At 40.7% G+C, this 68,632-nt stretch overlaps 2 protein-coding genes across 2 annotated transcripts in view; one reads left to right on the plus strand and one right to left on the minus strand.

The window, feature by feature from the left end:
• wipi2 (WD repeat domain, phosphoinositide interacting 2) overlaps nt 1-19,398 on the plus strand; it is a 72,280-nt gene extending 52,882 nt beyond the window's left edge. The window contains exons 8-12 of the mRNA XM_043711917.1: nt 1,624-1,731; nt 7,230-7,394; nt 8,286-8,393; nt 17,102-17,232; nt 18,491-19,398. Coding sequence (XP_043567852.1) covers nt 1,624-1,731; nt 7,230-7,394; nt 8,286-8,393; nt 17,102-17,232; nt 18,491-18,609 — 631 coding nt within the window. The 3' untranslated portion in view covers nt 18,610-19,398. The remainder of the gene's footprint in view (nt 1-1,623; nt 1,732-7,229; nt 7,395-8,285; nt 8,394-17,101; nt 17,233-18,490) is intronic.
• A 6,767-nt stretch (nt 19,399-26,165) lies between these two features.
• Nucleotides 26,166-59,209, minus strand: LOC122560808 (actin-related protein 2/3 complex subunit 1B-like). Its single transcript, XM_043711918.1, has 10 exons — nt 59,018-59,209; nt 53,449-53,527; nt 41,627-41,731; nt 40,164-40,386; nt 38,140-38,247; nt 36,360-36,566; nt 34,886-34,961; nt 29,514-29,710; nt 27,503-27,593; nt 26,166-26,606 (listed from the first exon to the last, which is right to left on the minus strand). The coding sequence occupies exons 2-10, from the start codon at nt 53,510-53,512 to the stop codon at nt 26,568-26,570; spliced, it is 1,110 nt and encodes a 369-aa protein (XP_043567853.1). The 5' UTR covers nt 53,513-53,527; nt 59,018-59,209; the 3' UTR covers nt 26,166-26,567.
• Between the last annotated feature and the right edge of the window lie 9,423 nt (nt 59,210-68,632).

The following is a 68,632-nucleotide window of genomic DNA, read 5'->3' on the forward strand; positions in this document are numbered from 1 at the left end:
AAATTCCCAGCTCGACGAACAGAACCACAACAATTCACAAACCTGAAAGCAGTGTGAAATTTGCAAAAAAATTAGATCTGAGGAATTTTGAATTAACGGTCTGAGTTAATCAAAATCTGTAGATGAGGATAATACCAGATTAAATTTCATATTGCCAATATATAGATTATTGTACATCGGAAGGAAAATGGGTTGATACACCTACTCCATGCATGATATTGAAATATCTAAGGAAGACGGTGAAAGAGACTTCTGAGTCCCAATCAATCAATGCCATCTATATCCAAACCATTCAGAGCAGTCAGTAGAACAGACAGAGGTGTGGCAGATAGAGTTAATTTAGATAACTGAGGTGTTGCATTTTGGTAAGGCAAACCATGGCAGGATTTATAAAGTTAATGGGAGAGTCCTAGGGAGTGTTTCCAAACAAAAAGACCTGGAGAAGCAGATGCATAATTCTTGGAAAGTGGAGTTGCATGTAAACAGGGTGGTGAAGAAGGTTTTGGCATCCTTGCTTTCATTGGTCAGAATATTGAATATAGAAATTGGGACATCATATTGTGGCTGTACAGCCATTAGTAAGGCCACTTTTAGAATACTGCATACAATTCTGGTTGCCCTTCTATTGGAAAAATATTCTTAAATTTGAGAGGGTGCTGAAAACATTTGCAAGGATGTTACCAGGACTGGAGGGTTTGAACTAAAGGGAGAGACTGAATAGGCTGGGGTTTTTTTTCCCTGGAGCCTCTCAGGCTGAGGAGTGACTTTGTTGAGGTTTATAAAATCATGTGGGGCATGGATAGAGTGAATAGCTAAGGTTGTTTTCCCAGAGTAGGGCAATCCAAAACCAGAAGGCATGGGTTTAAGGTGAGAGGGAAAAGATTTTAAAAAGGACCCGAGGGGCAATTTTTTCAAGCAGAGGGTGGTGCGTGTATGGAACGAGCAGCTAGAGGAAGTGGTGGAAGGGAATATAATTACAACATTTAAAAGCCATCTTTGCTGGCAAATGGGACTAGGTCAGATTGGGTTGTCTGGTTGACACAGACAAGTTGGACCTAAGGGTCTGTTTCCATGACGCTGCAACTAGAACAGTTGTGTATAAACCAGAAAAAGTTAGGATTAAAGTATACAGTACTCTGGTCTCAACATCTTGAATGTTTTGTCTGGTTCTGATCACTGACCTCCGAGGCCAAATTCTAGTGCTGGAGAAATGAGAATCTTCTGAGAGGATGAGCCATGAGGAAAAATTGAAATAATTTGTGCTTTTTGGTCAAGAGGGTATGCTTCATTGTAAAAGTCTCCAAGATACAGTAATTTTAAAAAAAATTTGAAAAAGTAAATCTCATCATATTAAGTTAAATGAAGGGACTAAGACAGGTTCAAGCTAGTTAAAATTATATTCAAGTCTGCTTTTGGGGTTCGCATGAGTCACTCAAAGTTGACACAAACATAAAATGCAGTTTCTGATATCTCTTGGCATTTCCTACAGGAGGGTAGCATAGGGAGAATTTTGTTTTTAAAATGCTACATATTTTTTGTCGTAGGTTTGTTGACATTAACTTCAAGTTTTCAGTTTGGTAAGCAGGTTTTCATTTGCTCAGTGACAAATTTCTTGTCATTTAGGTGCGTCAGTATTTGTTCGTTAGCATTCAGTATGGATGGAATGTTCCTGTCTGCATCCAGTAACACAGAAACAGTACATATCTTCAAACTGGAGACGCAAAAAGAAAAGTAAGTAATCACTGAAATAATTGTCGGTGTTGAATGACAGGCCTCGTGAGTGAAAGATTCTCAGTTAAAACCCCACAGAATAAGTGGTGTTTATCACAGTTAAAAATCACACAACACCAGGTTATAGTCCAACAGGTTTATTTGGAAGCATTAGCTTTCGGAGCACTGTTTCATCAGATGGTTGTGGAGTATAAGATTGTAGGACACAGAATTTATAGCAAAGTTTACAGTGTGATGTATCTGAAATTATATATTGAAAAGGACCTGGATTGTTTAAGTCTCTCATCTTTTGTAATTCTGCAGAATTACATTTTACTTTGCTCAAAAATTGGATGAATCCATGTAAGATTCTGTAAATCCATTTTTTTAGATTAGAATCAGTCTGACCATTGTGGCACAGAGTGTCTCACACAGGGCAGCTCACATCTTAAATGCATTATCTGGGCCGACATGATACCAACTGCTAAAGTTCACTTGAGAATGTAACTTTTAAAAAATGTTCTGCAATTTACATATGAAAGAACTGAAACCAGCATGGTCATTCTAAAAGATGAGAGACTTAACAAACAATCCAGGTCTTTTTCAATATATAATTTCAGTGAATCACACTGTAAACTTTTGCTATATATTCTGTGTCTTACGATCTTATACTTCATAACCACCTGATGAAGGAGCAGTGCTTCAAAAGCTAGAGCTTCCAAATGAACCTGTCAGACTATAACTTGCTGTTGTGATTTTTTAACTTTGTACACCCCGGTCCAACGCTGGCATCTCCAAATTGTGTTTATCACAGTGACATTTAAACACACACACCAAAATATGCTGTACAATGTCTCATCAATGTCTTCCCCATTGTTCCACTTTGACTGGGCTAACATGTCCATCCTAGGATAAGCCAAACCAAGACATGCACAAGAATTCCTGGAAGCATGACATTCCAACAACAAACACATTGACTTGGATCCCATTTCCCACCCCCTGAGAAAAAGAACAGGAAAATACATCATGGGAAATGATGTCGCCACAAAAAAATGACATCACCAACCCAAGGAAACCAAAACACGTAAACAGAAAGCGGGCCATCCAGAGGCTCACTGATCTTACCTAGTATGGTACAAAATGTCTGAAAACTAACCTTCCAGCTCAGCAAGCAACTGAACTTCATCCTGAGCTACAAATCTTCGCAAAACTTGCTAACGTCAGTTGGCCATTCAACCCCTCAAGATTGTTCCACCATTCAAATAGATCATAACCAGTTTTTTTTGTATTTCACATGTTCATCTACTTCTGATACCTTATGACTCTTGATGCAAACAAAAATCTGTCAATCTTTGCATTAAAAACATTGAGACAGAGTTCCAGACTTTCTCAACTCTGAGAGAAAACACTTCTCCTTATCTTTGTCTGAAGAGATTGGTTGTCAAAAAGTGCCCCCTAGTTTTGGATTGACACACACAAGGAACCATGCTTTCTATGTCCATCTTGTCAAGACCAATCAGAATCTTTTATACTTCAAACATGTTACTCCAATGAGCCCTATTTGTCAAACCTTTCCTCATAAGCTATCCTCCTTATTGTAGATATCACTCTATGATAGTGAACCTTCTCAATACCACCTGAAGTACACCCATGTTCATTCTTAAATGAGGAGATCAAAACTGAACACAATGTTCAAGACTGGGAGTTGCTAATTCCCTACATAACTGAAGCATTAATCCTTATTATTGTGTTCAATTTCTCTTATTAAAGACTAGCCTTCTCAATTATGTACTGTATCTATATTTTAATATTTCTGTAATCCATCGTCAAAATGTAGATCCCTCTACACCTTGAAATTGTGTTCTCCATTTAAGTAATACTCTGCTCTCTTATTGTTCATTTTAACAGGAAAAATTTCACATTTTCCCACATTACAAGCCCTCTGCTAGATTTCAATTCGCTCACTCAATCTATCTGTATTCATGTACAACCTCCTTGTCTTAAAACACACATGGCTACATATTTTTGTCATCCGCAAATTTGGCTACCATGCCTTTGCTCCCCTCATCTAAGTCATTGATTGTAAAAAGCTGAGGTCCAGCACAGATCTCTGTGGGACTCCACTTGTCACATCCTGCCAATCAGAAAAGACCTGTTTATGCATGTTTTGTTTTCTCCCAGCCAGTTAATCTTCCATGTGTATGAGCTATACCATGAGCACCTTCTTTGCACCATAACTTTTGATGTGGCACTTTGTCAAATGCCTTTTTGCAATCTCATTTACAGTACACCTACAGGATTCCCTTTATCCATAGTGCATGTTACTCCTTCAAAGAACTTCGATAAATTGGTTAAACATGATTTCCTTTTCACCAAACTATGCTGACACTTCCCAGTTCCCTTTTGAGTTTTTAAAGTGCTTAGCTATAACTGACTTGATGTTTGGTAATGAAGCCGACCCCACAACAGTCAAGCTGACAAGCCTTTAGTTCCCTGTTTTCTGCTGCCCTTCCTACTTGAATAGATGGATTTTATTTGCTACTTTCCAGCTGGATGAAATCTTTCAAGAATTTCTCAGATTTTGGAAAAGTTAACACAAATGCTTCTCCTGTCACATCAGTCGTTTCTTTTAAGATTGACTTGTCAGCTTGCAGTCCATCAGTTTTTACAGTATAACCTCCGTGGTGATTGTAATTCCATCAGTGTCTGTTTCCCGTTTACCTTCGGATTTTTAGCTATTACTGGCATGTTTTGGTATCCTCTTTAGTGAAGATGGAAGCAAAATATTAATTCATTTCATTCTCCTTTTTCCTTATTATCTTCTATTAGCTCAGCCTTCTCATTCTCCAGTGGGCCAGTGCACTTATTACTTAAACATTTCCTTTTTAAATATCTTTAGAAACTCTTGCTGTCTGATCTTGCTGTCTGATTTCTAGCAGCTTCCTCCTAAACTGTAACTCTCTGATTTAATCTTTTAGTCTGTCTCTACATTATACTGTCTGTTTTTCTGATCTGCTACTCATCTTTGTGCGGTTTTATTTTTTTCTTAAGTTTGATGCTCTCAACTCATTTAGTTAACCATTTTCCCCATGGAATTTGTTTGTTGTTTGACTGTACTCATTCTGAGTATTTAGAAATATCCCTTAAATGTCTAGCATTGCTTCTCTTTTCATCTGTTTCTTAGCCTAGTAGACCAGTTTATTTCAGCTAGCTCAGCTTTCATGGTCTTATTTTAAGTTTGAAATAATTGTTATCCCACCTCCTGAGTCAACAGCATGTCCACATGTTCGCATGCAGTAAGGAGTTGATAAGGCTTTAGGTCCCGAGGTTTATAAATAGAGGCATAGATTGTAAAAGCAAGGAAATGATCCTCTATCACCTCAAATCATTGGTCAGATCACACTTGGAGTATTGTGGTTCAGTTCTAGGCATCTTATTTAAGAAAGGATGTTAAAGCCCTATGTAGAATGCAAAGGAGATTTGCTAGAATGATACAAAGGATGAGAGATTTTAGAAAAAATTAGGCTTATTCTTCGAGCCATAGAGATGTACAGCATGGAAACAACTCGCCCATGATGACCAGATATCCGAAATTAATCTAGTCCCATTTCCCTGCATTTGGCCCATATCCTTCTAAACCCTTCCTATTCATATATCCATCCAGATTCTTTTTAAATGTTGTAATTGTGCCAGCCTCCTCCACTTCCTCTGGCAGTTTATTCTGTTCATGCAGCACCCTCAGCATGAAAAAGTTGCCCCTTGGGTCCCTTTTAAATCTCTCCCTCACACCTCAAATCTGTGCCCTCTAATTTTGGACTTTTTTACCCTGGAGAAAACACCTTGTCTGTTCACCCTATAAGTGCCCCTCATGATTTTATAAGCCTCTACAAGGTCACCCCTCAACCTCCGACACTGCAAGGAAACTAGCCTCAGCCTATTTTTGGAGCAGAAAAGATTGAGGTGACTTTATTGAACTTTTCAAAGTTATGAACAATTATGACAGGATAAAGAAGGATATTCTTTTTCCACTAGTTGGTAGAAATCAATACTTAAGGGTCACAATTTTAAGATTGTTAGAATGAGATAGGAGAAGCCACTTTATTCAGAATGGCTAGGGTTTGAAATGTGCTGCCTGGGAGAGTGGTGGAAGTGGATTCCATGCAAGGTTTCAAAAGAGAGCTGGAAATATATTTGAAAGTGATGAATTTAGAGGAACTAGCTGTGCAACTGTTTTGGGAGCCAGCCAGTACAGACGTGATTGGTTGAATGGCCTCCTCCTGTACTGAGGATTCTATGATTCTAAATACGAGGCTTAAAGTCATTCTTCTCCCTTTCAAACTGACTGTAAAATTTAGTGATTGTGATCGCTGCTATCTCGGAGTGCTTTTACTGAGTTATCATTTAATTGTCACATTACACAATACCAGTTCTAGTTTAACCTGTTCTTTGGCTAGTTCCAGAATACTGCACTAAGAGACTGTCTCAAAGTATTCCTGACCTCATCCAGGCGAGCATTGCCAATCTGAATTTGTTTTTGTTATTTTTTTGTTAGATTAAAATCACCATGGTTATTTCCATTTCTTTATCATAAGCATCCAATTAAAAAACCTCATCCGACATTGCATTCAATTTAAAGGGTTACTGTAGTCCACTGCTAACAGGGACGACTACCCGCAATATCCTTATGTCCACCTGAACTGATTCTACATCCTGATCTCCTGAAACAAACTGTCTCCTGACTATTGCACAAGTGTCATCCTTGATCAATAGTGCAACCCCTCCAAGTTTTCCAAGTAGCCTGTTCTTTTTTTAAAGTTATATATCCTTCAGTATTCAGGATGCTTGTCATCATGAGTCATGTTTCCCTTAAGGCTGTCAAATTATATTTATTTACTTCAATGTGCTTCAGTTTACTTCATTTGTTTACTTTATTATGAATGCTCTGCATATTCATTTGCAGATTCTTTTTTAGTTTTATCATTTTCTTACCTTTTGTTAACATTTAGAATTCACTGTTGGTGTACCTTTGGGTTCATGCGCTGTCCCTTATTGTCATTCTCTGACCTTCATTTCTTATATTACTATTTTGCTGTTCTGCCTTGACTCCACCCTTCAATCTTCTACAACTACCTGAGCTTAATCCCTAATACTTAGAGGCTTTAAAGCATTCTCCACTTTCCTGGTTGAACAATTGCTAGAATATTGTCAAGGCATAATTCAGGTAGAGACCATGTTTTTCTCGTGTCCAATTCCACTCTCAAAATTCAGGGTTTTTCACCAGTTGTGCATGGTTTGTACGTGAATTATGCCTTGATCAATATTCTAGCAGTTGTTTAACTAGGAAAGGCTTCTGAGACTGAATGGCTTGCCCCTGTTTGTGTGTTCCTTTATTTTTCAGCAGCTGTCTTAAAGATTGCTCTGGGAGCATTCGATTGTCCCATTCAGGTGATAAATAATGGGGTGCTGGGTTGAAGAAGAGACTGGTTATGTAATATTTCTGAATACCTCTCATTGTTTAGACCGCAGGAGGAACCAACCACATGGACTGGTTATTTTGGAAAGGTGCTCATGGCTTCCACTAGCTACCTGCCTTCCCAGGTCACTGAGATGTTCAATCAAGGCAGGGCATTTGCGACAGTCCGGTTGCCATTCTCAGGGCACAGAAACATTTGTGCATTGGCTACGTAAGTATAATATTTTGCTAAAGGTAAGACATATTATTCAGCTTTGAATTTTATGAAAATGAATACATAAACTTTATAGATTGACAAGCTTAGTTTGACAATATTGATGAGTTATTAATGATAAAATGCATTTGAGTGTTCAGTAAGTTTTGATTGTTCAGTTTTACTGTCTAAGGAGTTGTCAATCCTGGTGCAGTTAATGTTATTGATTAGTCTGAAAGACAAAGTCTTTTCCTTGGCATGGGGGGAGTCCAGAATTAGAGGGCATAGGTTTAGGTTGAGAGGGGAAAGATATAAAGTAAACTGAAGCACATTGGTGTAAATAAATATAATCTGACAGCCTTAAGGGAAACATGACTCATGATGACAAGCATCCTGACTATTGAAGGGTTTATAACTTTAAGAGGCAACATTTTCATGCAGAGGGTGGTACGTGTATGGAATGAGCTGCCAGAGGAAGTGGTGGAGGCTAGTAAAATTGCAACATTTAAAAGGCATCTGGATGGATATATGAACAGGAAGGGTTCGGAGGGATATGGGCCGGGTGCTGGCACGTGGGACTAGTATGGTTTGGGATAACTGGCCATCATGGACAAGTTGGACCGAAGGGTCTGTTTCTGTGCTGTACATCTCTATGACTCTATGGAAAATAATTGAGCAAAATAAACTTTATATGTAAAAGAAACAAAAATAAATCTGAAAGGAAGGAATGCGACATCAGGAAATTAATTGGACAATTCAGGAATAGGATAAATATGGAAAGACGAAATTAATGTAATCTTTCCATAAATGTCGAGCAGTGAAAGTTTTCTGTATTTGCTTATGCTAGGGAGTAAGTGCAGGGTAGCAATAGTTCCTACCATCTTAATTTGCTATTTGACACTTTCCCAGAATACAGAAGATTCCTCGGCTATTGGTAGCAGCGGCAGATGGTTATCTCTACATGTATAACTTGGATCCACAAGAAGGGGGCGAGTGCACACTAATGAAACAGCACAAGTAAGCAACACAACTGTGGCCTGCTGGAAGTACGTTCCAGAAGTTAGTGTGTGAAATTATTATTTGCACTTCAAACCTGTAAGATGAAACCTGTTAATTGAGATTTTTTTATTGGTAATAATGACAGATACTGGAGATCAGAGTCGAGAGTGTGGTGCTGGAAAAGCACAGCAAGTCAGGCAGCAGCATCCAAGGAGCAGGTGAAGCGACGTTTAGGGCATAAGTCCTTCATCAGGTAGGGCTTATGCCCAAAACGTCGATTCGCCTGCTCCTCAAATGCTGCTTGACCTGCTGTGCTTTTCCAGCACCACACTCGACCAATAATGACAGAAGTCAGCTTCATCCATTGTTTCTCCACTTAAACTGATGGCATGTTCTGAAGCCCATACATGTGCAGAATAAGCAGTCACAGCTGTCTGAGATTCCATGCTTCTGAGGGTGCACTGTTGAAACACCCCAGATTGGAATCATTGTTTACTTCATGCATTGTCAAGAAATTGTACTCTAACACTGTGTTGCTGTAAAAATCCTTGAACAGCCATGCCTTAATAGAAGAGATGAAACTGGGTTTTTAAATGGTGCCGTATCCTCAGTTCCTGCTGAACACCTTGACCAGGTCTGAAAAACTAATTTGTATTTGTGGAAAGTCAAATTTCTCATTTTTATTTTAAAAATTATGTTTAAAATTTTGTAATAGAATTTATATGGTTAGTTTAGCTTCTATCAGAATCCAATCATCATTTATTTTTGCTGCAGAACCAAGGATAAAATGGATTTTAACCCTGGTTTGCTGTCAGTGAGAACTGTTCAGGGTGGTATGATGGCTCAGTGGTTAGCACTGCTGCCTCACAGCGCCAGGGATCTGGGTTCAATTCCAGCCTCAGATGACTATCTGTATGAAGTTTGCACATTCTCCCCGTGTCCGCGTGGGTTTCCTCTGGCTGCTCCGGTTTCCTTCTACAGTCCAAAGATGTGCAGGTCATGTGAATTGACCATGCTAAATTACCCATAGTGTTCAGGGACGTGTGGGTTAGATGTATTAGTCAGGGGAAATGCAGCGCAATAGGGTAGTATGGGTCTCTGTCCTGTTTCCACACTGTTGGGGTTGTATGATAGTTCAGGTCAGGCAACATCCGAGGAGTAGGAAAATCAATGTTTCAGGCAAAAGCTCTTTATCAGAAATGAGACTGGGATCCTTGTGGGTGGAGTGATATATGGGAGGGGTGTGAGGCTGGGGCAAAGGTAACAGTGCAATAGGTGGATGGAGGTGGGGGTAATGGTGATAGGTCGGAGGGGAATAAGTGGGAAGGAAGAGGAAGAGGTGGGACAGGTCATGAGGACAGTACTGAGCTGGAAGGTTGGAACTGGAATAAAGTGGGGGGAGGGGAAATTAGGAAACTGGAAGTCCATATTGATGCCCTGGGGTTGGAGAGTCTAGAGGTGGAAGATGAGGCGTTCTTCCTCCAGGCATCGGGTGGTAAGAGAGTGGCGATGGAGGAGGCCCAGGACCTGCATGGCCTTGGTAGAGTGGGAGGGTGAGTTGAAGTGCTTGACCACGGAGCCATGGGGTTAGTTGGTGTGGGTGTCCCGTAGATGTTCTCTGAAGCGCTCTGCGAGTAGATGTTCTGTCTCCCCAGTGTGGAGGAGACCTCTTCAGGAGCAGTGGTTACAGTAAATTACGTGCAGAAGTGCAAGTAAAACTTCGATGGATCTGGAAGGCTCCTTAAGGGTCTTGGACGGAGGTGAGGGGGGAGGTGTGGGCACAGGTTTTGCAATTCTTGCCGTGGCAGGGGAAGGTGACAGGAGGAGAGGGTGGGTTGTTGGGGGCATGGACTTGATCAGGTCGTTGCGGAGGGAATGTTCTTTATGGAAAGTGGATGGGGTGGGGAGGGAAATATACCTCTGGTGGTAGGGTCCGTTTGTAGGTGGTGGAAATGGCGGAGGATGATGCGATGTATATGGAGATTGGTGGGGTGGAAGGTGAGGACCAGGGATATTGTCCTGGTTGCGGTTGGAGGGGTGAGTTTTGAGGGCGGAGGCGTGGGAAGTGGATGAGATGCGCTGGAGGGCATAATCAACTACGTGGGAGGAGAAATTATGGTTTTTAAAGGAGTAGGCCATCTGGTATGTTCTGTGGTGGGACTGGTCCTCCTGGGAGCAGATACAGCGGAGGAATTAGGAATAAGGGATAACATTTTTTTACAGGAGGCAGGGTGGGAGGAGGTGTAATCCAGGTAGCTGTGTGAGTAGGTGGTTTTGTAGAAAATGTCAGTGTTGAGTTGGTCATTGTTGGAGATGGGGAGGTCCAGTAAGGAGAGGAGGGTGTCAGAGATGGTCCAGGTGAATTTAAGGTCAGGGTGGAACGTGTTGGTGAAGTTGATGAACTGTGCACCCTCCTTGTGGGAGCACGAGGTGGCGACGATGCAGTCCTCAATGTAGTGGAGGAAGAGATGGGAAGTGGTGCCAATGTAACTGCAGAAGATAGAATTTTTCACATAGCCGACAAAGACAGGCATAGCTGGAGCCCATGCGGGTGCACATGGCTACCCCTTCAGCCTGGAGGAAGTGGAAGGATTTGAAGGGGAAGTTATTGAGGGTGAGGACGAGTTCAGTCAAACAAATTAGTGTCAGTGGAAGGGTACTGATGGGAACATCGAGAGAGGAAGAAACTGAGGCCTTGGAGGCCCTGGTCATGGTGGATGGAGGTGTGGAGGGACTGGGTCTTCATGGTGAAGATGAGGCGTTGAGGGCCAGGGAAATGAAGCCTTGGAGGAGGTGGAGGTGGTGTCCTGAACGTATGTGGGGAGTTCCTGGACCAGGGGTATAGGTCAATATCGAGGTAGGTGGAGATGAATTCAGTGGGGGAGGAGCAGGCAGAGATGATAGGTCAGCCAGCGTAGTCAGGCTCATGGGCACCTGCATGGGCCCCAGCTATACCTGTGGTGTCAGCTACATGGAACAGTCCATCTTCTGGCACCACTCCCCACCTTTGCTGCATTGATGACTGCATTAGCGCCACCTTGTGCTCCCATGAGGAGGTTGAACAGTTCAACTTTACCAACACGTTCCACCCCAACCTTAAATTCACCGAGGCCATCTCTGACACCTCCCTCCCCTTCCTTCTCCATCAATGGTGATCGACTCAACACTGACATTTTCTACAAATCCACCGACTCCCACAGCTGCTTGAATTACACCTCCTCCCACCCTGCCTCCTGTAAAAACAAAAAAATTGCTATCCCATATTCCAAATTCCTCCACCTCCGTTGCATCTGCTCCCAGGAGGACCAATTCCACCACAGAACACACCAGATGGCCTCCTCCTTTAAAGGCCGCAATTTCCCCTCCCACGTGGTTGATGCCTTCCAGCGCATCTCATCCACTTCCCGCACCTCCACCCTCTCACCCCATCCCTCCAACCGAACAAGTACAAAACCCTTCTTCACTTTCCACCCCACCAACCTCCATATACATTGCAGGTGGCGGAAATGGCAAAGGATGATGCAAACGGACCCCACCACCAGAGATATATTTCCCTCCCCACCCTTATCCACTTTCCATAAAGACCGTTTCCTCCGTGACTACCTCGTCAGGTCCATGCCCCCCAACAAATCACCCTCCCCTCCCGTCATCTTCCCCTGCCACCACAGGAATTGCAAAGCATGCGCCTACACCACCTTCCTCCCATCCGTCCAAGGCCCCAAAGGAGCTTTGCACATCCATCAAAGTTTCACCTGCACTTCCACGCACGTCATTTACTGTATCTGTCGCTCCGGATGCGGTCTCCTCTACATTGGGGAGACAGGGCGCCTACTCACACAGCGCTTCAGAGAACATCTCCAGGATACCTGCACCAACCAACCCCACCACCCTGTGGCTGAACAGTTCAACTCTCCCTCCCACCCTGCCGAGGACATGCAGGTTCTGGACCTCCTCCATCATCATTCCCTTACCTCCCAACAGCCGGAGGAAGAACACCACCTCTTCTGCCTCAGGACCCTCCAACCCATGGCATCAATGTAGATTTCACCAGTTTCCTCACTTCTCCGCCCCACCTTATCCTAGTTCCAACCTTCCAGCTCATCACTGCCCTCATGAACTGTCCTACCTGTCTATCTTCCTTTTGCTCCACCCTTACCTCTGACCAATCACGTTACCCTCATCTCCATCTACCTATCGAACTCTCAGCTATCTTACCCCCCAGCCCCACCCCAGAGTCTCCCAGCCTCATTCCTGATGAAGGGCTTTTGCCCAAAACGTCAAATTTATTTTTCCCTGCTCCTTGGATACTGCCTGACCTGCTGTGCCTTTCCAGCACCACACACTCGACTCTAGTCTCGTAACATCTGCATTCCTCCCTTTCACCTTGTATGATAGTTCAATCTGATTGGCTGTTTATCCTGTTGTTGATATTGTTGCTGCTCTATGCCTTGAAATCACTAGAACTAAACTAACATTGGGAAAGAAGTCTATTTTGTGCCTGACTCTGAAATCAAGGCCACTGTTGTGTTTGATAAAACAGAAAATGGTGGAGAAATTCAGCAGCATTTGTGGAGAGGTAAACAAAGTTAACATTTCAAGTTCAGTATGACTGACTATATTGAATTTAAAATGTTAACTTTGCTTTTGTATCCAGAGGTGCTGCTCATTCTGCTGAGCCTCCCTAGCATTCAGTTTTTACTTCAGATTTACAGCATCTACCATTTTGCTTTTACTTCAGTGTTTGATATGATGAAGAAGTAGAGGAATGTATAAAGACTTCTAATTGAGGCAAATAAATCTTTCTCAGAAAAAGAATGACAACTCTGCATGTCCGGACATCATCTTTGGAATGACTGCACTGTGGAGACCAGAAAATATGTTGGAGTAGAACTTGCATTGATAGCAGGATCTTGCTCTCTTTTTGCATCAGGCGACTGACTGTGTGGAGTTTGCACGTTCTCCCCGTGTCTGCGTGGGTTTCCTCCGGGTGCTCCGGTTTCCTCCCACAGTCCAAAGATGTGCAGGTCAGGTGAATTGGCCATACTAAATTGCCCGTAGTGTTAGGTAAGGGGTAAATGTAGGGGTATGGGTGGGTTGCGCTTCGGCGGGGCGGTGTGGACTTGTTGGGCCGAAGGGCCTGTTTCCACACTGTAAGTAATCTAATCTAATCTAATCTCCCATATAGCATTTATAACAATTGACTCATCCACTTGCTGTATGTCATGTGTATTTAAATAGCTGCATAAGAATTACAGCATTAACAATGAGACCAAAGAAGAAATATTTGGGAAAAACAAATCATTAATGCATAATTGGGAAATCTTTAAAACTTGATTTGATGTAATTTATTGAGTTCTGAATATTCCTCTTAGTCTTTTGTCTGCATTTTCCCGTGTTGCATTTAGAAATTATTGGCTGTATTGCAGTAGAAGCAGTTTTAATTGTGATCATAAGTAAAATCAATCTCTTTGTACAAGGATTAAAATGCCAAGAAGTGAGAGGAAATAACACATTAGTTCGCAGATCACATCATCCTTGTTTTACTAAAATATGTAATCTCATTCACATTAATAGCTCTACATGCTGTTGATAGTGCTTATGGGTTTATGGTTTAATACTCTAAACTTCCCCAAGTGTTCTGTAAGCAAATATTTCTGACAATACAAACTATATTATTGGGAGTAACTTTGCTGTGTGGCTCTTTGTCAACAATAATTGGATATCGAGAGTTTTAGGTGGAATTGGTCTTTCCTGTCAGCCTTTGGATAAATACTACTTAGACACTTAGATATTTGTATGTGTCACTCATTATTCAAAACCCTTAATTTGCAATGTGTAAATTTTCATCTTCACTGCTTGGGAAAATGGGTGTTTACTCTTTTTGAAAATTATTTGACCTCCATTACATTGGTTTAATTGGGATGAATATCAGGCAGATTCTGTAAATGTTGGATAATCTTGTCTCAGTTATTGATTGAGAAATGCAGACAGAAAGGAGATGGAACTGGACTGACTGGATTTTTACAGCTATTTCCTTCTAACCATTGAGGAAATCTTCTCTGTTAATTGTAGCCCATGTTCCCAAATCAGTTATGCTTATCAACTTGGTGCTGACTTTGAGAGTATATTACAAGTCTAGAACTGATAATCTTATAATAAAATGCAGGCTTTCCTGGTTGTCTAGTGTTTGGTATATGCGGCTTTGACAACCACGGCCTTTGCTCGATTCCCCATTACAATGACAAATTATTGCTTTGGTGTGAATGATTAAAATATGGGTCTTGTGGAACATAGGGACACCACCAATCTCTGAGCCAGAGGTCTGGGTCCAAGTCCCACCTGCCCAGGATGCATATTATAACACCTCCAAAAAGGTGGTTTAAAATAATCACAAAAAGTGCATAACACATCAGGCAAATTGCTACCAAATACTTTTGTTGATGTATTCTTAGTAAGTTTTCTCTGGTTGGGGGGCATGTCTTTTACATTGGAAATCTATGCGTTTACCCTGATTGTATCTGGATCTCCAAAACCAAAAATGAAAGGTACAGTTTAATTAGCAAAATTTTGTAAAGCATCTTATAATGTGAGCATCAGTAATGAACTGAAAACAGAAATAGATGGGAATTGATCACAAATGGATGAGGTTTTCATTTTTTTTCTTTTGAATTTTAAAGGTTTTTGAGTTCTTTTACAGGCATTTTATGGGATGTGGGTATTGTACCATTTGTCTACCCAGTCAGAAAGCAGCCTATGATCCTGTGGGACTATGGTGACTTTCACTTCAATAGGCCAGCATTTGTTGCACGCCTTAATTGCTTTTGAACATGTTGGTAGTTGCCTTTTTAAACTGCTGTAGTCCATTTGGTGTAAGCAGACTTACAATTGAAATATGAATGGACAATTTGTTTGTGAATCTGCAAGTTAGCCAAGATGGCAGCTGAGTAGGGTGCTTGTGCGGGGGCATGTCCATTTGGACCACTTTCTCTTTGTTTTTCTTTTGTTTTGTTTTTGCTTTACTCCTCTTAACCATTGGTGGCCTTAAGGAAACCCAGCGCAGATTTGAGTAGGCCCAGCATGGACTCTTTCTTCTATTTTGGTGGCATTGTGAGCCATACTTACTTTTTCAGGGTGAGCACAGAATCTGGCATCTGAATCGGCAGTAGCTGTATCAGCTGAGGTGGTGTTGGTAAGATCAACCCAGTAGTGAAAGATGGCACCTGAGGATGGGCGATTTTGTTGTTGTTTGGGTCTGGGCTGGCGGCAGTGGCTGTGGTGAAAGATGGTACCTGAAGAATGGCAACTTTGACATTAGTTGGGTCCAACACAGATGGCGGTGAGGTGGTGGAAGAGGGATGGTGGAGCTGATGAGATGGCTCAGGACTGATGGGCTCTAAGCTAGATTTTTCTTATTCTTAAAACTGTTCAAAATAGTGTCAGATTGTGGTGACAATGGAAAAGAATTTCACTACATTTTATTGTTTTCTCACTAAAATACCCATGACAAATGTCTCTTACTCTAATGGAAATTGGGAGATGGTTCATCATTGCATTAATATTTACTTAAAAGTCAAGGAAACCATTTAATAGAATCGACGCTTTTGACCAAATTTGGTTTTATTATGATGCACCTTTTTTCTCTGCCTTCATAAAATGCATCCTATGCAATGCATTCCTCAGGTTGCTATTACAAAAATGTAGATGTTTGAAAATTAATGTCTGCTTCCATACTATTGATTTATACAACTTTGGTTGAATAATGTGGTCTCTGAATCTTTAGTATTGACATTGAATTGGATTGACTGAATTTATTGTCACGTGTACTGAGGCACAGTGAAAAACTTTGTCTTGCGAGCAATACAGGCAGATCACAGAGTTAATTAGCATAGATAAGTAAATAATAGGTCAACCGGCAAAAACAAAATCACAGGTACAGGCGAATGTTTAAGAGTTTTGAGTTCATTCAGTATTCCAACAACAATAGGGTAGAAACTGTTTTGAAACTGGCTGGTGTGTGTGTTCAACTTCTGTATCTTCTCCCCGATGGTAGAAATTGTAGAAAAACATTGCCAGGGTGGGATGGATCTTTGAGAATGCTGCCAGCCTTTCCTTGACAGTGGTCCTGGTAGATGGATTCTGTAGATGGGAAGTTGGCCTTTGTGATTGTCCGGCCGAGTTCACCACTCTCTGTAACCATCTCCAATCTTGAGTAGTACAGTTGCCATGCCCGATAGTGATACATCCAGACAGAATGCTCTCAATGGCGCACCTATAAAAGTTGGCAAGGGTATTCGCTGTCATGCCAAATTTCCTCAGCTTCCTGAGGACGAAGAGATGTTGGGCCTTTGTAACCAGTGTATCCACATGAGTCCAAGAAAGTTTGTTGTGGATGACCACTCCCAGGAGCCTGACTCTCTCCGCTCATTGCACCTCTGTGTTGTTAACGTGTGGGTGGGGGGGGCAGCATGAGTAACACCCTGCCGAAAGTCAGTAATGAGTTCCTTGGTTTTGCCAGCATTGACAGCTAGGTTGTTCTCATTGCATCATTTTTCCAGGTCTTCCACCTCCTGAATGTAGTCTGTTTTGTTGCCATCTGAGCTTCGACATTCTTTTTGGTTCAGTCATTCAGATTCATTCTAGTACATTTCTGATGGCCATGCAGTGGAATTAATTTCATGTGATTTTCTTTAAAAGACTTGATTTCTCTGCTGTCTCTTTCCTTGTAGGCTAGATGGTAGTGTGGAGTCAGCCAATGAGATTCTGGAGCCTTCACCACATGACCGGCCATTAGTGTCTCAGACATACAGTTCACCTGCTGCCAAAGTTACTTATACCCCTTCATCGCCAACACGACATGGTAAGGAGCTAGTAGTCATCTTGAATAATCAATCTTGGGCATTCATTTGATGCATTAGCAGGGAAAACAATTAAATACACAAAGGAGAAAGGAATAGAACAGGATGCAGATATAATGACCTGCAGTAGTATGGAAGCAGTTTATCCTGTTTCTGCACTACAAATTCTGAGAGTTGTTCCAAAGGCATGATTTAATTGGAGAAGTACAGGTTTCCTCCCTTAATCCATGAGATTGTATTCAGAATAATAATTACAGTAACAAGTGGAGCAGAAGAGTAGGAACAGTAAGACTAATACTTGTATGCAGTCCCCAGTTGTGAATGGGTTCTGTTCTCTGGTTCGTTGGCAAGTTGATTTATATGCAAATCTGAGCACAATGCAGGACAATTTAAAATGTATCCTTTATAAGTACAAGGAGACATTCATATGTCAGAACTTGAAAATTAAAAATGAATACATTCCAGAACTTGATTACATTCATAATTAAGAGTGTTTGTAATTTGGATGTTTTGTATCCCTGTAGTGTTATTGTAACGATTGTGGAATTTTTCTTTCTTTCATTTATTTGTGCGTTAATTTGCAGTTGTTCAAAAATGTTAACTGCAACCATTGTAATGTTCATCAATAATTGCTTTGATATTTCAGAGCATGTTTGTTATGACTATTGTCTAGATAGCTAAAAGAAATTTTTATTGATTGTGAGCATTCAAAGTATCAGGTTCATGTTCCAGGTTTTCATAAACTATTGAGATAGTGGTCAGTTGTCTGGAAGTTTCAAATTTACAAATTTTGCTACTGTGTTTTAATAATGAGCTTCTGGAGCACAGAAACATGTTAAAATGCTAGCATCTACACTGAAATTCATCAGCTCCTTCATACTGCCTCAGTAACACTTGTTCAATCTGTACTAGTTTATTACTATAAGTACTTGAATATAACACAGCATTTTAAAGCTCCATGCTGTTAGCAGGGCTCTTAACATATTGGAAAAGATTATCTACTATTTACCTTCTGTTGATGTCAGTAGGCAGTAAATTGCTGATGGTGTGGGATCTCTTAGATTGCTTTGCTTTGACTGAATAGGAAAGGTTAAGAAGGACACTGGCCAAATGCTGGCAAATGGGATTAAATTAGTTTAGGATATTTGGTTGACATGGATGGGCTGGATCAAAGTGTCTGTTTCTGTGCTGTATATCTCTATGACTATGATAAATTGAAATTACTTGAACTTGTATTTTTATATCATCTGTTCTGTGCAGCCTATCCGGAGGACCAAGGAGCAGTGGGCGGAGTTGAACCAGATGATGATTTGAACATCGGCACTCTGCGAATAGATGAGGACAATGAGACTCCTCCCTTGATTCTTAAGAGCGAGTGACCTTTGACTTGTGAACTGGCACATGTTGACAGAATGAACACTTGCAATTGACTGTATTGTGATGCTGCTACAGACTTTTATCGTTGCAGGACAGAAAGTGAAGTATGAAAGGAAAATTTTAAATAAAATTGTAGCTGTAGCTTAATTCTTTAATATTGGGTAAGAAGTATATCGTTTCTCTCTTTCCCCCCCCCCCCCCCCCCCCGGCCCAGTGGCTTTTAATTCCTGTACAAAATTAGAGTAAATGTCTTATTTTTCCTCCTTCTGGCCAAAACAAGACAATGCTGCCTGCTGCAGCTTGGAGCCTATTTGCTTTGCATGTTTTCATGTGCCAAGAGTTGAGAGCTTAGAAGCCACTATAATATTGCCAGTCTAGCTGTTTTCCTACTGACTTCATCTCTAGTTACGTCACTCAAATGAAAAAATTGCGCCTTGTTGTTCCTCCATCCTGGTTAATAGGTTTCCAAAAAGTTGTAAGGTAGCAACCCCACCCAATCCAGTTTTCTTTTAAAAATGATAGAATGTTCTTTCTCGCTTCCTGTATTTGGGATTTCATGAAAATTTGTTCAGCTGCTGAAATCAGACTCTAATGTGAAGTTGTGGTCCTTAGAATTTCAGTCTTTTGGGGCAAACTGATCATTTTTACAAAAAAAAACTTGCCCCAAATAGGGATGGTTCATTGAGTGTGACACTACAAATGAATCTTAAACTTAATCCTAAGGGTTTAAATATTGAGTGAATATTTGTAATTTGCTCTGAAAATAAAAACTGGTATACCATGTTTTTGAATTATGTGGTTACAACAGTTTCTTTTCTAGGGAGACAATATTTAGGGCACTACTTCTTTCCTGCCTCTTGACCTCTTTGCATTTCTGCTGGCACGTCGTTAATTGCTTGATGTGTGTCAGATGGGGTGGGGTTGCTACTTTGTGCCTAAGATTGGAGAACGGTTTAGCGATTTGGGGTTTGGAATTATCCAGTTGGACAAACTTCAGCAAGCCAAGTCCAGGCACCACTGAAATCCACTTGTACTCTTTGGGCAGAGTGTTTCAGAAACCTTACAATGTAGCAAATAACTGTTTTTTCATTCTTGACGGTTGCAGTAATAAAGAAGCACATTTCAAGTGCTGATTGTTAAAATGAGACAATTGGAAGGGACCATAGAATAGTTTTATTTTTCAGCTTTAAGTTAAAAATGTGAAGGTTTTGCTTGTATAAACGTTCAATGGTTCAACATGATATGGAAAATTAATTTGTGAGAGTTGCCGAGGAGAGGTAATGGTTTGCTGGAATTTGGCCATTTCCACAACTAAATGATACAGGAGAGACCAATTTGTTTTTACGTAGGTATGAAATGACTGGATTGGTATGAACTGCACTGTTCTACTTACAACCCCCTAGTTATGATGGGGGAAAAAAATAACATTTTTATGGCTTGTTTAATCTGTGATTGATGTTACTCAGTGCACATCTTGTTTAGGATTAGTACCACCAAAACCTATTGAAAACCTGGGTAATAATAGAATGCCCATTGATTATCTAAGTGATGATTATAGAAGAGCCCTCTTATCTCCTAGTATTCATAGATGCCTGTTACTTATAAGCAATCAGCCTTAAAAATTCTGCATTTGTAATTAATGTAATTTACTTGATAGTGGCATTGAAGAAATTGGCTGTTGCTTTTAAACTCATCTGCAGCTCTTCAGGATGTTACTAGCCAATTCCTTTCAGCTCCTGTCTGTGGCTATGCTTAATAGAGTGCACCTGACTAGAATTAAGCTGATATTCCTAACAATTATCCCATCTGCAATCTACTGTTATCCAAGGGGTCTCATTTGTGCTGGTAGGTGCCTTGCATGCCCTTCGACCAATATTGTAATCCAATTTATTCAAGGATGTGATTGGTGATGCTAAAATGTTCCACTGTTTAGATGTGTGTTGCTGAAATGTTGCACTTTTATTGAAGTTTGTTTAAAGATTGACGGAACAATGTGAAAAATCGTTAGTACTGCAGCAGAATTAATCCCTGCACTGTATTCTATACCCCACCAACTGGTTATGGGGGTTTTTGAAGCTAATGTTTGTTTTTGGAGGAGACTGCCTGCAAATGTCCCAAAACTGCAACATTACTTGTGATCTTAAGTCCGTACCCACGTAGTTACCATCGGCAACTTTGGTTTCTAGTTGTGACGGGAAGCCAATCTAAAATTATGCAAGATGTGGGGAAACTGGCCACATCTGTTAGATTTTATACTCAGCGATAATATTTCCTGAGCAAACTAAGATTTCACATTTATGGTATTAATAGTATTGTATAAAGCTGGGCTTTGCCAGTGAGTGAATAATTTAGCTATTTGGACATCAGAAAAGGCAATTTACAGGACTGAATGAGCTGCTTTCAGCTGTGGCTGTATTTAAAGCACACAGGTTGGCCTCAGGGTCCCAGAACTAGAGAAGGAAAGCTTGAACCTGACTTTCCCACTCCTGATTGCTATCCAGTACTTCTCTAAAAGATGAGGTGAGAATTGGGCTCAGCTCTGCATTACCCTTTGGGTCAAAAGAGTTGACAATCCACTAAAGTCCAGACCCTCAGGTAAAGTGTGGCTGTTTGAATTCTGTACCAGAACTTGTCAAGGAGACTGCGACCACAATGCAGCAAAGAATCTTGGCCTTCGCAGTTTGCGACAATGTAGGGTGACTGTTATGAGGAGGTAGAAAGAAAAGTGTATTCTGTGAACTACATTGAACAGAAAAGCCTTTTATATTTTAACTTTTGACACTGACTTTTTCTAGACTTTGGTTTATACTAAGTGTGATCCCAGAATTAAGGTATATTTCTGACATGATGTCCCATATTGCTTCTGAAATATATTGTTATCCTCAAAGATTACACTTAATGTTTGATGCAGTACCATCCTTCTGATAGCATAAGCATTTGTTTTATAGTATGAGGGCATCATTCTTGTGTTGAGTAGCTTTTTAAACTGTTGGGTTGTTGCCTATCAATAGGAAATAAGTTGCGGAATGGATCTATCTCCCAAGGGATATTGTTCCTGATTTCCTCCTCAATTGACTCGAATAAAAATTACAGAGCAGTTTTTTTGCCAGTTTAAAAATGAATTTGGTAAAACTGTTGTAAATTGAATCATTTAGTTTCCATCAGAGGTGAAAGACAATGAATTTGCACATTTTAGCACAGTGGCTCTGTATTGAAGAAAGATTTCAAAAGAAAATTATTAAAAGCAATTAACTAGTAAAAAAGAATGCTACTTTTTAATTTTTTTTTAAGATGCCTCACTACCAGATGATGGGATTGATTGTGGCAGGGTTGAGTTTTAGATGCTGGTGGTAGTTATGTTGCTTTTCCCCCTTTACCAGTTCCCTCATAGCTTGCAGCTGTGAGATACAATGTTCAATAGATTGAGGAAAAGTGCACCAAGTACTTTGAGGCTACCTTCAGCAGCAATCAACAAAGGTCTCCTGATGGATTTCATTTCTCTGGGGTTGGGTGCATACTGTGGTGTCCTGCAGTTAGGGACAGGAAATATAGTTCAAGAAGGCACTTATTCCTGCTTATTATTTGTTCACTACTTCAGCTATAGAGAGGATAAGTAATCAAAAGGTGTCTCAAAGTCCTTTACAAGCAAAATAAATGAACACAAAGTGAGGACACTGTTAGGTTTCACTGTAATCATCTCTTAATTAGTCCATAGCTACTTCAAGTTTAGGAGTATCAATAAAGAGTGTGTACTTCATATACTGAAGGCATACTGCTTTCTCCTATTGGTATTGCTTCATAACCTGACAGCTTAGTGATAATGGTGGTTTTTTTTGGTAGGTGTATGCTGCTAAATACAAATCTGCTCACTCCTGCACTCAGATGTGTTTATATTATAGATTTTGCTGATATCCAAGTGCTTCCTTGAAAAATTGTAATGCCTGCCACAAATAGTATCACTGGATTATTCACAACCATCTTCTGTTTATAGCCCCTAGCTTTGGTCTCATCTTCAACTAGAAACATCATTGGCTACCCTTGCATAATGTTGCATATCGGTAACCTTAAAACTGTGCAATTCCTGATAGTCCAGCAATGTTATTGGCATTTCACATTCTCCCATGAGTAATATATTGCAATTACTTGTTAACCTTCAAGCTGAACTATGGTGGATGAGATCCATTTTGTATAGGTCTCTACTTAAGGAAAATATGTCATTGAATAAGAGTGGTGAGTTTCTATTGCAAAATCTGCCAACTATAGTCTATAAATATTAACTACAGACCAAACAGGTCAATTTTAATTATTAGAGGCAAACTTCAGGTAGCTGAGCACGCAATATCAAAAAGAATGGGTAAATAATTTGAATTGGTTTCCCAAGCGGTAGATGATAGCTGCACAGGATGAAGTTGTGGAATGCTGTTCGAGGAGAAAGGGGACCGGGTAGCTGAAGGCTTATGAAGTTCATGAAAAGGAGAGTGTTTTGTTTGGAATTGGAAGAAATTAATCATTTCAGCCCATGCCTCTAACCAAACTAAATTTAATTTTTATTCAAGTTCTTAATGACAATTTTGAATTTTAAGGAAATGATTGGTTCATGGTAGAAACTGATCTAGTGGGTTTCTCATCTAGGACATTGACTTTTTTTTTAAAAACTATCAATACAAAAGGAACTGTTAAAATTCTCAAGGATAGCAATTTCCATCGCAAATGCTAATGTGTTACAAGCAAGTAAGCCCAGAGCTTAGTGACAATTATGTTGGAAATGAGAAAATAATCAAAGACTATTTTTTCCTGAAGAATTAATTGCACAGAACTAGGTCATCACTTAATGTCGCCAGAAATTGGGGATGCTGTTAGAAGGAAAACAAAATAGCTCTACTTGTATAATAGCAATACAGACAGGCTGTGGGTTGTGAACATGTCCTATTCTCAAGCCCATTTGCAAATTAACAATGTAGGACAATATAAAATAATTTTAAGCAGGAAGAAACCTCATGTTGGATCTTTTGAGTTTAATACACACCTGTAGGGGTCATATCTGTAAATCAGGGCCCCCTGTAAAGATGGACAAAATTGTAGAGCTGGAAATGAATCAGTTGATACAGTAACAAACACAGCTTATCAGTATGTTTGACAGCACCACACATTAGGCTCTCTGAATTTCATTCTTGCAAGTTTTCTGATCTGGGTTGGAATCCCTATGTTGGACCCAGATCAAACTAAAAATGGTCTTACCTTTGGTGGAGTCTCATGGCTGAATTTCTGAGGCAGGTGTCTTCCCAGATGAAGCCACTTGATCAAGCCCACACACTATTCACAAGTGTTATTAATTTTGTCTTGGTTCATAAAGTATTTCAAAGTGGATCCTAATACAGGGTGGGTGGTGTAGTAATTTTGAAAATATTTAGTTGAGCAATGCTCACGGTGAGGACATCACACAAGCCAACCACCGGTAGCAAATAGAAGCATAAATTGAAAGACATGATGCTTTAATTGTTCAGCATTTTTACTTAATCTGTTAGTGCATCTGTTACGAATGAGTCATAGTGGCTCACTGGTTAGCACTGCTGCCTCACAGCACCAGGGACCCGGGTTTGATTCCAGTTTCAGGTGACTGTGAGAGAGAAATTTGCGCATTCTCCCTGTGTCTGCATGGGTTTCCTCCCATAATCCAGAGATGTGCAGGTTAGATAAAATGGCCAGGTTAAAGTGGCAATAGTGTTCAGGGATGTGTAGGTTAGGTGCATTAGTCAGGGGAAATGTAGAGTTTATAGGGTGGGAGAATGGGTCTGGGTGGATTATTCTTCTGGCGGTCAGTGGGGACATGTTGGGCCAAATGGTCTGTTTCTACACAGTAGGGATTCTATGATTCTTCTGATTAGCTAAAGTAGTGAGAATGTCAGATGATGATCATCTGGATTTCCAGAAACCATTCAATTAAATCCTCCCGAAGAGGCTTGGCTAATGTTGAAGACATCAATCTGGTTAGGAAATTAGCTGACTGGAAGGAGACAGATAAAGGACATTGCACATGTACTGCGTAGCCTACAAGATGGTGATTTAGATCTGCTGATTAAGCAAATGGGAATTATTTTGGAAAAATGATTTTTATATAGTTAAATGTGAAGTCATTCACTTAGGACCAATTTTAAAAGGATAAAACAGGGTGCTTTTTAAATGGTGATAAGTTAGACCACCAAGTCCTTTGCAGGTCCACTGTTCTAAGTACATGTAATTTAATTGTCAAACAGGTACAGAAATAATTTATAGTTATTGAAAAGGTGTTGAAATTATGCAGAAGTTAACACAGAGCTCTTGATTAGATCACATGAAGGACTCAGCAGTTTTGAAGACTACAAGTTACAGGGCACAAACATCCTGGATTATAATGGTATCAGGACTCCAAAGATTGACCTACAAAGGCTAAGTAAAACAAGGGTTGTATTTCCTGGTAATTAGAAGGTTGATGGATGATTTGATCAAAGCTTGGAATAAAATGTAAATTGGAAGAAACTTTCTCCTGATGAATTGTCAAGATGTAGGGGATGTTGTCTAAAAATCAGAGCGATAACTTTCAGGAATGAAATTTAGAAATTTCTCTGCAAACAACAATTGGTCCTAGGTATTAGTCATGCTCTCAGAAGAACCGCTTTGAGGCTAAATGGCCTTTATAGTTTCTAAGTTTGGATTTGATACACTAGATGGCAGCAATATAAATCAGGGATTACCATGATTCAATTTGCAGTCAGAAACAAACAAACTCTTTGACATTTGAAAACAATAAGGAAACGATCTGGGTTGAGACCTCTTGGCAGATAAGAACTGGAATACCTGACCAAAACTGGAGTGCACAGGAACACAGTGTATGAAGTCGGGAGTCAATAGTTTCAATAACCTGTAAATAATTTACGAAGATGGAGAATGCTAATGGATTTACTAGATTAATAAAGCCCAGGAGCACATAATTTGATCCATCAGTCCTTGTCTGTTTGCTGGAACAGCTATTCAATTACTCCTGATACCTTTTATTTTTGGAAGTTACTATTGAAATTATTTTCCTTACCCTTTCAGAGCATAATCACTGCTTGAGAAAAGTTATTCTCTCCCGAGCCTGTCTTTTTGCCAATTACCTTCTGTTATTGTCCTTTGGTTACCTGTCTACTTGTTACTGGAAACATCTATTTATCTTTTTTGAAAATCTTCATAATTTTAAACATCTCTATTAAATCACTCTTAAATCTGTTCAGCCACAACTTACTGTGGAGAAGATTAATGTTTTAAAACTTAAGAGACGATGAAATATATAAGCAACAGGAGGAAATGTGTAAAACAATTATGCAACTGAAACAGACCCCAAAACCACCCTGAGCACAGGTCAGGTTAACTGTTTTTGCCTGTTTTCTACCCACTGAACATGCATCCTTTGTTCAAGCTATGTCAGTATCACATTCTCAGATGAGTGCAGTATTTTACTTTTTGTCCAAACTTAATGGAAGAATTGCTTATTCCCCAGTTACAAACAGAAGAAAAACAAATAAGAAAACCAACTAAAATGTGCTTGATTAGTTAATTTTATTACTCCAAGAATTTTGATAGATTTCATCTTATGACCAGCAAAGATAGCCTGGAACTAATTAAACAGCATAGATTCTTGCTTCATTTTAGAAAATCTTAAGTTTAAACTGACAACCCCTGAGGACACGAAATGGAACTTGCCCAAGGCACCATACGCAGCATTTAAAAGTAAGACAGTCTTTGCAAAGCAATTCACTGAATTTGAGACTCCTGTACCTTTAAGTGTACCAGGCATTGTTAGGTACATGGATTATAAGAAAGGGCATCACTCAGTCAACATCTTTTGCCTTATTTGAAATGTTGCATTAAGCATAGGTATGTGAAAAAGAATGGCAGGGCAATTTAAGGACTTGCAGATTTTAAAAGACATTGGTCCAATGATTCAGACAATCTTCAAATCTTTCAAATCAGCTTCCAGCGTCTGTGAGGGAGAAAAAATAACTCATTTTAAGACAAGGAATCTTCAAATGCACTTTTTCCAAAAAAAAAGTTTTTATCATGCTGTTCTGTAATGAGAGAAGCCACACTCCAATTTGTCTTCCATTAGTAGATCACAGGACAAAGGTTCAAATATTCCATTTGGAAAAGTTTTGAGTAAAATCACCTTGGAAAAAAAATTCAATTTCCAAGAACAGTAGGATGTTTTCAATTCCCAACTGGCTTTAAAGCTTGAGTTTTTCCAGTTTGTGCCAAACTGTAGGCTGCTTTGCGCTGTGCACCCATTCTCAATAATTATTTAATACCAGGTATAGCCATGTAGCTGTTAGTGACAGGAGATTCTTCTGTTATGAAAGAGACACTCAACTTGTTACGCCACCTGGTGGCCAGATGTTTGAACACAGCACCATGGATTAAGCAAATTTGAGACACCAACTGGATAATAGCAGGGAGGTATTTGGAAAGTAAGTGAAGTGAATGAACCACATCAATACATTTTCAAGAAAAGTGTTCTGTAGCAGGACTAGCAACCAGACTGCACCTTTTAACACAGGTTGTCAAAATTTTAAATGTTTCTCTATTTTAGCATGGGGATGGGACTTGTTTCCTTCACCCTACTGGGATTGCCTGAGTGGAAATACTGCTTCTATATCCTAACATCTTACTAGAGTTGGGGGAATGCAAAACAAATAGTAGTTGGCTCCAAGTGCTGAGATCAGATCACAGATTAGGCCTCCTGTTTCTCAAGTTCAGTACCATACTAGATTGTGTTGCTATATCGCAACAGTCACTCTACAGATTGTACCCCAACTTAATGAGTTGTAGCATCTTGTGTGGGTATTGGGAGAAGTGGAGAGGAATAGTCAGTGTAACTTTTACCTTAATATCCCAGATTGCCATTCCACCATCCATACCAGTGGTACAAAACTTAGAACAGTTCTTCTTTCCACCCTCAATAATGGAAATTTGGCTGTAACAAAAATGAAGAATTGAGGTCTTAGTTAGATATCCCTTTCAAATCTACAAATACTGAAATCAGGCAGGAGGTATCGTTCATAGTAATTTACATAAAGCAGAACAGCACATTGCTGTCACTTGGAAGCACTCAGCATTTTCGCAGCTGAAATGCACAAACACTTGGTGAAGTTTGCTGTCAAATAGTAAGGGTGCGGACTAGAAAGTTAGCCCACTCAATGTAAAATTTAAAAAGTTACTAGACTTGTAGGTTTGAGACCAGAAATCAGATCTGATTTACTTTTTAACAGATTGAGCATATAATTATTATACAATATTATGTAGAGTTCTGGTTGATTTATGCTAACCATAGAACAGAAATCTAGGAAGTCAGCTGTTAAGAAACAACTTGTGAGCCATCAAGTTAAGATTCCTTGGTTTTCATTCTAACATAAGATTCTGTTCAGTAAAACTCTGCAGTTTTGAACCTTAAAGATCAATTGGTTTCTTTTACTGACAAACTGCTCTTGTGAAACCTAGTCAGTTTGGCAAGGTATAAACCATTTTAAAAAAGGTGAATAAATTTAACCTTTGTTGTATGGAACTAATTCAGAAGCAGACATAATATGCTATATAGACACGCAGACTTAAGAATAGGTCATTCTGTCTCTGCTTGTTCATTGGGGAATGGAAGGCAAAGCGCAAAAAGTCAAAACATCAGAATACAAACAAAAGTGAATCAATGGCACATACAACTTTAGACGTTGCATAATAGACTGCCTGACTTGTTCTCAAGCCAATCTCCATGGGTGTGGAATACTGAGTCACCCAGAATGCTGAAATGATTACAAGAAATAAATGTTTAAACTGCACTGGATGGAAAACAAAATTCCTGGTTGTGTTCAGTATCTTTCTGAAGTAATAGATTTTCATTGACCAGATCATTTGGATTAATGTTTATAAGCTGTGATATATAGCCATTTTCTGTCATATAACTACTGCCCTTAAACAATTTTTGATCTCATTGTAGTTTCTGATCTTTCCAAAGCCTGATTTCAATGACCATCTCCAATTTTCCATTACAGATGACTGCTGCTTTACACCCTCTCCACATTGCGTTTCACTGCCTCTTGGAAACCCTTTACTCCTACTAAGCTGCAAACTTAATTTCTTCTTTCACACTCAGTATCAACCCCTTTTCCCACCTTGTTGAACATTCTGAACAATTTATGCTTTTGGAGACGGTCATTCCTCCAGATTCTTGGATCTGTTGAGCAATGACATTCCTCCAGGAAACTAGTCATATAACATCTGCTCTTTCATGAGCTGTATGGTGGACCTGAGCTATAATCTGCGGGATTAGTTTGGCATCAAGAGTTGTAACTCTCAGGACCGGAGGTGGAGGCATCAACACCCTGAACACAGTTGTATGTTGCAAGGTTCCTTTGCTTTTCACTGAAAATACCTCCTCATAGGTCATGTTGCAACTGAAAGTTCCTTGGAAGCAGGTACAGGATGGACAGCCAATGTTGGCTTGTCCCAATCCTGTGAAAGCATTGATGGGCAAACCTAAGCCATCACTGTTTACCGGCAACAGTTAAAATAATGGAGAAAGTGGTGATCAAATGAGTTAGGATAGTTTTGTATGGACTGTAAGGCTTCCTTCTTGGCCAGAAGCTTCGGTTTTAAAACTTAGCTCGAGTCACCTATTTTACAACATTTGATTGGCTCTCTATTTTGTTTCTCAAAAGTCTTTCATTTAAGCCTCACACCAAGAGTCTGTTTTATGCTTACTGTTCTCCTAAAACAAAATGCCCTAGACTTGAAAGAGCAAATTTATCAAAATGGCAGGTAATGAGGAGAATTGTTGAATTCATGATGGTGCAATGAGCAGAAATGTGAAGTGGTACTTTTGGAAGACAGCTGCACTCCTTACCTGATGCTGTTCTTGTGCAGGGTCTCCAGGCTGGTGGTGGTGTTATCAGCTGAGGCGGTTTTGTCCAGGTTCCTGAACTTTGCCAAAGCTGTCATTCCACCTTGCACCTTCTGTTTGGGAATGTCCAGTTTCTTGCTGAACGTCACTGTGTCTTTGCTGCTGTCATAAGTGAACAGCACTGGGTAGCAGTCGTGACCCTGAGAAAAGGCGGCAGACACAAATTGAACCCTCAGTCCCACTAAGTTGCAAAATTGCTTACAACTAGTGAATTAATTTTATGCTCTCTTTGCCTGCTGTCATCTTTTATTGATGTGCATTATGTAAGATACTACACAAGTGATTAAATGTAAAATTTTGAAAAGATTTCTCCTTCCAATTGTTTTTTAATAATGCTGGGCTGAGGATATCCAGGCACATGTAGTCCTTTTAAAAGATCCCTTGAGGGCCAGTCACCGTGCAAATCTAGTCAGGCTAACTTTCACAGGATCAGTGAGAAGTTGGCCTTGCTCTCAGCTGGCAGCAATGAGCAATTTGATAGATATACCCCTCTTTGCTTGGATGAAAGGGATTGAAAGTGAGGTTATGAATGTGAAATCACTGTTTTTAACAAGGGTGTCCAGGCAATGCACCCTTGTTAAAAACACCGTGATTTCACATTCTTAACCTCACTTTAAATTGTGCCATGCAGGGATTGAATGTCTTGTTCGGGGGTAGCCAACAACCTGAGAGTCATCTTTTTGGGGAAGCTGCATTAATTGAGCAACAATATTAGGGATAAAGGATTCTTGGAATAACAGTACCATCCTGAGAGCTGCTAGGCCAGAGGAATTGTCTCTACCAAATTTTCTCTTCTGAAACACTCCATAACCTTATCTTTGATCGAACGTTTGATCTTCTACTTTTTGCAACTCTGTGTTGTATAATATGAGTGGAGTGGAGTGCCTTGGGATATTTTGTCATGTTTCAGTAAAGGTATTGATGTACATCATTTTTTTTGGTTCTTCTGGCAATTATCTTAAATCTATGTCTTCTCCAGTGGAGACAGTACCTCTTCATATACTCTGCTCAAACTCTATGATTTTTAGCATTTCATTAAATCGCTTGAACCTGGAATTCCTTGTTCCAAGCTTTTCTTCATTTACTCTGTGTCAGGTACCATTCTGGTAAAATCACCTCTGCATCTCAAGTTCTGACATCCTCCAAGTATGTGAAATAATTGTTTTCATAGAATTGTTGTGGTGCAGTGGGAGGTCATTTGGCTCGTCCAGCCTACACTGGTCCTGAGCATTTTAATTGAGTACCAATCTTCTTGCCTTTTCCTCATAACTCTGCGCAATGTTTCTATTTAAATAATCACCAAATGTCCTCTTGAATGCCTCCATTGAACCTATTTCCACCAATATGTCCATGCAATGCATTCTAGACTCTTAACTACTCAGTTTTTCTCACCTTGTGTTTTATTGTAAATCTCTTTAAAGCTGTGTCCCCTGGTTCTTGATCAGTTTGAGTAGACCAGACCCCACATGATTTTGAAAACTTCTATCGAATCTCCTCTTAGCCTTCTCCTGCCCAAGGAAATGAGTTCCACTGCTTCATCAATCCTCTCGTCCCTAGAAACATTCTTGTGAACCTCTTCTGCAATCTCTCCTGTGCTTTCCCATCCTTCCTGTAATGTGGTACTCAATACTCCAGCTGAGGGATGACCAGTATCAACATTTATTATAACCTCCATGCTTTTATTTATATGCTCTAGCTGTCCTGCTACCTTTAATGCCTTATGCACATATACTCCCAGGTTTCTCTGTTCTAAATGGTGTTCAGAACTACTCTCCTCTATTCTAACTGTCTCTCTTGGTTGTTTATATCCAAGTGTATCAACCTCACACTTCTCTGCATTCTCTTCACCTGCCACCTATCCTCCCAATGTGTCAATGTCCTTTTGAGGTTTAACACTTTGCTCCTCAGTGGTGTAGTCTGCAAATTTTGAGTATCCCATGCATGCCAGCATCCAGATCATTTAGTATAAATAGGCAAGGTAGTTGGTTAGCTCACCGAGCTGTTGGGTTATTGTGCAGATTTTTCGTTACCGTACTGGGTAATGTCATCAGTCTGAATCCCGTGAAGCGCTGTTGTTCTGTTCCACTTTGTTTTTCTGGTTCGGTCTGTTGAGGTGAGTGTCACTTCTGGGTCTTCTCTGCAGCAGTTTTCCTACTTGGCCTGTGTGTTTCCTGATGGCCTTTTTTTGGTTGAAAACCAGACTTCTAAGAACTCTCTTGCCTGTCTCTGGTTGGCCTGTCCTAGGATGGTAACTTTGGCACAGTTGAATTGATGGTCCTCTTGGTCTGTGTGTACAGAGATGAGGGAGAGTGGATCATGTGTTTAGCAGCCAATTGGTGTTCATGAAGTTGGATGGCTAATTTTCTACTTGTCCAATGTAATGCACATTGTAAGGTATTTTGTATACTGTATTGGTCCTGTATGCTGTGGGTATGGGGTCCTTAGTGTGGCTGTAGTTTGGTGTCCCACCATAATACCTAATGGTCATCAGTCTGGTAGTTAATTTTGATATGTTTCTCACATAGGGTAAGGTGCCCAGTGTGTTGGTAGGTACAGTAACTTCTTGGCGTTGTCTGTTGGACAGACATGAATAGACAAAGCTGATGGACAAAGTCGTTGCTAACAACGGATACCCCAAGTGTTCCTCTTCTTTGCACTGTATGTTGCAGTGTGTCACAGCTATTTTAAACTGTTCAAAGATTTGTAGCTCGAGTGCTCATTGTTGTGGTTCTGTTCGCCGAGCTGGGAATTTGTGTTGCAGATGTTTTGTCCCCTGCCTAGGTGACATCCTCAGTGCTTGGGAGCCTCCTGTGAAGCGCTACTGTGATGTTTCCTCCGGCATTTAGAGTGATTTGTATCACCAACTAGCCACAAAAATACATGACCAGCTATCCTTAGTAGCCACACACTCAGGCGACAAGCAACATGAGTTCAACTGGGACAACACTACTATTATAGGACAAGCCAAACAGAACAGCCAGGGAATTCCTAGAGGCATGGCACTCATCCACAGATTCAATCAATAAGCACATCGACCTGGACCCAATCTACTGACCACTGCAGCGGACAGCTAGAACTGACAACTGGAAGCGGCAGGTACAAATCACTATAAATGCCAGAGGAAAGATCACAAAAGCGCTTCACAGGAGGCTCCCAAGCACTGAGGTTGTCACCTAGACAACATCTGCAACACAAATTCCCAGCTCGGCGAACAGAACCACAACTATTTTAAATTGTGTCTTGACATAGCTCCATTTGTGGACATTGGGATGGTTGTTATTGTAGTTGAGGAGCTGGTCCAGGTGGGTGAGTTTCCTGTATACTTTGGATGACCAATGGAGGGTTTACAGCCATTCTACCATGACATCGAGGAGTGGGAGTTGGTGGTTGTTGTTTTCCTCCCTGATACCACTGAGTATACGGTTGATGAGGTGGTGTTTTTCTTCCACAACAAATGTCATCCACTTATCGTATCCATAGTTTTGGTTGAATCAGCAACGGCTGTGTTTTCAAGTCTCAGAATGACTGCTTCTGCTATTAATCCTGAGATGGGAGAGCCATTGGTGTGCCATTGACCTGTTGGTAGATCTGGTTATTGAAGACAAAGTGGATGACAAGGCAAAGGTCTAGAAACTTGACCATGTTGTCTGTGCTCATGGTGTTGCTTGGAATAATGGTCACTAGATCCTCTCGTAGTGTGGCAAATCCTTTCCTTGGCTAGTGGTATGTCAATGGAGATTAATAGGGCTGCGACATCAAATGAAACCATGATTTTATCCTCGTCAATTTTAGTGCTAATGAGGATGTCAATGAATTCCTGGGCCCAGTGAATGGAGTGGGGTGACCCACTGACTAGGTGTTTCAGTCTATGTTGTAGTTCCTTGGATAGTTTATGTATTGGTGTACCTGATGGTGAAATTCTGGGTATGAATGGGATGTCTGGTTTGTGTACTTTGGGGGAGTCCATAAAAGCAAGGCATGCTGCAGCCTTCTGGTTTCATCCTGAGCTAATCTGTTTTGGTTAACTGTCCCGTTTTGTTTAAGTTTGTTCAGCGTGTATGTAATCCTATTAGCCAGTTGCACTGTTGGGTCTATCTCCACCTGTTAAGTTTCAGTATTGTCCAGCAGTGTCAGTGTTTTCTCAATGTAGTCCTGTCTGTTCATTATATTACCAGTGGACAAAGGACATATGATAGTTATAATATTGTTTTTATCCTCCAGGAGTCCTTTCAACGCTTTCCTTTCTGGTGCACTGTGGATGTTCCACTTGTTTCTCCCAGGTTAGTGCAGGGACTATGGTTTGCCGGATTGCCTGCTGTGTCTCATTGGTCTTCAGTATTGTTGCTAAGGCAGCCAGGAAGTCGGTTCTGTCAGCGTCTTTGTGGTTGTAGTTGGGTCCGCATATATTAGAACGGCTTTCTCATTGCCATTGAGTGTTCTGCTGGAGAGATATCTCTTCCTGGTTATGGTCCTATGTTGTGCAGTGATGATGGCTTTATCAACAGTGGTGGTCCATTGTTTGTTGGTAGAATTCCTGTACTGTGATTTTTGGCGTGCAGTTTTCCAGTGTGTATTTTTGAAGGTGATTATGGGCATCATTAATCATGACCCATAACATCCTGCGTTGGTTCTGTACTGCCGTGTGTCTGGCCTGTGGGTTGTTTAGCGCTTTGTGGTAATCTGTTGTCTAAGGCATTCGTGGAGGAAGTGAAGTTGCTCCTGGGTAGCACTCTGTCTGTTGGTGATCAATTCAATTTTTCAATTTAACTACGGCAAGTTACTATCCTAGGCCAGGCCAACCAGAGACATGCAAAAGAATTTGTGGAAGCTTGGTTTTCAGACAAAAAGGCCATCAACAAACACAAATAGATCCAGTGTACAAACTAATGCAGAAAAGACCCGGAAGTGACGTACACCCCAGCAATCTGGACCATAAAACCAAGCAGGACAGAACAACAGCGCTTCACAGAAGTCGCACTGATGATGTTACCCAACATAGTAACAAAACAGCTGCATGATAACCCAGCGGCTCGGCGACCTAACCAACTACCTCACCCACAACCCAAGCTACAGATCTTCTCAAAAACCTTAAATAGGAAAAGCAAGAGCCCCAATACCACCACATGGGGGAACGCCAATACAAAAGCTTCCTCCAGCCTGAAAAGTATCCACTGACTATTACTGTTTCCTAGCTGTCAGCCAAGTTTGCAGAGAAGAAATATCCTCCAAACAGCTTGGTCCTTTGTGGCCACAGCAACACTCTGCTACCTTGCAAACAGAGTCTAGTATCTGAGGATTTCTACAAAGTGACTTACTGCTGCGACTAAACTGTTCTCTGTGATAAATGTAACAGTCAGGAGAGGTAGAGATGCTGTGTCAAGGGTAGCAATCCTGTAAACAAGAAAATAACTCAGGTCAGTAGCAAACCAAGAAAGAGAATGAAAAAAGTCCCAGGAACCTCTAAACACTACAGAGCTAAATCTCTGAGGCATCACAGCGCAGAACAAGGCCATAAGGCTCAATGAGATACTATTGCAACAGATCCGAACTGTACCCTTTCCCAACACATTAACATTCCAATGGCAAGGCAACTTGAGGCTTACTGTAGATCTCTGCACACAGCTAACTCAGCAGCAAGTTGGGTTGGGACTTGTGTGTATTGCTCAGCTACATAAATAGCAATGTTAGATATGGCAACAGTCATTTAAGAGCTGCAAAGTTTTACCACTAACAATGTGCTTTAGTCATCAATAGGACTGGAAAGGAACACAAGTTAGACTCTCAGCAGCACTTGGTTTCAGGGTGAAAGGCCATATCATGCCTTGGTGAGGAGATCAATGGAGTACCTGAAATCTGAGTCAGCTCCAGGTATCTGCTGCAACTCCACAGACAGTTTTCCCACAACATATGATAAGAATATGGACTGGCAACCTTGTTGATGTGGACATTAGGCGGGAGTGTAAGACACTGGGAGAACAGCTCAACAGGCAGCATTGGTGGGGAGAGATGAGAAGGGATCTTACTTTCACTGGTTCCATGGAAATTATTTTCCAACTGAACATGACTGGGGCAGCCATCCCTAGGATGCACCCATTGCTGATAAAACAGAGCAAAATCAGCCTGAAACCTGCCCGACTTCGAGAGACATTAACTTCCGGAGGAGCCCTTCAACAGGGTTAAAGAGGAAAGAGTCTGCTTGCCTACCTCAGGCAACTGTCAATGATGCCTGAGAAATGATCCAACTAAATTGCAGATCTCCTGGGGACACAGGAGGTTAATCCCCAGAATTGGTCATTATGTGAGCATTGGATCAGTAACACAGAGACAATGAAGTCTACTTTCTATCCTATAATCAATAAGTATTACATTAATGGAAAGACCAGAATACCCACTGGGAGTGTGTGCATTATCCTGATTGAGTTAGAGAATGGTGCAGAAGCCTTTTAGCATAAAAACATGTACTCTGGAACAAGATCTCTCATTTGGAGATATATGTAGCCGCATGGACCCTACTCAGCAGTCCTGTACACCTTGAACCTCAAAAGGTTTACTATGAATATCTTTTGTCCAATGACCTTTAATCCTATCACAAGTAACCACTATCAACACAAGGCATGAGAGGGGCTCTACACTGGTGTCAGTTTGATGGTAAATAAGACTACTATACTGTCTGAATTTTTTTTTAAAAAGTGTACTTTTTACTTGCAAGATACTACATCCTCAATCACTTTTTTCATGAAAATGTGTTCTCTAACTGTGTTGAATGTCTGAATTAAAATGGAGGCTTACATTGACTTCTTGTTGGCATCGGTGACACACACAGTGCTATCATGGCTGACCCAGACCAAGCGGTTCCCACTGTCTGAGAAACAGACTCCGTGAACCCAGCCTCCAGTTCCACTGGACTCGAACAACAGCTCTCCAAATGGCATCTTTGAACCCCATGGTGTGGGTGACGGTTTCTCCTCAACCTCCTTAATGTAGGCAGAGAAAACCCTAATGATGAGAACAAATTAATGTAGTTAGAATGCTGGCAACGAGGCTACATTCCTACAGCTAGCTACTGCCAAGCACTGTGCATTCTTGAGATTCTATCTGCCCTGGAGCGGTGATAAATCCAATGATTGTGGACTCAGAATCACAAAGTGATATGACACAGAAAGAAGCACTTCAGCCCATAATGCTTGTATTGTTTCTTTTACCTAGCACCAATCTCCTGCCTTTTCCCTATATCCTTGCACATTATTTTATCAATAATAATCCAATGCCCCTCTGGAATGCCTCGATTGAACCTGCTTTCACTACGTTTCCAAGCAATGCCTTCTAGACCCTTACTACTCGCAAAGCAACAAAAGTTTTTCTCATATTACTTTTGCTTTGTTTGTACTCTGGCTCAGCTTTAAGGATGTTGCATTGCAGACTCAATGTGATATTTCAAGTTGTTTGTCTTAAATCCACAGACAGTAATGAAACTCAGTTAAGAGAACAGGGAAGCTTCAGTGCTATTGTTTTTACCTCCCTGAATTCATGGCATATGATCTGTAAGGGACTGGTGAGAGCCTTTAATGGAACTTCACACAGCCGAGATTGACCCTGACATTCAGTAATAGGCTTCAAACTACGAGTAGGTAGCAGCGGCTGATTTTCTTTACCCCAGCACCCTGCTCCAAACAACTGAAATCTATCTTGGCAACTTCAGATGAAACCAGATTAAATCATTGTGACATCGAAATTGGAGAGATAGATTTCAATGCACACATCAATTTTAATTTACTTATTCTTTTATGGGATGTTGGCATCACTGGTAAGGCCAGCATTTGTTGCTGCTCCTTCTGTTTTCTTGAACTGAATGGCTTGCTGGGCCATTTCAGAAGGCAGTTAAGAGTCAACCACATTGCTATGGATCTGTAGTCACATGTTGGCCAGACCAAGTAAGGATGACTGATTTCCTTCCATAACAGGCATTAGGGAATCAGGTGGGTTTTTACAACAATCAGTTGACTGTTTCATGATCACACCGATTAGTCCAGACTCTGGATTATTAATCCAGTGACATTACCACTTTCCCTGAGAAATCTTGAATGCAAGAAATCAGGAGAGGGAAACCAGTGAATATAGGAGACAGACAGTAAGTGTGATAAGGACTGGTGATCAAGAACAAAATCAACCTTTTTTCTCATTATTGTATATTGAAAAACAATTTGCTTCTTTTTAACTTCCTGGGTTTCAATAATTTACAACAGTTTTATTCCCTTATCATACACTTGCCTGAGTTTCTAACTGCTTCGTGTCCCAACACAACCACGTCATATTTCTAGTAGAATATAAATTGTATACTCCACTGTAGAATACACACAGCAGAGACACAAGCCTATTCAATTATAACACATGCGATGGGTGTCATGGTAAGTAGCCATTGGACTACTAATCCAGAGACGCTGGGGAAGTGAATTCCTAACAAAGTGAATTTCAATTATAAAATCAAATATTATGCAGACTGAATATTAATTTTTCAAATCTTGCCAAGTACATTTTAAGTGATAAATGCATCAAGTCTTGAGTACATTACCTGCATTTGAAGTCAGAGGATCCAGCAGCCAACAGAACGTTATTGGGATGCCAATCCAGATTCAGCACAGTGGAACGAATGGGTTTCTTGATGTGTTTACAAACCCACCTGTAAAATGCAAGTTGAAATCCTGATGTGATGTGGAACACAGGATCCAGACTTTCTTTAAGTATGTTTCATTCATTCTTTCCTGGGTACACACGTAGTTTTCGTCTTAATCCAAGATTTAATCTAACAGCAGGCACCAGAAGTGCTATTGTTTTCTACGTTATAAGAATTTTCTTCAGTCCTGGCCGACAGTTGTTCGACAAGGAAAGTGTTCACTTTCCCAGCACCGACACCAAGTACCAAAGTCAAGATTGATCACTAAAATAATACAAAGAACTTTGGATGCTGGAGATCTGAAACACACAAAAACAGAAACTGCTGGAGAAACCCAGCTGGTCTGGCAGCATCTGTGGTGAGAGAAACTGAGTAAATGTTTCAAGTCCAGTGACTCATCTTTAGAACCATCCCGAGGAAGGCTCGCTGGACTTGAAACATTAACTCTCTCCATAAATGCTGCCAGACCTGCTGGGTTTCTCCAGCAACTTGCATATGCCGTGATTGATCACAACACCATTTGCTCTGCAACTTCAAGGTGGTTTAATCCCAAACTCAGAAGAGCCCTTTCTTCGGAAAGAATGTGACGTGTGATATTTTCCCAACTAAGAATTCTTGGAGTTGCTCCAAGTGACATTTGTGTTAATTAAAATCAAGCAACTTCACCCCCCCCCCCCGAAACTCAGTTCAACCTGCCTAAAGTCATCTGCTGCAGGACCATTAGGAATGGGGGAGTTTTGATTCAGGCTGCAATGTAAATACTGAAAGATTGAAATGCCACCCCAGCTCTCCCAGATGCAAAGATGCCCATTATTTCCTCTCAAAGAGTGTCCATTCTTGGTGCCTGGGCAATGGGCCTGACTACTGAGAGGAGAGCTTCTCCCCCCCCTCCCCTCCACTTTAGCTCATTTAACACCCTCATTAAATCGAGACATTTACAGTTGAATAACCAAGACAGAGGGAGTTTCCACATCACAGTTGAATAATTTCTTAAGTAACACAGGTCCTTGCAATGAAACTTGGAGTGGATAGTTAGGATAATCAAGGTGCACACTTGCACTGCCTAATGGAATTTCAGAAACTCTGTTTTCAGTAGAGAGTACCTGCAGGTAAAGTATAACATTCTGATTCAATTCAAAACATTTGCTTTATATTGTTGCAGCAGCCTGTGCACTGATAGAACAGTAATGTCAACAATAACTTGGTCAGTACCATTTTTACTGAGTCAAATGATTATGGATTGAAGCCTCCTTCCATTCCTACTCAAGAGACTAGAAATAGACCTGTCACTTTAGTGAGGTAGTGAGGCTGTGCTGCGTTTTTGGATGTACCTTCCTTCAGATGAGATACTAAACTACAGGGAACGCAGAAGATCCCATAACACTACTGAGAGAGCAGATCTCCCCGGACCATATCCCTCAACCAATGAATCTAAGACAATCATTGCTGCTTGTAGGACTTGCTATGCCTAAACTGAAACCATGTTCCCTAGACTATAATTCAAAAATACTCAGTTGTCTCTGCAGTGCTTTGGGACTGACAAGGATCTGAAAGCTCATCAATTGTGCAATATCTGACCTTTCCAACAGCAGACATTGGCTGACCTCTCACTGTCAATGGTTTATTGACGAACAGAAGCAGCTCTGTGCTCTGCATTATTTTGGACAGGTCGTTTTGTTATAACACACATTTCGTCAACACAAATTCGTTGTCATGCAATTGATAAACTGGGGACGCCGTTTCCACAATGTGAACCATTAAAACGTGTGTTGGGTGTAACACAATTACAGTGCCAACACTTTCACAGTGCTGTCTCTAAAGCACGATTTTTCTATTACATGGGATTGCACATTGCCTTATAGAAGATCTGACTGTAGATGCTCCTTTGGTTGTATTTCATATTACAGTTGCTGCAAACTCACCAATCGTTATCCTGCTCAAAATAGCAGACAGAAATCACTCGTGATCCACTGCCCACCGCAAACTTGTTCTCCTTTGGTGACCACTTCACACAGCGGGCAGCACGGTTGATTCTTAAAATAACAAGAGTAGGCTTCCAAACATTTCCCTTCAGGGTCCAGACATAGGCATTACGGTCAGTGCCACAGGTCACAATTCGATTGCTCTCTGGAGCCCAGCCAATCCCTAATTCAAGAACAACATTATTGGTTTGGATTGATCACAAGATAGAAAGAAAGAATAGATCCTCAAGAGCATCTAGAAGTTCTTAATATACCTGCACCACATGAGAAGTCATCAACAGCAACTAAAGCTGACCAAAGCTAGGGATGGTTTGTAGACAGAAATGTAAGAGAATGACTGATAACTCCAGTAAATAATTGAAAAGAAATTGAATAGTTGAACTGAATAGCATGAAGGTACAAGGAGAAACTAGCGAAGTAAATGGAAGAGAAAGGAATAGGTTGACATTTGATCAGGTTTGAGGTAGGTGGCTCCTAAAGAACATAAATAGGAGCACAATCCACTTGGGCTGGAGCAGACTGTCAGTGTCTGATGAGGATGTAGGTGAGTTGGTCTGACACCATTTAGTTCACATTAGGTGCTTCTATCTCACAACTTACTGAAGTTTTTGAATTTTAATACAACTATTGGAGATTCCTAGTCTTGAATGTTATATTGAGGTATATACTGGATTGCAAGGATTTTACTGCATGTACTCACTGCCCATACCTCAGAGTAAGCCTGTGTGTACAGGCTGCATGTGCATCTCAGTTATAATGGAACGTATCTGAGTCTTTACAGTACATTCCTGTCTTGGGGAACTTGCAATATTTTGGATGTATTATACTTGTGTATGTCATGTATGTGATATATTGAACTATATTGTACACCTTACACTGGCATAAGCTTCCTAAAATATATTGGAATATCTCTACAGTATACATTCTATATTGGTGTATAATAGTGTAATCCTGTTACTTATGATATAATCTAGCAGCAATGATTCTAAACTACTGAAGGAAATGATTACAATTGGAACTTAGAATAGCCGAAACGTTGGACAGAGTCCTGTATGGACACTAAACCATTAAATAAAAGGTATTTTTATTTGCATTAGCTCTTGCTAATATTCAAAAGTACATTGGCTTTGAAAAACCTCAAGGCACATGTGATTGTGTAAGGCACTATATAAATGAAATGTTCTTCCTTCCTTATTTGTGAATGTTATTACAATAATTTATTTGAAAACTATTTTAAATAATTTCAGCTTCATGAAATCCAAAGTCGAGAAGACTGGCCTGTGCTGAGGCTCATCATGGATAAGCCACTAAGCTGTAAGTCTGTTCTGATGCAGGGAGCTTGTATGAACACAGATGTCTTGCACTACCTGACATACAACAGAATGGTGTACAGTGGGTCTCACCTGTCACATGGCCACTGTGTTCCTTCAACTCGTGAATCCTGTTCCACTTGGACCCTTCTTTCTTGTAAATGTGAACCTCATGGTTGTTGGGACAAATAGCAATTTCTGAGGAAGCAAGTCAAAAATAAAAACCATGTGGCAAAATCAAAATAACAATTCAGGAACCATTTTCAGATAAATGTGAAAAACAGGAAGTTAGAAGTGAGAAGAAGGGGTGACATGGTGGCTCAGTGGTTAGCACTGCTGCCTCACAGCGCCAGGAACCCTGGTTCGATTCCAGCCTTGGGCAACTGTCTGTGAAGTTTGCACCATTCTCCCAGTGTCTATGTGGGATTCCTCTGGGTCTCTGGTTTCCTCCCACAGTCCAAAGATGTGTAGGTTGGCCATACAAAATTGCTAGTGTTCAGGAACATGTAAGTTAGGTGCATTGGTTAGGGGAAATGTAGAGTAATAGACTAGAGAAATGGGTCTAGGTGGGATATTCTTCGGAGAGCCAGTGTGGACTTGTTGGGCCAAATGGCCTCGTTCCAGACTGTAGGGATTCTAAGAAAATTGTTTTTTACATTAGTGAAAGTTAGCAGAGAAAGGCATAGGGATCACTATCCAAAGTTCAGGGACACGAAGAGAAGCCAAATGCTTCTTTAATCCAGAGCTTTCCAAAGTGGGGGGGGGGGGGGGGGTCAGGATCAACGTGGGATCACAAACTGAAATTTTAGGGTCATGTGCTCCAAGGCACCAACAGCGACCAGGAAGCTCGGAGTTACATCAGTCTTAATCCTGCTCCAACAGGCAGGCTACCTAGACTCTCAAAGATCTCACTGAGGGTCCTGTCAACCTTCAAGCCTTGAAATGGGATTATAGAGAAGAGGTCTGTGAAGCACTGGCTTTATGTATCACAAGGGGGCTGGCTTGCTGAGTGTCATATTTTTAATAGCAATGGGAATGAGGAATGGAAGGTTGTAGGAAGCATGGTAGGGCTAAAGACTTCAGACCTTACTTTGTTGATTTTACTGTATATGTCCAAGCTGTGACCGTGAATAAATTGAACAACGAATGGTTAAACAAAAAAAGTCTAAAGCACAGTGGGCAACATTTCAAGAGAGTGCACAACAGTGAATTCTCTCCACTGGTCACTCCCTCTGGTTAGGTTTCATTGTGTGACCTCTCACCTCCAACTGCTTCATCTGCAATGCTAACAAATAAAAATGTCTTCAAATAACGCTGAAAACCCACACAATTCACCAATGATTTCTCTCCTGTGTTGCCTGTTGCACTACGATGGGATTACTTTAATTCCAGGAAGCTTGTAAATCCTATCCCTGTGCTGCTTCAAACATTTTAACAAATTTACTGGGCTGAAGAGTACCTAATAAAGTACACATATGCAAGGAAAAAGTATTTACTTCTCAGAAAAATCCTGGATAACAGCAGCTGGTTAGCAGGATATTTTGAAGAGGAAAGGGTTACATGTAACGATAAACGTCCATTTTCTGACATTACTTGAACAGCTAAACAAACTACATGTTTCAAAGGTCTTATGTTTATTCAACATCATTAATGGACCACTAACTACATAGGAAATAAAGCATTCTCTCACTTTTGGCTAAAAGAGGGAATCCATTAACTAAGGGATGTGGAGTTTTGTGCTTCATTTCCTGTTGTTCAATCCACAGTGCACACAGATAAGATTTCACATTCACCCTTAAGAGAAAACGTCGTTTACAAGCATAAAATCTCCTCTTGTCTGATATTTCAACACCAGGCCATGCAACTGAGGATTAATAATTCCATTGGCACGATAGTTATTTTCAGAGTTTTTAGATTAGATTACATTACAGTGTGGAAACAGGCCCTTCGGCCCAACAAGTCCACACCGACCTGCCAAAGCACAACCCATCCATACCCCTACATTTACCCCTTACCTAACACTACAGGCAATTTAGTATGGCCAATTCACCTGACCTGCACATCTTTGGACTGTGGGAGGAAACCGGAGCACCCGGAGGAAACCCACGCAGACACGCGGAGAACATGCAAACTCCACACAGTCAGTCGCCTGAGGCAGGAATTGAACCCGGGTCTCTGGCGCTGTGAGGCAACAGTGCTAACCACTGTGCACATATGTCATTGGTGACAATTGGAGAGTATAATTTCACATGAAAGATGGCCTAAATGTGGTTAGCAGCCATTGCCAAGGCTACTGAAAGAGCTAGGGGCTCAGCAGGTGTTAAATAATACAAGCTTGGCCTTTTGGTCGATAGTGTCAGATTCATTTTGCATAAATCATCCTGAAACTGCAAATAAAAGCAGTGACTTTAAAGAGGTGTTGTTCCTAGCTGAGGAGACAAGGTGCAGGTTCGAATGCTCCAACAGCCTTCACAAAAAAGTTACTGCCCTCTGAAATGGCCCAGCAAGCCAATCGGTTCAAGGGCAATTAAGGATGGGCATCAAATGATGGCCTTGCCAGCAACACTCACATCTTGAAATAATCATAAATAAAATACATTCAGCCTGGTGGTTCAGGTTATCTCATCCATTCTATACTCATTTTACATAACATTCATTGATTCCCTATGCCTCGAGGTGTTGTTTACAGAATTTGTGGTTTTGCCTCACCTTACCCAAGTGACAAACTCCTGCCATGTGTCTCCTGATCCTCTCTATCAGCTTTCACCTCTTATTCTGCTCCACTATCACGCTTCCTCCCACTGGGGCTCCTTACCCACATCTCCACCTTGCTGCTTTTCGGTTTTAAAAACACTCTAGAGCATAATTTTTCTCTTTTTTTATGCCTTCAAATTCTCCTTTCCTTCCTGCTGCATTATTGTTCTAATACGATTTCCTCCAAGTCAAAAGGGCCCAATAAATGGAATCTGTTGCTTCCTAGTTTGAATCTCCCTGTTAGTACACACTGGAATGCTAAAGCTTGTGCCATAAAACACTGTGCATTGTACAAACTTGCTGAGACAAGAAGTCAGCATTTATAACATGCGTTTCCCCAACATCTGTGAATGTTAACTTGGCCAAGAGCCAAGATGAAAGAATTGGAGTCCAAATACAGTAGTAATGAGCTCAGTTATATCCAGGACCGACATTTCTCTTTTGTGAAATGATTGAAGCATGTCTCCACCTTCAGTCCTGGTTTCCAGTTTACGTGGAAAACATTCAAGGCCTCAGAGGCAAGGCAGTGAAGCATGAACCCAAATCAGCCAATCGAGTCAAGAAAACCATAACCTCTCAGCCTCGAATGGAGAGGATCTTAATGAGATAAATACAACAGCAAAATAGACACAGCCAACTGAGAACATGTTCCTGGTTTCAACCTAACTGCATCAAATTGAAACTTCATTATTACTTCATTATGCAATCTGAATCAGGTAAACAGTTGACCTGTTTATTTATCTAAATTCTGTATTAGTTGTAAATTCGGACTTGTGACCTTAATATTTCTGGTGGCTTGCAGTTATTGGCCAGGCCTGGATGTAGTTTATTCCCTGCAGGATTTCAGTACAAGAGGTACAGCTATTTGACTATTTATCACTAACCTTTCACCTTTTAATAACCAGTGTGTCACACTGAATCAGTCGCTATTCAATAATGCTGTAGAACACTATAAATGTGAACAATGAGTTAGCTATAGGAAACAGAACTGGAAGTTATTATTACTTCCAAATAAGGGCAACTAACCTCAGCACTGAAACAGGAACTTGACTTTGACAAAAGATGAAAGCAATAAGTGAGACTGTTTAGAGAAGTTTTGTCACAAAGAAACGGAAGGTGGGTGGGACTGTATTTGAATGTCAGAATACAGTTTGCATGTGGTTATGGACCAGAACTGTTGCCAGTGCCAAGTGAGTCTCAAAGCAGTGTGTTGGCAGAAATCAACATTATTTTCAGGTGATCTGCTATTTATGCTGGCAACTTAATACTGATTCATTTATTCAAATAAATTGCCTTGAGGGATTTTCCCCCCATTGCTATTAATGCATAGAAAAAATGTTTTTAACTCAAAAGTTATTAAATATTTAGAATAATGCTTTAGGCAGGGTAGTAGAGACTAGAATTTTCTAGATGTAAGGAGAGTCCTGATGTAGAAACATAGAATCTAGGAGTAGATAATTTTGAGCTTGCTGACCCTCTTTCTCAATGCCATATTCCCATTTTCTCCCCATCCCTTTAAAATCTGGAAATTTCTCTCTCTCTCGCTTTCTTGAATAGAATTCAGTGACTTTCACAGATTCACTACCCTTTGAGTGAAGAAATGTTTACTCATCTCAGTCCTAAATGATTTACCTCATCTCCTGAGGCTATAACCCTCTAGTTGAGACTCCTGAACTAGGGGAAACATCCTCTCTGCATTCAGTCTGTCCAGCCCTGTTAGAATATGATAGGACCCAATCAGACCTGTTCGCATCCATCTACCTTTAGTGAATGCAGGCCTAGTTAAAGCAATCGGTCATCCCCATTACAGCTTAGCAAACCTCACTGAATTCCTTCTGTGGCAAGTATATCCTTTCTTAGATAGGGAGACCAAACCTGCACACAATACTCCAGATCTGGTTTCACCAGAAAAGTGTATAACTGCAGTAAAACAACCCCACTTCTGAACTCAAATGCTCTTGCAGTGAAGGCCAATATACTATTTGTCTTCCTAACTGGGAGCTTACCTGGATCCTGAGCCACACGGATGGCCAGGGGTAACCTTCCTATGGGTAGCCACGAGATAGGTCACCGGGCTGACACTGCACATTGTTACCTCAATGTGTCGGTAGTTTAGATTTCGGCCCAACAAGTCCACACAACCCTCCGAAGAGCAACCCGCCCAGACTCATTCCCCTACATTTACCCCTGACTAATGCACCTAACACTATGGGCAATTTATCTTGACTAATTCACCTGACCTGCATATCTTTTGACTGTGGGAGGAAACCGGAGCACCCGGAGGAAACCCATGCAGACACGGGGAGAATTTCTGTGTGGAGTTTGCACAGTCGCCTGAGGCAGGAATTGAACCCGGATCCCTGGCGCTGATGCAGCAGTGCTAACCACTGAGCCACCTTTTTGGAGTCTCAATAATGTCTCCAATAGTCATCACCATTGAGCTCAAGTAGGTATCTCCATTCCAGAGGCACCCTTGGGAGGAAATTTAAAACACTTGCTCCTCTACTGGGGCCACTCAGGCAGGTCCTGCTGATCTGATGTAAAACCTCTCTAGCAGTGAGATTTGCAGTTCTGTAAACGCCCCTCAGTGGACCACCCGATCAATGGTGCAATAGTTTATCTGGACACTGGGGTTACCCATTTTGCCAGCAGACCGGGAAAATGACTGTTAACTTACCCTTTGATTATTTAGAGTGGGTGCAGACCCCACTGAGCAACTAAGTTGCTCCCATGTCTATAAACTAGAGTTTCTGGATTGGCCTTGAACTCATAAATCTTAGGCTTTGATACAAGAGCGCTACCAACTGAGCTTAAGGTTCGTTAACACTTTAGTGCACTGGTAATAAAACTGATGTCAATATTCAGCACTGGCTCTTTAACTTTCTAAATGTCTAAAAAGAATCTGCACCAACTAATTCAGACAGAAAAGCAGCTGAAACAGTACTAGAAAGAATATGTTGAAACAGCCTGCTCTTTCAACTCAACATAATTTACTATTCCTCCTCCTACTAAGGTTTTGACCATGGAAAGTTTATGCAATCCCTATTTAAACAAAGCTTTTCTGTGCAGAGCATTTACAGATGCATTAATCACTGCACTATCTTTTTTTGCAAGCACCTTTAGTGCCCTGTGAACCTAATCAGTTATCCGGCTCACAATATTCAAAGTCCCATCGAGGAATTATGGCTGCAGGGTCTGCTACTTTTAACCAGAGTTTTAGATTTCAGACTCTTCTGGGAGAAAAAAAGAAACTATGAAATAATGACAAGTTACCAAAATGTCATGTCTGTTCAAATGTCCGAGGGATTTATCTACTCAGTCAGGAAAGTAGTAATTGTTTAAGATTTCTTTAATACTCAGTTGGCAAAAGTAACAAGTAGTCAAGGCAGGTAGGAAATTTTGCTAACATCACTGATACAAGGTTAATTAACACTGAAAGTGCAGTGGTAATCAAACTGACACCAATATTCAGTGATGCCTTCTCCACATTCTAATCATTACAACATTTCTGCTCATGGAAGCTTGCTAACTCGTCCAAAGTTACAGTGTCAACTGAACTTCAAAAATATACTTCATTGGCTGTTAAGCCTTTTGAAATATTCTTAAGTGAAGAAAGATACTGTATAAAAGCCACTGCTTTCCTTCTTAAATTAACCAACATTCACCACAGTTCTCAGAGCCATGAGCTTCCCCTCTGCCTGTTTTAACAGGATTGGCCTCATTCCTGATCATGATTGACCTCCACTGACCCCAGCTGGGAAAGTGTGAATCAGGTGAAGCTGGATGACGACAGGAGCGGACCTGGCTGCAGTTTCTATACCTCCACCTGTCCCTCACTGCCTTAATTTACATTCAGCTGAGGTACCAGCAAGTTCCTGCTTTTCTTTTGGTAGTGGATAACAACCGCATCATGGATACTGCCTTTTGTGTCTTAGAACATATACCAATATATGATCAAAAGGGTTGATACTGAGCTATGAGAGCAGAGGCTTTTATAGCAGCCAAGCTCTGCTCTGAAATGCTCCCTCTAAACCTTGGTGCCTCTCCTTTAAAATGTACTTAAACATTACCTCTGACATAAGCTTGGTCAAAGAGGTAGCATTCAAGGCACATTTTAAAGAATTAGAGCGGCACCAAGGTTTAGAAGGGGCATTTCAGAGCATAACATAGCTGCCATGTGGATCACCTAAAATCATGTGCATGAGTGTGTGTGCGCATGGGTGTGAGAGGGGCTAGGAGTCAGGCATACTGAGATAGAGTCATACAGCATGGAAACAGACCCTTTGGTCCAACTAGTCCACAACAATCTTGTTCCTACTTGTCTGTGTTTGGCCTATATCCCTCCAAACCTTTCCTATTCATGTACTTATCCAAATGCCTCTTAAACGTTGTAACTGTACCTGCATCCACACTTCCTCGGGCAGTTCATTCCACACACTAACCACCCTTTGTGTGAAAAAAGTTCCCTCATGTTCTTTTTAAAATCTTTCTCCTCTCACTTTAAAAGTACGCTCCTTAATTTTGAACACCCCCATTGCAGGGGAAAAACCCCTATATCTCTCATGATTTTGTAAACCTCTATAAAGGTCAGCCCTCAAATTCCTATGCTCCAGTGAAAAAAGTCCCAGTCTATCCAGCCTAACTGAAACACACTCCATTCCCAGCAACATCCTGGTAAAATCTTTTCTGAGCCCTTTCCAATTTAATAATAATCTTCCTACAGCAGGATGACCAGAAAGTACACAGTATTCCAGAAGAGGCCTCACTAATATTCTGTACAACCTCAGCATGACATCCCAATTCCCATATTCAAAGGTCTAAGCAATGAAGGCAAGCTCTCAGAGAATTGTCAGGCTAAAAGAGGGCAGAGTGCAATTTGAAAACAAGAATAAGAATTGTAGAAAGCAGAGTAGGAAACTGGTGGGAAAAGAAATTTGTTGCTGTCTCAATTTAACACTAAGCCCTTTTCGTCCTGGACAAAGCTTTAACAAGAACAAAAAGAATTCTGTAGCCTCAGCAAAGCAGACTGTGCACAAAACTAGCAGGGAACTTGGTGCAGCTTCCTCTATTCTGACCATGCAGGCCACAAGCTCTGGCCATGCTCTTGTATGTCATCAGTCTGTGGTTTCTGCAGAAACAAAAATTCCCCAACATCCTCTGAATGCCTGCAACTCTACAGGAAGTGAACAACTTGCTGTTTGCAGCAAATGAAGTAATTTTGACCCGTAGGCACAGTTGTAACATAGAAAACAGTCATTAAACTAGATCAAAGTCCCGCAAGTAGCAAAACACCAGCAATTTGTGTTTTGATAACATCTTTAATGTAATGAAATATGCCCAAGGGCTTCAGTTATGCGGACAAGATATGACAATTATGCTACTTAAGGAGGTATTAGGTTAGATGATCAAAACCTTGGTCAATATGTAGACTTTAAGGAGTGTCTGAAAGGAGGAAAGAACCAGAGGTGGAGAGATAGCAGTCCAGAGCTTCGAGTTCAGACCCCAGACCTGCCCACCAATAGTGGATGAATTAAAACTGGAATGCAAAAGCAGCCATTATTCAAAGAGAGCTGATGAGATAAATAACTAATGCTGTTACCTGACAGCTATATCTTCTTGAGAAGTCTACTATGGGATTTTTGATATCTGATTGAGGGAAGAGATGGAACCTTGCTTTACCATTTCATCCAAAGCTTAGCAACTTTAACAACACTGCTCCTCTCTGGACAGCATGGAGGTGCCAGCAAATATCTAATCTTTTAACTATTTATTTTTATTTTCCTAATTTATACTATGAAGAACTGTAATATAGGACTTGTAGTTTTTTCTTTATTTCTCTATTTAATCTATTTTAATACCTAATATTTGTAACCGGGTGTAGCCTTCCAGGTTATTGATGTAAAGTTGTGGTTGAGACATTATCATTCAAACACGTTAATATGTTTGTGTGAAATTCATTTGAGTGCAGTTCTGACAAGATGGTGGTGTTGAGCACAGGCTAGGCTGACATTTTCAGCACTGAAACGTCAGAGGTGCTGCCTTTAGCAGGTGATGTGAAACAAAGCTCTGTCTGTCCTCTCAAGTGGCCCACACCGTTTTTACCAAATGAGACTTTGAAGGTCCCGATGGTGCTCTGGCCAATGTTTATCCCTGAAACAACATCACTAGAACAGACAATACGCTCATTACCTAATTGCTGTTGTGAGAGACCCAGCTGTGTGCAAATTGACAGCTTAGCCTCCTACATTTCAATAAGTAGTACAATTCCAAATGTCTCTAATTGGCTGTAAAGTCCTTTGGAATGCTCTGAGTCCATGAAATGAACTATACACAAGGTCGTTCTTCAATTATTTTCAAAGGGATTTCACACAAATGTGCTAATATCTTTACATGCTATGATAGTTCAATGTGACTTCACTTTATGCCATAAAAACACCTTAGGATCAAGCTCAACATAGTCATTGATAATTATTTCATTTAGAGTTCAATAGTCACAACATAACAAAAACAAGCAGCACATGTTTGTGACAGGAGAGAAGCAAGCCTGTGAATCTGCTTGTGTCATTGAGCTACTGAAGAAAGATGGGAGAAAAATAGACAGATAATCTTTGGTTACTGTGTGCCTGAATTGGCTGATATCGCAGTATAGGCACACAAAATGAAACTGCCACACCTCCAGGTTTGGCCTGCAGTCTTCTGGATTTGAAGTTCAATCTGTAGAATTACAGTATTCAACATAATCACAGAGACAATTAGGACATTTAATGTATGGCACACAAAATGAAACTGCCACACCTCCAGGTTTGGCCTGCAGTCTTCTGGATTTGAAGTTCAATCTGTAGAATTACAGTATTCAACATAATCACGGAGACAATTAGGACATTATTTAATGTATTATTTTTAATTTAATTGAATGTTTAATTTTGATTAGAGATACAAATATTACAAATGGGGAAAGGGGAGGGGTATTGCTGAACTGGGCTTTTTAAATAGCAATTGGAGGGGGTGGGGGGCGGAGGGGGGATGTCAATAATCAAATCTTGAAGAATATAACCTTCATACTAATAGGCTGAGAGTGAGGATTTACAAGAACAAAATAAGGTGGGCATAAAAAGGGACAACCTAACTTTAAATCAACCCAATTTGAGTCTAAACTACCTTCTACTGACTTATTTTTATGAAACAGCACTACATGACCATACAAGCCTGGGCTAGAACAAATGTTTCAGTAATTGAACAATACATCAGCATACCAATGCCACTCAACAAACCTGCAGCAAGACGAACAGCAGACTGCTTCCAGACAAGTTCCAACATCGCTGAAGGAAAATTATGCTTTAATTTGAATAGAAATAAATGAATGTACTGAATACAACCAGCTGGAAGAGTGCTTAACATAAAAGGGTCTGGTGCTTTTTTTTTAAAAATGGTCTCTCTTTAAAATTGTTTTAAGGTGGTTAAGAAAATCAATATATCTTAGAAAAAAAGCTCACTTTGTTACAATGAAAACATTCACTGTAAAAGTTTAAAAAGCAAGATGGAATCTTTCAAATCCTCACCAGTAAAGTTACTTAGGATTCATGTGAGGCTGTCTTCAGCACAGCCCAACAGAAATACTATGGTTCACTATGCTGTCACTGAGATGGGATTTTGTCAAAGCACGGCATTTTGAAAGCTAAGGTTTATAGGCCTGAGCAACTGCTGAAAATCAGTCACACTGGTCTAACAGAAAGCACAGTATGAGGGTGCAAACGGAACAAGGATATAAAATTCTGGTTAGCATCGAGTGCCAAACTGATCCTTGATCTGTCGGTATATGATTGAACACAGCTCTGTAATCGTTCTCTGGTGTTCTGTCCATCTGGATTTTACTTTGCTGCACAGACTGTTTCAATGCATTTTACTTGAATATATAGATTCCTCAGTCTGTGAATTGCATTAACTTCCTCCAGAAGGCATTTTTTTGTTAGCTGTCAGATAGTTTCTAGTAATTGAATAAAGCAGCACTTCGAAAATAGTGCAAGCTGCCACCTATAGTATGTAACTCACCACCTTCAGGTGCTCGAACCATTAGTCAGTTACAATCACATGCTAGCATCTTTGATTAGTTATTACTGTTCTCAGTTACAGTGAAGTACATAGTACAGGTACCTACCCAATAATAGCCCTATATTTCAAATGGAGTGATCAAACCTCCTATAATGAATATGCTAAGACTAAGAACCAATTTATACTCAATTTACAAAGGAAATGGATCTAGTGACAAGGGTGTTTCATTGTACACCTGTACAGGCTAAAATTCCATTAAGTTGCAGACACAAGTTTAAGGTCTTGGGCTAGGTATTCTCTTTGGTATAGTAATACTGAATGCTCACACAAGGGATCTGAATATCTTGCATTTAAGTCTGTGCCTACATAGTCCAACACCTAATTGATAATGCAACCCCTGGATTTAACCAAGAGGGTTTTTTTGTTATCTTATTTAGAAACTTGTGTATCTTGCACTTGAACATCCTTAACCTTTGTAAAGGCAGACATGAAAGTATTTGGCCGGAACAACCAGCTATGAAATTGTTGAGCTGTTTTATTTCACAATATGTGAAACTACAGCATGGCAGTTAAAATCAGACTCAGTTCGTTCAATTCAAGATAACTCATGGTTGTGAGACAATTGAAAACGTCAAATGTGCTATTCAATACCATCCTAGTGCAGTGCTCTACTTGACCTAAACAAGATGAACTTTTAACTAACCCTCTGAATTTTCTTCCTGAGCCAAGCTTATTCTGTTTAAAACCTAATTTTGTAAAACGATTAGCCACAATGGGTGTGGCATGCTTATCAAGTGCTGAGACATCATCAATTCTTTAGAAATCTATGGGGAAACAAGAATTCAAGTTTAACTCACTGACATTTGAGCTATCATCTCAGTAACTCTTTTACAATATTTTAACAATACATTTAACCCTGACCCTTTTTCCACTCCTTTCTATGGAATTCCAAAAGCAGGATTGGGGATGAAGCTACTGAGTTCTGGAGATATGCAATCATGTTAAGACATCGAGGTTAATTAGCATTTGAAATGAAGACACTTGGTTACAATTACTTTAGTTTAGGGCAGTCAGAATGGTTTACACTGCATTTATTTGAAATAAATACTCACGGGTCCTGTCTTTATTCCAGGCATGACAGCTGATTGGCTCAAGCAGGAAGCTGTGGTAAGACATTTATTTCGTCTGGAACTAAAGCAGATGGAGAGAATTATTAGTGACTGGAAGCACACATTGATACAGAACAGCATGAAACCATTGGTTATTCTAACAACTGTGGCATGCACTAATGGGCTTTTCATAGCTTTAGATAAAATATTTATGTCCAGCTTACAAAATAGAACAAGGGTCAGCCATTTACTATACTCCCAAAGCTAGTTCTCGGACATTTTTCAGAAACTCCCTGTTACCATTGTGAGAAATTTTTGATTAACGTTTGCTGCTGGTTGCCATATTTCTTACTGCCCATCAAGACTTCTGAATGGATGCGCAATTCTGCATGTTAGACACCTTCAATCACAATCCCAATGGGGTATGTTTGCATCTCATGGCAGTAGCAACAGGATGTGTGTGTGTGTATACACACTGGTTTGATCTTGTGATCTGAACCTGAACAACTACCTTCAATGGCCTCTGTATCCCCAGCTATGACTTATGTGCTGAAAATGTGTTGCTGGAAAAGCGCAGCAGGTCAGGCAGCATCCAGGGAACAGGAGAATAAGCTTATGCCCGAAACGTCGATTCTCCTGTTCCCTGGATGCAGCCTGACCTGCTGTGCTTTTCCAGCAACACATTTTCAGCTCTGATCTCCAGCATCTGCAGACCTCACTTTCTCCTATGACTTATGTGCAGCTCACTAGCAACAGGGAGTAAACCTGAAAAATTATTTTTGTTTTAAAAACTATATCCAGATTTTCATCATAGAGTCATAAAGGTGTACAGCATGGGAACAGACCCTTCGGTCCAACCTGCAATAATAAAAGATAAATCATGTGCTGAATATTAACATTTAATCTCAAATATTTTATATTGCTGAAGGACTCCCTTTTGAACATTATGCCCATGATGGCATTTTGAAAGATCTATCTGATTGGTCCCACTCCCTTGCTCATCCCCCTAGCCCTGCAAATGATGTTTTGAATAAATATGTTTCTAACCATTTTTTCCATCCCTAAGACTGACAAGTCCAAAATATTCTATATGATGGTAGCTTAACAGTAGATGCTGAGTGGGTTTCCTCCTTAGAGTCATAAAGATGTACATAATGGAAACAGATCTTTTGGTCCAACTTGCATACTGATCAGATATCCTAAATTAATCTAGTCCCATTTGCCAGCACTTGGCCCATATCCCTCTAAACCCTTCCTATTCATATATACCCATCCAGATGCCTTTTAAATATTGTACCAGTTCCTCTGGCAGCTCATTCCATACACGCACCACCCTCTGCATGAAAAAGTTGCCCCTTATATCCCTTTTAAATCTCCCCCCCCCTCCCCCCACTCTAAACCTATGCCCTTTAATTCTGGATTTCCCCACCCCAGGGAAAAGACCTTATTTATTTGTCTTATCCATGCCCCTTGTGATTTTATACAACTCTATAAAGGAGACCCCTCAGCCTCTCATGCTCCAGGGAAACAGCCCCAGTCTCTCTCTATAGCTCAAATACTCCAACCCTGGCAACATCTTGTAAATCTTTTCTGAACTCTTTCAAATTTCACATCATTATTCCAATAGGAAGGAGACCAGAATTGGACACAATATTCCAAAAGTGGCCTAACCAAAGACCTGTACAGCTGCAATACGACCTTCCAACTCCTATACTCAATGCTCTGACCAATAAAAGGAAAGCATACCAAACACTTTCTTCACTATCCTATCTACTTGTGCCTCCACTTTCAAGGAACCATGAACCTGCAGTCCATGCTCTCTTTGTTCAGCAACACTCCCTAGGACCTTACCATTAAGTGTATCAGTCCTGCCCCTATTGGCCTTTCCAAATGGAGCACATCATATTTATCTAAATTAAACTCCATCCCCCACCCCATGGCCCCTTGGCCCATCTGATCAAGATCCTGTTGTACTCTGACATAATCTTCTTTGCTGTCCACTATACCTCCAATTTTGGTATCATCTGCATACTTATTAACTATACCTCCTACATTCACATCCATATCATTTATATAAATGACGAAAAGCAGTGGACCCAGCACTGATCCTTATGACACACCATTGGTCACAGGCCTCCAGTCTGAAAACTAACCTTCCACCACCCACACTATCTTCTACCTTTGAGCCAGTTTTGTATCCAAATGGATAGTTCTGCCTGTGTTCGATATGATCTAATCTTGCTAACCAGCCTACAATGAGGAACCTTGTCGAATGCCTTACTGAAGTCCATATAGATCACATCCACCGTTCTACCCTGAATCCTTTTCATTACTTCTTCAAAAAAACTCAATCAAGTTAGTGAGACATGATTTCCCACCCACAAAGCCATGTTGACTATCTCTAATCAATTCTTGCATTTCCGAATACATGTAAATCCTGTCCTTCAGGATTCCCTCCAACAATCTGCCCCCCATCGATATCAGACTCAATGATCTATAGTTCCTTGTGGGGGAATCTAGAACTGTTGGGGAGTGGGTTAAGTTAAGGGATCTCCCATTTAAGATGGAAATATAGGAATCTCTCCTCTCAAAGTTGCTAGTCTTTGGAATTGTCTTGAGAGTAGTGAGGTGAGGGGTTATTAAATGTATTTAAGGCTGATTTAGAGTTTAGATTCACCTGGCACTTAAGAGTTATGGGAGCAGGCAGTATGAAGGACAGGTAGTAAAATTGAGATAAGCTCACAATCTGATCAGCCAATGATCCCACTGGAGGATGGAACAAGCTTCTATTTATGATCATACATCCATTCTTCATTTCAGACCCCCACCAGTGACTATTCAACTGCAAACATCATCACAGCTGAGCTTAATCCTTTTCACATTCAACAACAATATTCAGTAACTTCTGATCAGGAGTGGGAATATTGACTGATTTTACCCACCCTAGCTTGGACGGCACGGTGGCTCAGTGGTTAGTGCTGCTGCCTCACAGTGCCAGAAACCCAGGTTCAATTCCAGCCTCAGGCGACTGTCTGCGTGGGGCTTGCACATTATCCCAAGTGTCTGCATGGGTTTGCTCCGGTTTCCTCCCACAATGCAAAAATGTGCAGGTTAGATGAGTTGGTTATGATAAATTGCCTATAGTGTTCATGGATGTGTGGGTTGGTTGCATTAGTCAGTGATAAACGTAGAGTAATAGATGAGGGAAATGGGTCTGAGTGGGTTATTCTTTGGAGCGTTGGTGTGGACTTGTTGGGCCTAAGGGACTGTTTCCACACTGATTGGATTCTATGATTATTCTATGAACGTAGCAGAATTGCTACCAAGTGTAACATTGCCATCAGTTAGCTTAAATTTGGGAATAATTGCAGTTTGTAAAACTCTGTTACCCATATAATGTACTAGCCCTAAAGTTTCCATCTTAAAGTGATCTCAGTTACTATTTTTTCTTCTTTCAGGAGCCATTCTCAAGTCTGGAAATGACATGACAGTTGAGGTGAACCAGAATGTCAAAAATAGCTAAAGTATTTAGCAGAGAACAGATAAACAAAAGCATTTCACATTACTGCTAGTCTTCAAAAGAGACTACAGACCATCTATTTGACGCAACCAAACTCTCACTTTTCTCATTAGCAAAAAAGTGAACAATGATACGGACTCCACACATCGATCTATATCAGAATATAACTCAAAAACTGTTTCCAATGCTTCATTCTATTAATAGTAGAATTAATTTAATGAAGATACAAGGATATTTCCATGGCTTTAACACAGGAGTATTCAGGCAATTAACAGAAGGTTTGGGTTTAAATTCCAGTCTTGAAACCCAACCTCTTCAATAGCGTTTTCCAAATCTGTCATCTTTTATCAAGGGCAGGAGATGCACAGGCACATTAATATCTTGAAAGTTCCCTCCAAATCACCTATATTAAATTTGGCACAAACCGTAATGCCAATCTTTCACTGCAGCTGGGCCAGACTCTTGTTACTTTCTACCTAACAGCACCTTGGCAGTGTCTTGTTGGCCATTCAAGGCAGCAACTCACCACTACCTTCTGAAGGGCATCAGCAACAGACAATAAATGCCTGTCTTTCTGGTAACACCTACATCTCAGGGTTTTGGTTTTAAGTTACAATTATTTTGTTTTCTTCTGGTGAACAGAGAAAGCCATCAGATCAAGGGAAACTGAGGATGTTCCAAAGGCCTTTAACATTTTTGGACAAGACTTGCATCGGTGATCAAGGAAGAACCGGAGTGTGTTATTTGGTTTATTACTAGGGACTTTCCAGTCTCCTAATATAAAAAAAGTAAACACTGGAAGGTGGGAAAGACTGCAATCTCCAAAACACAGCTCAAAGAACCAGAGACTAAATTGCCTTGTAATTTTTCAGCAGGAAGAGAATAAAATCTATAAAAACAGAGCTTTGCTTTAAACCTTTTTGAATTATGGTTGGAGGCCAGATCATTCTAACTGTTAGAAAATTGTTTAAATTTACTTTATAAATTGGTAGGTATCAATATTCTTAAAGTAATCCCATCAGAATTAAATGGGTGAAACACTACTCTGTACCTTTCTCCAAAACAAGATCCTTTACATTCACCTGAGGGGGTGGAGGAAGTGGGACATTAGTTTCACCTCTCATTCAAGATGGCATCTCTTGCAAATCACCACTCTCTCAACGTCAGTCTCCTTTCTTTTGTGCTCTAGTCTGGGAACAGAGTGTGCAACTTCCTCACTCTGACAGGAGTGTGCAACAGACCGAGTGTTAAGTAATGCTGTAACATATATAAAAAAGCTGAACAGAAACATGCCTAAGGAACAAAAGAAGATGTCTTTTCACTGACTAATGCTTTCCACTGCTGACCACAGCAGCAATGTCTACAACATCCTGTTGCAGTGCATCACTCCAGCTCCTCCGAGCACGCCACACTCGCACCACATTTTCCAGAGAAATCTAATCCAGGTTCTCAGTGCTGGTTACGAATTCTTTCCAAATGCTCCATGCCAGAGCAAATAGAGGCTGAGCATCGAAATTCCGTTTTCATTTCCCGAAAATAAAATGACTGCAATGTGCAAAAGTGCATTGCTTAGACCACACAACCTGACAGTTGAAGCTGATATTTCATTTAGCACACAAAGAGTTAAAGCGACATATTTAAGTGGTTAAGAACATTTTTTAAAAAAATCCAAGTCGTGGATGTTTCTTCCCTGGATTAGAAGTTCCAATTTCGCCGCATCTTTAGATCCTATGGTTAAAACGGGACACTGTCCTGGTGACACTGGAAATCTTAACTCCCGTCTTTCACTTGATCGGTTTCTCCAGTACTAACCTGTCCTGAAAGTTCCTGTAAACTGGCTCATGATATACCATGTTCCAGACACAAATTAACAAAATTGTTACTTCCCCTGCGACACCCTGGGGTAATTCCTTGGAACAAATCTGATAAACTGCACTCATCACAAATTCCTGTCCTGCAGTCAGTATTGAAAGGCTTCAGTGGAAGAAACTCTGACGCAAACAAGCTGACAGCCCGCGCTGTAAAAGGAAACATTCAAAATAGAGAACTTACCTGCACAATGAAGCAGTTGAGAAGAAATGTCAATTTTCCTGACTTTTTCCTTTTTCAAAAAGAAAAGGAGTTGCCTCAGTTCATGGACTCTGTTCCGTCAACATGAACGGCTGTACACTGCCTCGCGTAAAGAAAAGGGCTGAGAGACTGCTGCACTAAGCTTCCCCTTCCTCTCAGAGATCCGACCACTTCCTGATGTGGGCGGCTGACTCTTCCAACAGCTGCCTTCACGAGTGATCTAACTGCAGCAAGGTTGTTCAAGTCTCCTCCCTCCCTCCTTGCTTCATATTCTAATAGGCACCCTGCACACAAAACTACTCAACCCTGAGCTGCAGTAAACTTTTTAACCCTTGTGACTCTCAGTGGAAGTGCTACATTAAACTAAAATGGAAACAGCACAGTTATAAGATGCTCATTGTATCCAGCGAACACCAGTTAATCTTAAAAGCTGTTTTGCCTCTGTATATTTCTTCAGTTCCAATACCAGGTCATTGAGTCTACCAACTCTTTGAAATTAGTCCATTCCCTACTCTGTTCATAAAGTACATCTCCATCTCTGCTGGTTAAAGTCCATGGTAAGAATGAGGGAGTGGGACTGTTTGATACAGGAGTAAGGCTCCTTGGGTAAGTATTGGTATTGCACTAACACACAGGAGGAAATTCCAATCTAATGTGCTAACTTTGCAGATCTTAGATAGATAGACACCAGTAAAGTGTTTTACGGTTTTTGGACTGGGACGAGGAGGAGTGGGAAGGAACATTTCTGTCCTTGTTCCCGATGTCTCTATTAACTAACTGCAGAAACGTTGGCTGAGAATGGTTGCCACTGTGCCATCCTATGTGATCAAATTCAGTCAGTGCTCACTGGCTGACAAACTTGATAACCAGAAGTGCTTTTGAGCTGTCAACTGTAGCTCAGTTGGTAGCATTTCCACCTTGGAGTCAGATGGTTACCAATTCGTGATCCATTGTAAGCATAACATCTAGATCAGCGCACGCCAATCTTTTTCCTACCGTGATTCCATTTCTAGATTTGAAAGTTGCTTTGGCGTTTTAGTGAGAACTGGGATGGTGGGAAGTGCAAAAGAAGAGGGTAGTTATGGAGAAATCAGGGGCCTCTTAGAAACGAACATCCTCCCTGAACTTGGAGCTCCATGGCAGCCAATTTGCTTCAGTGCTGATGGCCCCAAAATTTCAATTTATGACTCTACTTTATGGTTCCAAGTGGTAGTGTTTTAAATTAATTTAAAGGTGGAACTCAGAATTTCAATACAAAGTTAAACCATGAAGAAATGATGCAATGGATGAGAGTTCCAGGAACATTGAAAGTGGAGTTGGGATACACATGAACAAAGCTGAAAGGTGCAATACAACAGTGTAGGAGATCCATTATTTTAAACTTAGCAAAGGGTTTCTTTATATATTTGTTTAAACTTATGTTATTACTGAACTGACTCACTAAATGCTGTGAACATGTCAAGGATAAACTGAGGCAGGTTTTGTACATCGGAAGACACCCGGCTTGATGGAATGGGCAAGACATAGCCCAGGTGTCAGCTCACTGGCATAGGGTCTTCCATGGGTACACTGCAAACAACTCAAAACAAAAACTTTAGTGAGACAACCTACAGACATATACTGATGGTGTAGGATTGAGCAAAAATCCCCATCGTCTAAAAATATTGGATGAGACCCTGGATTTATCAGAACTTTTAAAAGCTCTGACAGAAATACACAAACATTGCTTGGAATTCCAATTTACACCTCCAATCTAAGACAACAATCAACCAAACCTAACACTCTAGACCAAAACTAACGTTTACACCTTGGGCTACCCAGCACAAACAGTATGGGGCCAATACAGATACCAAACGTTCAACTTCAATCAAAATCCATTTACACATATTCTTATCTAATGGAAAGCCAATTGACTTCAGGAGGAAACGCCAGGAACACAATGGACAACACTGATTTGAGGGGAGATAATGGGGCTCACAATCAGAGGGGAGAGCCTTTTCAACAACAAACTCCCCGCACAAGCAGCTTCCCCGCAGGCTTCCAAACCCCAACAAGAAGCTTCTAAACTTAAAATGACAGAGGCAGAACAGAGAAGCTGAATTGGGAAGCCAAACCAAGAGTATCATCGGAAGACATTTGAAAGGTGGAAAGCCAACCAAGCGTTATCTGATCAAGAGCTTCCAGACACAGACCTATTTCCAACCAAGACAACTTGCACAGCCAACTGTACTTCAAAACTGCATTTTCCTCGATGGTAAGCTTAAACTTCTGAGACCCCAAAATTTCCAACCTAGCTAGCAGGGAGGGAAACGCAGGTGGTGACAGTGCTTGGGACTCCAAGGGTAGGAAACCTGACTAGTTTCTGTCATTGAAACTGCTATTTAAGTTCTAATAGTGTTTAATTTTTGTTTAATAGTGTATTTCATTACTGTCCTCTGTATAACTGATAGTGAAATTAACAAAGTTTGCTGTAATTACCTTTATTTTCTTTATTATACTTTTTCATATTTAAATAAATAGATTCTTTTGTCCTGAAACACCTGTCTAATGCCTTCTTCCTTTCTCCTTCCCTAATAAGTCCAGTGTCGGAACCAGGAATCTGGGGGTGATTTGAACCATCTAAAATCAGCAAATTACTGAGTGCAAACCAGAACCCTACAATGTGTTCAACATTAGGAAGCATGAAGTTGTTCAGCACCAACTTGGCACAGGGCTTTGCAGAGAGCTTGAACCCAACCTTTCCAGCATGGAAGTGGTGACTGACTCAGTTTGTATACTTGTGGACCCATCATGATGCAACTTCTGATCCCAACTTCTGAGGAAGCCCAAACAACAGAGAGGAGAAGGTGAGGACTGCAGATGCTGGAGATCATAGCTGAAAATGTGTAGCTGGAAAAGCGCAGCAGGTCAGGCAGCATCCAAGGAGCAGGAGAATCGACGTTTCGGGCATGAGCCCTTCTTCAGGAATGAGGAAAGTGTATCCAGCAGGCTAAGATAAAAGGTAGGGAGGAGGGATTTGGGGGAGGGGCGTTGGAAATGTGATAGGTGGAAGGAGGTTAAGGTGAGGGTGATAGGCCGGAGTGAGGGTGGGGGCGGAGAGGTCAGGAAGAAGATTATCTCCTGCTCCTTGGATGCTGCCTGACCTGCTGCGCTTTTCCAGCAACACATTTTCAGCAAACAACAGACACCCAACATCTGACTACTAGTGAACATTGACTGCTGCCAAGCAAGCTCATCTGCTGCTGTGCAGATTCAGACTGCTGTCATCATGGCTCTGGGTATTACTGTTCAACAGGGCTTGCAGGGCATTGCAGCAACGAGTCTTTAAACAGCTTACTCTGACTTCTTGGGTGAGCCTGATGAACTTGGTGACCTCTCACCTCTGTCAATGCCCTTGCTGTCACCTATCGGCGAATTTATCACTACACCGTGGTGTATTGGCAATGAAGTTTCCTAGGCTCAAGAGTTTCTGGAGATCATGCTGCAAGGTCCAACTGGAATCTCCTCCAGTGAAAATTAGGAGTTTTCCTCCAGGCATGCTCAAGTCACTGGAGTAGAATTGCATGAAAAAAGTTGGGCAGACAAAATCATGTGCAAGACTGGCTCAGACAGAATAAGGCAATTACTTTACCTTTTCAATGCAATAGGTTGTGGATTCATGCATAAATTTGGTTGAAGTGTTTGTGTTTGCATCATTCTTGTATAGTGGCTACACAAATGCTGAGATAGCTAATGGCAGAGGAAAGGAAAATTGTTGGAATGGTTGGTAAATGGGGATCAGGGGTTGGGTGAGTGCCTGTATGCCCAAATCAGCTTCTTTTTGTCCGTGAAAAGAACTAAGTTGTCAACTCCGAATTCCTTCTTATCAAATAGCTGGCAGTGTGGACTGTCACCTGATGATGGCAAGATGATGCATCATACAGCAATCACCATGGATTCTGCAGTGTTCTGTAGGATGGCTCCAGACAATGTGTTCTTTCAACATACAAATCATCTGCTCCGTCATTTCATGTGTCAGCATGGTTTTAATTTATCCAGACTGGAGTCATCAGCCACCTTGTCAGAGGGTAGTAGTCATCAGCCAGTAACCACTCTTTCGCTTGAAGGCAACATGACTGTTGCCAAGAGACCAGGCAATGACCAACATAATTCCCCAGCTATGGCCACAGGCCATCTGGATATTAAAAGGGTGCTTGCAGAGCTGGTATAGGACACAGTTGACACAAAGTAGCTGTAATGCAATGTGCTTAGAGTCAGGGTCTGTCAATGTCAGGTCTTACAAAAACAGGTACCTGATGGCAAATTGCGAAGGACACCCACTGTTTTTGGACAGGATGGCTACCTGTCCACTGCTCAGAAGTTGAGTGTGGTGGCTGGTGAGAGTAAATTAGTAAACTTCCTTTTAATTTTAAACAGTATAGCATATATTCTTTCTAGGCTGAAAATGTGTTGCTGGAAAAGTGCAGCAGGTCAGGCAGCATCCAAGGAGCAGGAGAATCGACGTTTCGAGCATGAGCCCTTCTTCAGGAATGAAGGTATATTCATTTGCATTCAAAATATTTACGTGGGTTGAACAAACATCCCTTTGACGATCTCACATTTGTTGTTGGAGGGAAAATATGAACAGAGCCACACTTTCTGGGATGTAGCAATGGACGTACTCAAGAATGATCAGAATCACAAGTCCATTTTTGGACGCTCAGATTCTTGAATTGGCCCATGAATATATTCTTTCTGCCTTATTTGACTCACCAAGTTAAAACCTCTTCAGGATTCCTCTTAAATTACAGGCACCTCTCAATTCAAGTCATTAACAAAAATAAGACTTACTTGTCTTGTAAGCATAGGGAAGACAATTTTGAAGTGGTTTAGGAATTTGTAGCAATGATGACCTTGAATGGTTAGTTATTTTGTCTGTGGTAAAGGTTCAATACAGTAGCGTCCTGAGTTTTGAAACCTGCTTATACCCTATGGTTTCCATTTGTCTGTTGAAACACAGCCACACATGTTTCATGTTATTCTTAGTTATACTTCAGGAATGTCACAGGCGTGTTTCCTCTTCATTTCAGAGCATACAGAGCCAAATTGATTTTACAGTCTAAATTGCACAACTCTTTTAGTTGCCAAGGTTTTCATGATATATCCTACAAATAAGCAGTTCAAGGAATGACAAAAACAAACAAGTTAATACAGCAACCTATATTGTAAATAGTTTCCCGCCCCTATCAATCTGCCCCTCTTCAAAAAAAGTTTTAAAGAAACTTTGTAAAAGTTGTATTTAAAAGCCAGCTAGCATCGAAGACATCATGTTGCAAGATAGCTTTCAAAACATTTGTGTGGGTTGAACAAACATTCCTTTGATGATCTCACATTTGATGTTGGAGGGAAAATATGAACAGAGCCACACTTTCTGGGATGTAGCAATGGACGTACTCAAGAATGATCAGAATCACAAGTGCATTTTTGGACGCTCAGATTCTTGAATTGGCCCATGAGACAGGGTCTCTTATTTTTCTAGGCCTGCAACAGGATTTCATTCAACTGCATGCTTGTCAATTTTACCATCAAGAAGCTTACTTTTCTTTTGGTGATCTGACCTATAATTCCCAATTCAGAGTACATTCTGAGGGTTACTGTATTCTCAGGCATCTTGTGTACTATCATCACAGTAATTTCAAAGATTTTCGGAACTAGCTATCTTTTGATGCAAGATATGCTGTTGCCTCTCTGTGACTTTCTGGCATTGCCCATCCAGTGTTATTGTGATGTCCAAGATTGAGGTTGTCTGCAGAATCTCTTAGCAGCTACATCTGAAATTTAATCTTAACTTTCAGAAGCCGACTGATTTTTCTGCTGCTCCCTATTTTCAGTCTTGGCTTTTATTTAAAAAATAGTATTGTAGATTGGTACAACACAGAAGTCCATTTGAGCTATCATGTCTGTAGCAGTTACTGAATTAAAGTTAGCAGTTTTGAACGTGATATGCCATTAATCCCAGTCCCCTGCTCATCCCCAAAACCTCAGCAAAATTTTCCTCCAAGTATTAAGCCTACACGCTTTCACACATTGAGTTTACTTGTGCCACTTCTTTAAACAGTGCATTCAACTAAAACACATTCTGCAAAAAACAAAATTGCACACAGACTGTAGAACTTTTGAAGAATCTTATATCCTTTGTTAAATTTAATGACTGTATTGGCTTAATTAATTTTGAATTAATGAGTAAGTCCTTTTGAGTAAGATCTGCTGAGTGTGAACTGTCTAAGAAAATGTTGCAGGGAGTGTGGGAAATTGATTTCTATAGAATGCTTTGAAACTAATTTCTACTTGTCTGAGGCTGGGAGCAAGGAATTGTTGTACATATTTAATTGTCAAGGATTAAAGATGTGTACACATCTGGACTGTTTGCATCCAGTTAAATCTTACACAACTTCAGAAATCTGTTCAGGGAACAAGTTAATAAAAAATTCTGGAACACATCTGCAGCAAGATTACTTTAAAAACAGTGGTGACTGGATATGGAAACGTTTTTAAATAAACATAATCTGCACATTTAAGTGTATTTATGGTCTGCTGCTGCAACAAACATTTCATTCTGTCTGATATTTAAGGACTAAATATTCACCATATAACAACCACGTAATTTCAGAATTTGAGTTCAATGTGATGCTATATCATTACAATTGTCCTGCTATCTAATCCATAATGTTAAAAATATATTTTGGGTTGGGATGAGGGTCACCAGAACTTCATCAGCATTGGGGAATTTTGTTTACTCCCTCTTTGTGAACCCTTAATGGGAATAATGTTAAAATGCTCTGGTAGTAAGTTTTATAATTGTCCAGAGTAACGTTCAAACAGGAGAAGACCATTCAGCTCCTTTAGCTTGCTTATGCCATGATGTGAAAACGCGATTGAGTTGTACCTTAAATCCATTTATTTACCTTTGATCAGTACCCATTGGTACCCTTATCCAAAAAACTCTTGGTGATTGCAATCTTGAAAATTTTAATCAGCTCTGATTGGCCAAACCTTAAGGGGTTACAGATTCTATTACTCTATCTTGTTACATACCTACCAATTTTAACCTGCCTTGTTTAAGTTTTAAACCATATCACTTTGTTCTTGATTTTGCAAACAGACAATAGGCTTCTCTATATCAATCTCATTAGTTTTAAAAAAACTAAAGCTGTCATATTGCTTACCTGTCTTCTAAACATAAGGGAATAACAGCCAAGTTTTGCAACCCAATCTCAATTTAACCCTTTAAAGCCTTCTTTAACTAGCATATCTGCACGGTAACCATTTTACAGCCAAAATACTTCAGGATTTGGTGCTGAAAACTGAACACAGTAGCCCAAGTCAGGTGTGACTAAAGCTTTGTACAACAAAAACAAACTGTATTTCATACTCGGAGATAAATGCAAACACACTATTACCATTTTGATTACCTTTTATAGCCAAGTGTCAGCTTTGGGTGGAGAGAAAGCAAAGTTAACATCAAGTCCAGTGCCCCTTCTTCAGAACTACCAATCTGGTTAAGTTTCTCCAACAATTTGGTTTTGTTTCAGATCTTCAGCGTCTGCGGTTCTCTGTTCCTTATTAGCTTTTAGTGAAGTGTACTTGCACACACAAAACCCTTTGCTACATCACAGCTTTCAGTTTCTTGTCATTAAGAAAATAACTCTATTTGTCATCAAATTGAGGAGAAATGTTTTTACTCAGATTGTAAATCTTTGGAATTCTCCATTTTTGAGGGTTGCAGAACAAAAGGCCATTCTAACCCATTTTGGTACTGGCTCTCCAAAGAAGCAAATCACATATGTCTAGGCCCCAGGCTCTGCCTGTCCCTTTTTTTAAAATCAGATGCTCAGAATATTTAGAAAATTACAGCACAGGAAGCTACACTGTAGCAGCTGAAAAACAGACCACCCAGCCAAATCCCATTTTTCTGCACATGGTTTATATCCCTGGATGTTATGGGACTTCAGGTGCATATCCAGACACTTCAAGTAAGGTGAAGGTTGATGTCACTCCTCCTTTTCCAGGCAGCAAATCCAAGACTCTCATCACCAACTGAATGAGAAATGTTTTCATCTCCCTCTAATCCTTCGAATCACTTGAACCCTATACTTTATACCCAGTCACTGATCCCTCTGCAAAGACAAATACATTCTTGCCATTGACACAATTTGGGCCCTTCACAACTTTTTGCACCTCTCTTACCATAATTTTCCAGACCTGGCAACATCCATGTAAATTTCATCCGTACTCTCTCCAACAGAGCTCTATAATTTCTACAATGGGGTGCCCAAAAGTACTGAAGGGGGACTGCTGTACTGCAATACTTAAGATGTGGTTTAATTTCAGCGTAACCTTCCTGCTCTTATACTTTTATGCCTCAGCTAATAAAAGAAAATATTCTACATGCCTTCTGAACCATCTTATCAACCTGCCCTGCCACCTTCAGGATGTGCACACCAACAAATCTGACTTCCTCTACACCCCTGAGGAGAATACCCAAGTCATTCCATGAAGATATTCAATACTGAAACTGATAGGTTTTCAGGCAGGGTTGTCCAACATGCAGTGTAACTAGCCACCAAATTTTCAAAACTTGTGCTGAAATAAATCTCACCATGGCAACCACTCCTGAACGATGGTGACAGTCCCACCTGAATGTTCTGTGGTTGAACCTCACCAGAAGGGTCACAAAACACAAACACAGGAATATCTCACCCACCCAGAGATTGAGCTCCCTGAAGCTTACACCTGTGGCTCCAGGAAACTAAGGAGGACTCAGTACAACTCAGACTCTTAATCAGAGCTACTGGGTCCAGTACACACGTAGCTAGGGCCCACAGGTGGGGATGGAGGGGTAAGACAAGTATTAATGTGCAGTGCCTCATCTACTGTATTTTATTTTGTTTCATTGCAGGCACAATTCACATAACCTAAACTAAAAGGACAGAGAGAGATTATGAGTTGGTTTCAATAAGAATGAACAGTGATTCAAAAGTTGACCACTGGCCTCTTGCAAGTCATTTTTGTCGCACCAATATGAACTGGAGTGGGTCAGAGAAATTGCTGAATTTAATCCTTGAACAATAACTAAAGTGGGACTGTCAAAACAGGTCGATCTGTTCAATCTAAAATTAGTTGTTTTAGGATCAAGGATTTTGGAGAGATTTTTAATCCTATTTAAATTCCATTCTTGGATATGAACATCATTTATTGTCAGCTCCCACCATGCTGTTTAAGCTGCTTCTGGAAGTGCTGCAGTCTGTGCACTTATTGTGTCCAAACCAAAGGAGTAGCCATGGGCACCCGCATGGGCCCCAGCTCTGCCTGCCTCTTCGTAGGATACGTGGAACAGTCCATCTTCCGCAGCTACACTGGCACCACCCCCCACCTTTTCCTCCGCTACATCGATGACTGTATCGGCGCTGCATCGTGCTCCCACGAGGAGGTTGAACAGTTCATCCACTTTACCAACACCTTCCACCCCGACCTCAAATTCACCTGGACCGTCTCAGACTCCTCCCTCCCCTTCCTAGACCTTTCCATTTCTATCTCGGGCGACCGAATCAACACGGA

The sequence above is a fragment of the Chiloscyllium plagiosum genome, chromosome 21 (genome assembly GCF_004010195.1).
Source record: "Chiloscyllium plagiosum isolate BGI_BamShark_2017 chromosome 21, ASM401019v2, whole genome shotgun sequence".
NCBI lineage: Eukaryota > Metazoa > Chordata > Chondrichthyes > Orectolobiformes > Hemiscylliidae > Chiloscyllium > Chiloscyllium plagiosum.

Excerpts from the sequence above, each read along its gene's own strand:
- LOC122560808 (XM_043711918.1), bottom strand. The coding sequence starts at position 53,512 with ATGTCTTACCACAGCTTCCTGCTTGAGCCAATCAGCTGTCATGCCTGG. Across the intron at positions 41,732-53,448 it reads CTGGAATAAAGACAGGACCC|AAATTGCTATTTGTCCCAAC; the intron begins GTGAGTATTTAT and ends TTGCTTCCTCAG. Across the intron at positions 26,607-27,502 it reads TGGCAATCTGGGATATTAAG|ACGCTGGAAGCTGATTTGAA; the intron begins GTAAAAGTTACA and ends TCTCCCTCACAG.